The following is a 72,089-nucleotide window of genomic DNA, read 5'->3' on the forward strand; positions in this document are numbered from 1 at the left end:
TAAGTTACAAAAAGAAGTTAGCATGTATTTCAATTTTTATACTTTATATGGCTAATACTGTATTTGTGTTATCTGTCCAACCTACTCAGAACTTATTAAACTTTCATGTCTCTAGAGAAAGCTGTTCAGAAACTTTCCAATTAGACATTCTGTTTACTATTTCTTTTCCATTCTTACATGGAATCTAGTTCTCACCTTTCCATTCTCTTTTCCTAGAGCCACCCATACACACATGAACACACATATCTCATATATACCACCAAATCACACATATCACACTTGTTAAATAGCTCACCTAGTTCATGCCTACTCTGAATGCAGAAACTATCTGTTCCCTTCAATCTCCCTATGTTTTTGACAAATACTGTTCTCACTCAGGCATGTGTAGTTTTGGTCAAAAAATCCCTGACACCTACCTGAATTCTGAACCCTCAGCAGCATCAAGACCTCCTAGACCAGAAAAACATCCTGAGTCCATTTATTATCCATATAGCTCTTGAGTCTCCTTTGCAGACATTGCTCTCAGAAGAGCTGCAAGTCTTAGAAAGCTCAGCTGGGAGTCACAAAAGGACATGATTGCCTGAAGTGGAACTCTGCTGGGATTTAAGCACCTTTGTAAGTCCAAGAGAGAAATTCACAGTTCATGGCTAGAACAATTCTGCAGTCCTGGTTCATGAGGCACTGATCTAGGCCTGGAAAAGTAAATTTATAGTTCAAAGAGGAAGTAGACTTCACTGAGGAGATGTAAAGGTCTTGGTACTGGTGTTGTATTTTATCTAAATAGAATTTCACATAAAATGCACGAGTTATTCCTGGAACAAAGTTTATATCGAAATAGCCCTCCAATCTATGGCTTAAGGGGTTGGATTTTCTCCAGTCCCAAAACTCTGGGTTTGTTTTCTGCAAAGAGTCCTTTTTCTGAAGGCAGCTATTTCGTGTGGGGGTTAGTTGCCTTAGTGCACCACAGGGCTGCAGAATATCAAACCTGACCAGAAAAAAGCATATCCCTCCCACCCAGCAGTAAATAAATCCCACTGGCAAGGGCAAGGATGTAAGACCTAACTCTACCATCAGGGGTTTTTATTAGAAAATACTGTCAATTCCATATTTAACACATTATCTGCTTTGATTCTCATTAATATATTCAATGACCAGAGAGTTTAGGTGTTTTATTCAGGGATGTATATACTACTGGGTATAGTGACTCAAGACATTATCATATTAACCTTCCTTTAGGGATCTAGTTCACACGTTGTCCTCTTTATCTTTTCATTTCCAATATTAACTAGGCCTGCAAAGGCTGTAGCTTGTTTCAGAGCCTATCCTCTGTTGAGCCAGAAGTCACTGATGGATAAGAACCAGCAAGCAATTAGCAACAAGTACTTAGGTCATTAATGATGTAGCTTGTTCTGACTACCTCCTAGCAAGATATCTGAATGCAGAAATTCTTTTTGCTCCTCTCTTTTCTGCCCTGAATTTATATTTAAGCCAATTCAACAGATTAGACATGCCACAATATGATTTTTTTTTTTCATGGATAATAGCCATGGGACATACCTCCCATGTTATGGAATGTAGATACACCTCATATACCTTGCAATAATGCAAGAAAGCTTTTTGCAATTATATTATTTTGATCACTATATTGTACCAGAGTGAACCCTTTGTGACCACAGGATTACCCTACCATCTAGGATTGCACCTTCTTTCTGTTGCAAAGCTTGAAGAAATAACTAGAACCTACTAGAAATTAAAGTATTAACTAGAAATATGTTACTGCTGCAATGTAGGCAAGCTAAATATGAATCATTGCAAGAGCACAACACACCACTTATTCCCTGAAGTATGTAAAACCCAATATTTTGCCCATGTTATAAAGGTGTTTCTTCCATACTAGAAACAAAAGTAAGAGAATTTTAAAAAGAAATCTTATCAAATTATAAACAAAAAAAAGATAAAATTACTTGCTTTGTTGTTTTAAGCATACTTTAAAGTTCGGGCACCTGTGCTCACAGATCAGTCTAGAGTCCTGTTTTGCAATCATAAGGTATGATATGCTGATTAAATATTTTAAATATAGAACATAAAATCCCAATCCAAATCTGAGAAATGCTAACAGTATTCCACTTGTGTGTAGATGAAATATGCTTATTCTAACACTCAAATATTTACCCTAAATTCCAACTCTGAATGATTGTACATGTTAAAATGGCAAACCCAGATGTTTAACCTGTTGGATACAGGAATACAATTGTTTAAAGCACACTTTCTGTAGAGAGTGAAGTAATTTAGCTAAATGTTAGCTGATATTTGGGAATCATTTAAAATATAATATGACACATATTAAATCTAACTAATTTTTAATGAATGTCTGAATTAATAGATTCTCTCTATTTATCCCTTGCTTTTTTTCTTTTATTTTTCTTTTTATTTTTTTTTTAGTCATATTGACTTTCCTGAGCTCTCTGTAACATTTTTCTGCCATTGTCCCAAGATTGATTCAATTCATTGACTTTCCTCCACCCATGGTCATGGGCCCATCATTCATCCCTAACCCCTTCTCTTGTTCTTTAATCAGCTAAGCAGAGCCTTTGACAATTAACCAAATATTTGGGGTTGAAATGCATGAGTAACAAAATTTTCACCTTGCAGATTACATACAGACAACTACCACACAAATGTATGGTTCTACTGTGGTTCAAGGATGTCTATGCTTTCGTGTGAAGGAGCAAAAGGATTCTTAAAATGCACATGGCTCAGAACCCCCAAGACTCAATAAAAAAACCACAACCAGGCTTTTCTACTTTCATGGTGACTGAACTGTTAATCTCTGCTTAAAATAAGGCATGTGTCCAAGAAATTTCAAGTTCTTTAGCTATCTCAGGTCCTTAGGGATTTAGACTGCGTCAGATTAAGACCTCTTTAAAAAATGGACATGGGAAAAGAAAAACGCCGCTGTGATGGGAGTATCAAATCAGTCTGTATTGTTCTGTGCAGAGAACCATTTTCAGTTTAAGTCAGTTCAGAAAGTAGGAACCCGTTTATGTATAGCAGCACTGTTAAACCCTGGGAATCACAGTCCTCTTCATAATAATACTCCTGCAATGGTTAAAGTACATTCTGCTGGATTAAAGGCCCAGGTTTGGTAAAGCTGAAGATATTCAAACATGGGTTTGAATCCTGTGACTTAGTGTGTAGAGCGCTTACCTAACTGGTCAGGAGGCTGGACTTTGGTTCTTGCTCTGAAGTTTATGAATTTTGCTTTAAAGAGCTATGTGGTAAATTAGATTGTAGATGCTTTTAACTGCTAGCTGAATCTAAAGATTTTAATTTCTACCATGTTTTTTTTTAACTGGAAGAATGAAATGTATCCAATGCCTTTGATTTATCTCCCTTGAGGAATCTGGTACTTGACTGCATTGTGACACTTTCAGCAGGACAGGTGCAGGATGCTTTCTTCGCTTTTTATCCCTCTATCTGAGGACCTTGATTCTGTCAGAATATATTAGATGTTATTTCAGAGCTTCCATTGGGAAGTAAAGCAACACCTGGTGTCTCTATCCCAGTGAAGCTGACAATCTGATCCACTTAGACCAGGGACTTGTAACTGGGACTGTAGGATGTGAACTACCAGAAGTAAGGCAATGTTGTGCCTTTTGGAGAAGTATGTATAAACATCATGAAAAGGATAGGCTCTTTCAGCATTTTTTGTCTCTAGATAAAGGAAGGTCTGCAATCATTACTTTGGACTTACACTGATTTAACTTCAATTCTGCTTTAAGTCTAAGCCTAAGCTTTTTATAGGATTCATCTCCTAATGCCTATTGAATTAATTTCTTTATCTGAATGAATATTTTCCTCATATACACCTTTGAACATCTGGACACAGCCTTCCATGTAGCTTAATCGCTATAACTCATTCATGGATTGCTGTCAAAAGTTGTCAAGGTATCCAGCCATCAAAACACGTATCAGCAATAGATCACACACATACTTGCTTACCCCACTGAATGCACTACTAAATGTAGTTTTATTCCCCTGCAGAACAAGAATGCCAAGGTGCCTCCTCTGGCAGTGTCCTATTCTCCTGAAACATGTGAATAAATTTTACATGGACTTGAAAATATTTATTTCAGAGCTAAGCTAACAACTAAATAGTTTTGCTATTACATAACTTCAGCCATATATTGCAACCAAGACTTTCACAGTTATGGTATTTCACAGTGGTAGTAAGGAACATGAAACAAACAGAGCTTTAGAACAACTCTTTTCTTCTTAATTTCTGTGGCTTCAGCAACATTTTGCAGTCTTGGTGCTTCTTTTAATATTCTACCTGTGATAGCATCTGTCACCATCCTCTGGGAAATGGCTGAAGAACATCATAACCTGTCCATCCTTTTCCTTCTGGACAAAATTTGGGCTTGATCTTGTGTGGGACACCTGCAGTGTTGGAGTAGCAAAGCTGCCCATGTTTCTGCCCCACAGAACTGCTGCACAGGATCAGTTTGACTCTCCTTAGGGCAGATACTAGTCTTTTCTGCATCACCCAAACCAGATAAAGCAGCCTTACTGAACATCAGTGCCATGCCCAGTGTTTTCTCTTGGTGTTTGATTAGCTCTAGGCTGCAAGCCATAGGAAAAAAAAAACAACAAAACAAACCAGTAAATCTAATTCAGACATGCTCCACACAGTTATAGCATTCCTTTGTAAAATTTATTTAATGCTTTGTGCTCAAGCAATTCTGATGAAAAATGTCACTCAAATGCTTTGCCCAGAAAAACAGTTCAGTGAAATTCTCAGTCATGTTACACAGTCCTCATTTGCCAAACCTAAAAACTTTTTTGCATGTGACTGATCAGTAAGAGGCCTGTGGCTGTGACCTTCACTCTTTTCAGGGTGGAAATGGCACATCTATTCTGCTATGCAGTTACATCCTGGGAGTTACATGACGTTGTTGAAGTCAAAGCCTTACATCTTTCAAACAGGGGTACCATTGAAGGCCTAAGTCAAAATACGGAAATAAAAATTTGGAAAAATGTATTTAACTGTCAAGAGATGCATTGCTTAGAGCATTGGCTAATTACACTAGCAGAGTATCTTGCAATGTCAGCACCAAAATACTCACTTAGGTTTTATATTGTTCCTTGTGTTGTTATGTAGCATACAGAATTCTAGGAAAATTCTATTCTGGGAAAAAAATTCCCAGAAAAATATGAAGCTTTAATGCAAAAGAAATTAAAGCAAGGAAATGGTGGGTTTAAGTACTACAGGGACATGAAGCATTGCTTCTTCATATCCTGCTAAGAAGCAACAGCTGTACTTCGTTTTAACTTGATGTGCTTCAGAACTCAAATTCATATAGGTATTTAATGATCCAAACATAATGGTCCTGCATAGTTTAATTACTTATATGAAGGCTCAACTTCATATGTAATCTTTTAATAAAAGATGCTGCTGTGGAAATCTTGCTTTGGTTTTAACAAAGAATAAACTATTTAATAGTGAAAATTCTTTGGTGGAATTGAAGATTATCGACCATGGATCCTGAGCACAGTTGACAGTCAATGTTATTCCTTCTTGACAGACTCCTTGTTTCTTCTTCCTTCATGGTATAGCCAATACAAGGAAAACAGGTAGAGTGCAAGGCAGACCATCAAATCATAGTGGTAGAGTGTTGCAGCAAATAGAAGAAACAAGAAGAAATAAAATATTTTGAAAGCAATATGTTTTAAACCTGGAGACTCACTAGGTAACTTAAGTGCTTCACTCTTCTGGTTAGAAATATCTGAAGAATCAGAAGCGTGTTGTCTTTCTTTCTGTGAGTCATCAAGCCAGTTTAGTTTTTTCCTCTCAGTTATCAGATGGTCAGCTTGAGAGTCTGTTCCTCCATTTTCTCTGGTAGACTTACTAATTAAAACCTCTGGCCTCCATGACTTCTCTTGCTGGAGCTCTGCTTGATGGAAAAATTGACCTGTATTCCTTCCTCTTCCTTCTCCCAAAATTGCTGTGTCTGAAGCGAAAGGTACTTCTCCTTTTTCAACTTCAGGAGAAAAGCTTTTCTTAATACATGTATTTTCAGTCGTTAGATGTAAATTGTACCCTGACTCAGCAGCAACCTTGTCAATGACTTTGGATTCAAAGTATCTATACATATGCTCCATGCCTCCTTCCGCAGTGGGCCCTTCTGAAAATGCCACTGAAGAGCTTTTATAACTGTAACTAGGCACAGTATTTGTACCAGAAGGTGGCATTTTTGTTTCAGCTTTAGAACATAAACAGGAAAGTGTGTCACCATGGCTTTCTCCCCTGTAGACCTCTTCTGCTTTCTCACGATACAGATGCTCCTGAGTGCTCAGGGGACTTTTAGGTACATCTGAAAGTAAACCCTCCATATCATTCTTTTCTGTAGCAGAAGCCTTTGCTGCTTCTCCTGCAGGTAGAATGTTGTCTGGTTGTGCTTTGGCACATTTTCCCCTGCTATTGCATCCAGACTTCATTTCTCCTTGCAGTGTTTCATGTACGTATGCATTATAAATACCTAAAACTGATTTCTTTTCAAATTCAGTGTCATATAATACACCCACTGTGTTGAGTTGACAAAGAGCATAATGTGAACCATCATTTCTCCCTTCACGTGTATCAAATGCTGTTTCCTTTTCCTCTGTGGGCCTGTCACTTAGTGCAGTCTCTTGAGGTAGCTTAGCAATTACTGCTTTTTCACTGCCAGGCACTTTTTCTGGAGCACTTTCTGATGTTGTTTTAATTATATAAGGTGTGCCTGCCTCTGTTTTCTCTGTAATACCCTGCTCAGAGACAGAAGACTTTTCACAACTCTCTGCCTCCTGGCAGGTAAACAACTCCTTTGTGGAAGTCCCAGTCTGAGGTTCCATGCTCCCCCTCACTCTCCACCTAACCTCACTCCCCGTTTCTTGCCACCTCTGCTCTGCAAAGTTTGCTTCGCTTTCCCTTCCAATTGGTCTCCCTTTATTTGTGCTGTCTGGCTTCTCTCTGTCTTTGAACCTCCTGAATCCTCTGTCTTCCTGAGTGTCCTCAGGTCGCCTTTCATCCACTCTAGTGGCCCTTGGTGCCTGCTTGTTGTTCTCAGCTGCCAGAGGTGCTGGGTTCAGGGCCTTGGCATTGTGTTTCCTGTGTGACTTGAAAGGTTTGGAAGCTTCCTCCTCACCAATTGATGCCAAGTCTGCTACTTCAATGAAATTCTTCTGCTTCCCTAAATCAGTGTTCTTTTCTGATATTTCACCAACTCCTTTTTTTTGTGTGGAATCTGTTGAGACACCAGCATGTGCAAAAGTGCTGGCATATAAATCTCCTCTTAAATGTACCTGAACGTTGCTTTCAATCATCCTGATTTTTCCTTCATTTTTTTCAGCATCTGACAACAATGAATCCAAACTTTGGTGAGACATTTGTGGTGCCTGGTGCTCCAGAGCTGGATTAGCATTGCCATCCAGCGTCCTTGCTATGCATTCATTTAATTGCACGGATTCATCATGCTCTGGCAAAATGGTTTCTGGTCTCGTTTCATGGGCTGCTTTTGAGGCACCAGCAGCATCCTCATTGGTGAATAACCTCTCCATCATCCTCCTTCCTGAGGCACTATCTATTTCACCTTTTGAAATATTTGTGTGCCTCTCTCCTTGTCGGCTTGAGCCAGTAGCCATAATATTGATAGCCTCATTCTGCTCTGTCAGAGGAAAATGTTTTGCCAATAAAAGGCTTTCACTGGTATCAGTATGTTCCAAAGACCACTCACAGCTGTTTACTGAGCCAGCAGTGCCTTCCTTCCCTGGTAGCTGATTATTATAATCTCTTACAGAATGCTTAGCTTTATCTTTTAATTCTTCTCCTATCGCATGTGAAGAGTTTTCAGATGAGGAACTGATAGGCACAGGGTGCAAGTCACTGCTTCTTTCTAAACAGGTTAGCTTTTTCACCAATCTTTCAGTTTCACTTAGAAAATTAATTGGTTCTGTTGTGCATAAATTCCTTTCATCTCTGGAAGAGGTACCTCTAGCTCCTGTGAAGTGCGGATTTAACTGAAACAATAGAATAGAAAAGAATGATCAAAAAATGCTTTGTAAAAATATGCCAGATGAAGGAGGCAGGATTTCATTATGGAAAGTTTTGTTTTCAGTAACAAAGCTTTTATGGAAACATGTTCTAAACAATTTGCAAAATTTGCATTGCATGTATTTTTTAACATAGGTAATGAGCTTTATGGTGGTGCTGAAAGGAGCAGGAAATAAAATAGTGCTCAGAACCCTGTCTCTTTATTCATGAGTTCAGTAAGCTGCCAGTGGATTTTATACAAATTAAATCTGAAGAGAATATTCCCTTAAAGGCAAGCTAATTTGTTCTCTATACATTTGATTCTAGATTTGGAGAGAGGAAGCCATGGGGCAAGGGGGGAGGATTGGTGCTTAAATGAGGGCATTGATCCAGTACATCAGTGTCTGGTAATGTACAGTATTGTCCAGTAAAACAAAGACACATTTCACACTGACAAATACTGTAAGGATTATCTGTGCTTCATTTCTCTCAGGGACCATTTTACAGGCTTCAAACCAGACTGGTTTTAGACAATCTGGTAAGACATGAGTTGGAAATGAGATTAGCGAAGTAAAAGGCCAGAAACTAATCATTCTCCCTCCTAGCTCCCAAATATCATATTGTATTATTCAGCTATGCCTGCTTGTCATTGCACTCTCTTCTCACTTTAGCAGAGTCACACTGATAGCACTAGCTGATCAATTAGAGGCTAGTTTCTTGGGCACCCCTTTATACATTTGCACTTGCTGTAGATACCCCCATTACAGTTTCTCTTATTAATATGTTTTCTGCAAAGCCTCTGCAAACTATTAATAGTAAAACGTCACTCAAAGAAAAGTGAGGGAGCTAATGTCTCTGCAAATTCTGTTTTAATGACCCTCTGCCAACCAGTGCTCAAGTGTATTTGAGTTCTTCGGTGATGCCAACTGTCAGGATTTAACAGTGAGATGCCTGTGTTTTTTTCCCCTCCTCATAACTGACATTTGCATGATCTCAATAATTATATGCAAATCTTACGATTTCCCCTTCTTCTCACATAAGGCTCATGTTACTTGTCAACTGCACAGCTGTCTTGTGAGCCAATGCCTGTGTGTTTCAAAGATTTGGTTGTATTTCCATGTATTATAAGCCTTCATTGTTTAATTCATTAAAGAGCGCACAGTGCAAATTAACATCTAAATTATAGCTACCCCATCATTTATTGTATGGACAAGTCTGGCAATTGATAAACAAATGGTTATATTTGATCCTCTTTTTTGTAAAAGGATGGACTGAGAACAACAAGGGATTTTAGAGGTCCTCATTTCCGTGTTTGGCCATAAAGAAAAAAAGAACCAAAACGTTGACTTTCGGGCAGTGAAAGGTCCAACAATAGGAAAAAATTTTAAACTTTTTAAAGTAAAAGACAAGCATAAATTATATTAAAATGAGAGGAATTTTTCTCTCTATCAACAAGAAAAAAAGAACCGTTCCCCTCTTCCTCTCTTGTCTGATTCAGCATTCACATTTTCACAGGTGATAGCTATTATAATCTATGATTATGAATATGTGCACCCAAATGATATGAGCTGAGAACAGACACTGAGAATAATAGATTGCTGTACGTTTCTCATTTATTGCCATTTTTTCTTTCATACTGAAAAATGCAAGGCAAACTACACACGCACATGCATGCACACAAATCCAAATAGATTGAATACTCACTGAGTGTGAAATTCATTGTAAAAAATATAATGTAAGATACTGATATAGAAGAGTTTTCTAATATACATATATATATATACTTATTATGCTCATATAATTATAATTTCAAAAATCTCATAAGTAAAGAGTACTACAAATATAAAAATTTTACAAATAGAAAGCATATATTTAAAAACATTTCCATCCTAGAGACTAGGAGGAGAGATTATTTTTTTTAAATATTACCATTCTAATTCCTTAGAACTGTCTTTTAGAGCCTCTGGTAAAGAAATAAAAGGGAGAAGTCATTAATTTAAGACCAGAAAAAGTTGATGCACTATACCAAAATCAAAGTACCTTCTATTGTTGAATCAGTTACAGATTCAGTGTAAGTACAGACCAGGGCTTTACATTTGTAAATTAGTACATCAGTCAGCTCTGTTAAAAGGGGGCATTTCACCAGCTTTGAAGCGTAAATGGATTCAAATCATTTAATACTGTAGATATAATTGTATAACACTTACCAGCAACTCTAATTCTTTTTCATCATCTTTGTGATCACCCTGGTTGTTTTTTGCATTTTTCTCTTTTGTATTTTCATTAGTTAGCTTGGTGTCTTTGTCTTCTGCTTGTGAATAAACAATCTCTGGGATGTTTGTGTCTGAAGAGTTAAAAAAACAGTTGAATAATTTCTGTGAAGTTGGTTGTTACACTATTTTTAATTAACATGTGCAGTAAGGAAGAACTAATTAAACTGGGTGTTGTACCTGAAGTCCTTGGGTTATTCCATGTGCTATCATCAGACGTTGCCAATATTTCTTCTTTTCTGTTAAAAAAAAAAACAAACTTGCGTTATTCTGCAAAAATTATTGTTCTAATTCCCCTTAGACTCAAATAAAAAGACTACTAGTTAATTACACAACATTTTGAATGCTGTTTGAAATTCTGAAAGTAACAGCTACATAAAATGTAGTGCTTTTTGAGTGACCTGATATTAAGGCTTGGTCATAGGAAAGAATTGGGCAAGAAAATGAGGATATGTTGACCTCCAGACTACATTGCAAATCTGATGGGTTTTCCTAAGCCTTTTCTGAGAAAGCACACAAAGGTGATTAGATGGGTCAGTGACAGGAGAGCATAATTTTGGGGTCAGGCAAGGGTCTGGAAGGATATATGTGTTCAAGAGTCCAGGGCTCTCTCTTGCTTGTGTTTTTCAAATATTTGTATGTTTACAGAGATGGCTGGGAAAAAGCATCTCTGTTACCCAAAATAAATCAAAAGATTCTCCCTTCATGTGCACAACATAAATCCTGTTGCTAAACTATGCCTGGCCAGTAGGAATGAATGCTGCTTCCCTCAGCCAGTGCAATTTTTTCTGTTGCTTTGCTGGCTGTAAAAACAAAGCTCAGGTTCAACACAAAAAACACCTACAGAGAGATGCTGAGTGCCTGCAGTGCTCATCGATATCAATTGATATCAATCAAACTGCCAAGTCCTAGCAGTTCAACCTGTGTGTTTATAGGAATATAACCTTTAGTGGAAAAGGAAAAAAAAATGTTAAGAGAATGTCACTTACGTAAAATGTAAATTATTATATCACTCCTAATGACTCGTCTATGAGGAGCAATTTTTTTTCTTTAGGTCTTAATTTATGTGATTTTCAACCAGCCGTCCACCTCTGTTTCTGAAAATTACATTCTAATTTTCAAATATTAATCTTTTCTCCTTCTATTTTCTTCTAGTGTCTTTCATTTGAATTGATATAACATTAACTCTGCCACCTAAATGCTTAATTCAGAAGGAGGATGCTAAATTTATACTCTATTAAAAGAACATAGACATCTACTGTCACCGACTTTTTAAAAACCAATCTTAATAGGGTTTACCAGACTAAAGCAGACAGAAGCTCTTGCCATCTGATCTAGCATCTGATTTCTGACACTAGCCACTATCAGATACTTCAGGGGAAGATGTAGAGTTTTTGTAGGAAAATACCTTGAGTAATTTGCACGGCCCCCTTAAATTTTCTCTTGGCCATTTTTTTGTTAGAAGCTGTCCTTGAAGCACAAGATTTAATGCTCTCTCAGCAATTCTTTTTCAACATTAATTGCAATAATGCTAAATATTCTTGCAATCTGTTTGAATGTCATGTTGCTCTTGAATTCTGGTATATGCATAACCTCTATGTGTTTTTCACTCTTCCACTCACATCACACTAAGTTGTACTTTCCCTTGCCTGCAGTTGCTATAATCTGCATTTCATCCTGAAAAATGTAGCAGAACCACTTTTTTTTTTTTTTTTTTTTCAGTTGATCTGTGGAGGTTTTAAGGCAAATAATTAGTGCTTATTATTTATACATAGTGGTTTGGGGATGGTGGTTTGGGTTGGGTTTTTTACTGTTCAAAGGCTTGGCTTAGTGTTACATCTAGTTCCCAGTTTTCTTCTCCTCTTTTGCATCTTTTTCACTTACCTGCTTTCATAAATCTAGGCATTGTGTAAGTTGGGGCTTAACCATTATACAGATGCATCAAAACATTTAGGTGTTATTAGGGTGTCTGAAAAAGCCCCATATTGGGAGCCAAGACATGTATAACACATGAACAGAATTGCCACCCTAAAACAATGATCCCAAAACCACATGGGCCCAGAAGGAAACCTTCCACTGCTTTCCAGTGGGGAAAAAAACCCCAACACATTCTAAAGTGTCTACATTTCTTTGAACACAGCTGACAACGTTGACTACATGACTATAGTGTTCAGCCATATGGATACCACAACTCTTGGAAAGCAGGAATGGCACTATTTGCTGCTAGAAGGATCTCTTGTCTACTTCTTAAAGGAACAAGTTTGACATTTTTTTTTTCATTCAAGAAGCATTCCCAGAAGAAGGGAAGCTGTTAATGTCTATATCTAGCCTAATATTCTACTGCTAGCTAGACTTCACAGCAACTACTGTGGCATCCAAGTAGCAGTGCCACTTTCAGCTTCTATCACACCCTCATGTGATAAAAAACCCCAATGAACATCATTCATGCAAAATTACCCAGATTACCACAACACAGAATACTTGGGGAAAAACTGGAGGGCAGATTTGCCTACTCTGAATGGAGTTGGATGTACAAGCAGGATCTTTACTCTTTACCTTAATTTTCATACCTTGGAAGAAAGGAGAAACTGAATTCTGCCTTATTTCCTGTGTTTCCTATGCAGCGAATATTTTTTGTTTTGATTAAGAAATTTTCAGTGTAAAAATATAGACACAGTTTGAATAAGGATAAAAGGATGAATCAGGATGTTAAAGATGAGTACCTATTTATAAACCTTTCAAAGTACAGGTAAAGAGATGCTTCAAAATGGATAATTACGGGTGTGTGCCAGGATAGTGTCACCTTATCTAGCCTTATTGTTTTAACATCTGTGTACAGGCAATCTTGTATATCATCGCTACTGCCAGTGGTGAGAGATTATCACTTCCAAAAGGAGATTCATTCCCTCTAACATGGGAATCATGAGTAAGATGGAGAGACATCCTTCAAAGGCACTTCTTTACTTCTGAAAGAGACTGACCATAAAGGCAACCTACATGTTTGGCCATTATCTAAACCTGCATGACTCTCACCTTGTAACTCTAAATTCAAACTGGAATGTAGTTATGGAGTTTTAGTGGCTGGGACTAATACTCAATGTATGTGTGATCTGAACCCCTCAGTTTTACTTTTGCTGTGATTAGAGCTGAATTTTTCCTTAATTTTTGTTCTAGTAGCATTGGGAGCCTTAGTCCACAGGTTCCTTTTCACAACAGCAATACAGGTAAAAAATTACAATGATAACACAGCCTCACAGCTACACTGCAGGGCTTGTAGCATAATTTCTTTCCTATTGCACTTAATTTTATAAAGATTTCTGGTTTATAGCCCATTATTTTTGCACACCTGTCCTGCAAATACCTGAGTACAGGGAATGTCAATGTAACAGTTATTTTACTTCATTTTAGATCAGAAATATCTGTCCTCATATAATTATTCTCAAGGGAAATTTAAAATTGGCTTAAATTGAGGATATTGCTACTGCAAAGCATAAAACAATAGTAATTTAAATCACTACTTCAATTGAAAAAATGATATTTTGAGGCTACGGGTACATATAACTACAGAAAAAAAATCTCAAACTTATTTGTATATCCTAAGGACTGAAATACTTCCCAAAAGCCAATAAAAATTACCCCCTTCATCAAACAGGGGCAATTAGAAGGTGTTTGTCTAGTTTGTAAGCTTTTTCTCCATATTTCTCTGTAAAGAGCTCAGAATTCCATGAGCAGATTTTTAAATTAGAATATTAATTAAGCTTTTGTTTCAGAAATTAATTATTTCACTTTGTTTTGAACTGTGGTCTAAATTTGCCTACATGATGAGACACAACATTTGTATTCTGTTAAAAAGGGTTTAGTTTTATTTTTAAGTGATCTGGGTATTCTGACAACAATACGAGCTAAAAAAAAAAAAAAAAAAAAAGTCAGATTATTCAATTCCATTCCAGAATAAGTAGCCATAAACCTGCAGAAGCTCTGTTGCTTTTTCTCATTTAGCTGAATGGAGCACATCTTCATAAAATACACCAGGAACTTAGGAACTTCTACCAGCTTTAAAACCCCAAAACTATGCTCTTATGATCCATTCTTGGTGATATTATCATTCACTTGGATTGAGTTATGGAAATAAATCAGGACTGAAAACGTTATCATTGTAATTTTGCATTAGAAAAAACAAATATTAGGTTCAGGGCTTGTTAGTAGGACTGAGAGGACTGAAAACATGATTGACATTATGTGAAGGAGTTCAGAAGTTCCAAAGTTATGTGGAATTGGCATCCCAGAGAGGAAATATTAAACTTGAACCCTAAAGATGTGAAGAGTAGACAGGAAATGTCTAAGTGACAAGAAAAAAATGAGCCAATAGACAATGTTGGAATAAACTCAGACGTGTCAAGGCTTTTGAACTAGCCCTTTTAAGTTAAACAAGTTTTTTTTAGAAGTGAGATTTCATCAAAATCTCAGATAATCTATATGTAACCCCACAAACAAAAGACTTCTCATGAACTCTTCTACCATAGTGTTAGTACTGGGGCAGATTCTTATAGGAAGAGAAATTTTTCAGGGCATAACTGATAGGAACTGTAGTTTAGAAAATTATTTTATCCAGTCTGGGAGCAGAACTTGTTGTTTAAATATGGTCCAATTAGGAGAAGTGGATAATCTCCAACCCAAATATGAGATACTCAACAGAGGAAAACACATATTGGTTTAAAACCTTTGCTATTCAGATCTATTCTAGTGGTCCTATACTGTAGCAATATCAGAAGAGTAGAAAAAGTAGAAGCTATATTTAGGAAAAAGAAGAGAAATAGTGTCAAGGCAACTACAGGCCCTGGTGTCTTCAAAAAGTTTTCACAATAGACTTAAAACAAAAATGAAAGAAGAAATATAGATAAATGGAAAATGGTTTAAAAATGCCAGACTCACCTGATAATATCTGTCTTTGATAAGATTACTGTATTTCCCTTGTCTAAAAATCAGTTATCTGGACTTCATTAAAGCATTTGTTGTGCAGCCACATGGGAAATTTATTAATTAAATGGGAGGAGAGGGAGATGAGCATAAGAGTTGGGCGGTGGGAGAGGGGCTCGGTGCCAAGCAGGGTCCCAGGAGCTGGGCTGTGGAGCTAGCAGGCATCGCTGGGGAATTGGAGAGGACCAGTCATGTAATCAGACTTACTCAGTCATGTTATTACAGACCAAAGCACAAGAAGTCAAAGTTAAATTAAATCCGTGGCAGTGAGGAAGTTGGGAAACATCACCAACACAGAGGATGATTGAAAGAAATCAGTGGCCTGGAGGATCAGAATAATAGATAAGGGATGAAATTCAAAATTATAAAGTGTCAGGTTATACATTTAGGGACTAGAAAGAGTTTCTGCCACAAAACTAGGCCTCAGAATTTGGAAGAAACAGGTGAACAAGAAAAATAGTAGGGCTTTTTTTGCCAGAAACCATTTCCAAGCCACTGGTGTGAGATGAGATAGACACTGTGACATAAAGGCAAACCAAGTTCAGCAGTAATGTCTCAGGGAAGGTAGTCCCAGTTATGAAAGATTTCCAAGAAATATTCATATTGTGGCACCAGGCACCAATGAGAACTCCTCTACAGTGTCTACAGAACTCCTCTACAGTCTACAGTGTCCAAGAAAGATCGATTCAAACTGAAACATGTTCAGAAGAGGACTAGAACAAGACTGACAGGATGAAAAATCTATATTAACCAAGGAGACAGATCGAGTAGTTCTATTTTCAGCATAAGAAAATAAAGTCTGAGAGGAGGAATAAATTCCCTTTATTGATATAGCAAAGGGGTAAATACTCAAAAGACAAAAAAAGCAGCAAGACTGTCAATGCATTAATATAAAGAGTTCACAAAAACATTTGATGGGAAAATTTAAAAGAAGATCTATAAGCATTAGAAAAGTATATCCTGGAGTTTATCAGACACAAGAAACTTGTGACCTTCTTGGTCTCAGTATGGAAACATGAATATATTTTTCTGAATGAGATTATGCAACACATTTCCCAAGAGAATAAGACTTCATGATCCCATGGTCACAAACAAGCCCTATTTCAAATGCTCCTGTGCAGCTTTATGCCCTGAGAGCTATGCTTGCAGGAGTTTTCGCTATGGAACAGGAGGTGCTTTGGTCTGGCCTGAAATAGGTTTGGGATTATAGCCAGGAATAACCAGCTTCTTCACAGTGGGTGGGGTTTATCGTAGCTTGCCATGATTTTAATTAACACACCAATATTTGCTTAAAGTAGTGTCTGTATGTTTGTGCAACTCATGGTACCATTTACTTTGTTCTGTGCTATATTCACTTATGCTTATATCCACTTATATCCACAGATATGTTCTGTGCCATATCTAAATCACATAACATTTATTTTTAAAACTGTGGAAAAAAGGCTAAAATTGTTGGATTACAAAGTATGGAAAGATGAAAATGTACCTGAAAAACTCTGAAATTAATGCAACCTGATCAATTTTATACTATCTCATATTTAAAAGAAAATGTGGGATAATATTATTTAGTCTGAAATTCAGGGAGGTCTGAGGTTGTTAAAGTATTCAAAGAATGTATTTCTCAAATATTTAGTTAAAATATGTAAAAGGGAAACAGTTTTTAACACTATTTTATTTAAAAATAGTCTTAGCTTTTGTGGATTCTTTCATGCTTCTGATTTTTACTGTAGATTCAAAATTAAACATAATCAAAATTCTACCCTGAAGGTAGAATTGAATGTATTGAGGTGTGTCCTCACGAAAAGAGCTGGCAAGACTGAAGTTGCTAACCAAAACCATAGTTATATTTTAATTTCAGATTTCTAAGCCTAAGAGTAACCTCATAAAGCAGCAGCCTTCAATATAACTAGTGCTTTTGGATCTAGCACCAAAAATAGTCAGCCTTGCTGAAGAATGATGCCACTGGGACATAAACAACATGTGAGATCCCTGAAATGAAGTAGTTACATACATCAGCAGTGTTTTACTGAGAAGTAGAAGAGCAAAAAGTAAATTAGTGTAGTACTCATGTTTGAGCTGTTACTGGAGCCAAACAGGCAATCCTGCACAGAACTGTAACCCCACGGAGCTGGGAAAGGGAATATGGGGAGGGAAGGGCAGGCAGCTTAGTTTGGGTATTTTTATATCATTAGCAGCAGATGTAATTTCAGAAGGAAGTAGAGAAGGAAATATCTGCATTTAAACAAGCAACAACAAAAATTATTTTAAAATGTTTATGTTCACATCAAAAGCAAAAACCTGCAAGATGTCTTGAAGACCTGGATGAGAAACTAGAGAAAAGGCTTTCGACATGTAATTCTAAAATTCAGTAATATTGTATGCAATATCATTTGAAATCCACAAACATGCCACAAGAATAAATTTCTCAGGAAGAAGGAATTTTTGAGAAGATTAAGGAAGATTTTGTAGGTGTAAAGTTCTAAGCAGAGCTTTAAATTTCTCTTCAATTGCTTGTAAGGCTCAGAATAATAAGATTTCTAGATAATTTTTACCAACATAACGCCCATAACAGTTGGTTTGCTTTAAAATATTGCTCTATTTGTATTGGTCCTAAAATACCAGTTGGACAGGGGAGAAAATATATCTGAAACCAATTCACACTGAAAGGAAAATGCAAGAAGGGAAAAAGGCCTTAATACTATTAAAAAAAAAACAAACCCCACAACAAAAACAAAACCAAAAAACAAGTAATAAAGCAAAGCAAAACATAAGCTTCATTCTGTTTCAGGAGCCACCAAGGATCCTGATGGGTCACCTTCAAAGTGTAGACTTTGACTTCTTTTGTGATAGTGTCTCCATAGCTAATTTTACTCTATCTCACTGACTGAATATACGAACTAAATATTTAATGAGTAAAGACCAACTCATTCCTTGCCTCCATGTTGCTCAGTACAAAACTCACTACAGGGACAAGTCTCCCTACTGACTTAAACTGATATCTGTGTTCTCAGAATTTGAAGTTATAATTTAAGAATACAACCACTCCACAATTTATTATCACATGCAGTTGTTAGTCTCAAGCCCTGATGCTGCCAGGGAATTCCCAGCTGAGCTCAGGAAGAGGAGGTACAGCCCTGGCTTGAGGCCACCTTTGCGCCTCCAGGGGCCTTGCCTCACTGTGCCGCAGCACCATGATGTGGTGTAGAGATGACAAGGGGGCTCAGAGTTACCTGTCTATGCACTGCCATAAGAGGGCAAATATATTATTTCTCCTCTGGAAAATTTCTGACCTGGAAGACGGCCTGCTGGAGGTGTGTCCAGTGGCCTCACCACTGATCAGTGCTTGACCTCCTATTTCAGGACTCTTGAAACCTGGGAAGCCACAACACATCTTCAGCAGAGATGCATGCAGTGAGACACGTTTGTGTGCCACCGCCTGTGTGTTATGGAGAGAAGACATAAAGTGCATGTTCAGCTTCCCAGGAGCAGAGGCTCCAGTGCCCAGCAGTGCCTGGCAGTGCTGGCCTCACTGGAGCAAACCAGATGGTGGGCAATAGGATCTGGCCACCTCCAGAGTTCTACCTGTAAGTTGTATCTATCCAGGCTTTGAGCTCCCTGTGTCTACAAAAAAGTAAAAGCCTTGATAAAGCTAAGGAGCAAAATCAGTTATTGCCAGACCTGGTGCTTCTTATTTGTTTACCTGTATATTTTGTCTAAATGAAGGCAGAATATTATTTTTATGAACAGTATGCTCTCATTTGGAATTGACACTAATGAATGCAAGGCCCTTTCCCCCTCTTGTTTGTACCATCAAATTAATTAGCTCTATTGTGACATCAGTATTTTTCTCAAGTAGTTCAAGGCTTGAGCCTTTCTTTTTCTAAAGGGCATCTTCAGTGCCCTTTATCAACCATAAGAATCATGCATCACTTGTATTTTTCATAACTAATGCTGTTTATTATAAAAACTGATTGTGATGTGAAGATTGTTATACCGTGTGGCAAATTGCCCAAACAATTACAGTAAATGCATGAGCCATAAACTGTACTGCCAAGGACACTGGTAGGTTAGCTCTTATAAAAGAAACAATTAGAGTCTGAGGTGAAAATAATAGAGATGAGATGACAGTTATTGAAAAGGCAGAACATCCAGTTTAATGTTGTAAATATAGGTTTGTAGATTACACTGATGGTTTTAAAGTGTTCATGACTTATTGAATGGAATAGAATATTCCATACTTTAGAATGGGGCCATAATTATTATTTCCTTTTAATTGTGATGTCTGATGCATTTGTGAGCAGTTGTTGAGAACATCTTCACATTATACTGATTCTATTTCTAAATTATTATCCTGCTTAAAGGGTTGGAGGGGTTTTTTATTATTTTACTTTCTTCGCATTTTGTTGTTCAGGGTCTGTTCTGAACAAAGTATTTTCCCTTGAGGAACGTGGAGTGCTTAGAGGGTTACAGCAATAATTATTTCAGTTTCAGCCTACACACTTCACTGCTTTAAATCATCATTAGAAGTTTCATCCCTCAGCAACTCCTGCTGAGACAGTCTTAAACTCCAAGAAACAATTAGATAGGAATAGCTAATCTTTATAGCAACTTGTATATAAAGGTGTTGATAAGAATTTGCTAGAAATTAAGGGAATATTTTTTTTCTTAGAAATCATCTAAATACAGAAAAAGGTTATTGCTATGATTGCTAAGGAATTTCCATAATTCAAACCAGATTTGGAGTGTATGAATATTAGGGTGCACAAAAAAAAGATGTGCACTGTACAGGAGGATGTGTTGCAATAAACTATGTTATATATAAAGAAAATGCAAGAAAAACGACATTACTGCCTGAGACTATTAAACAATCCCCTGTTTGTTTTTTTTTTTTAAAGACAAGACATAGGGATAAAATAAAATAAAATAAAATTATAATGTTAGACCCTAGGGAGAGCACTAAACACCTGGACACAGAATTATGGCTGTCCAAGAAGGTAGAGGTACTGGGTACATAAAATCAGAGCAGGGAAGGTCTTCCCAGGGTTTAGAGGAGATGAAGTGAGCAGCAGGGCAAAGATAGCAACCAGCAAAGGGCTGTCAGTGTGAGCAGCCTGCGTGCGTTCTGAACTACCAAACCCATTAGTCAGGGGAAGCTGGAAAAAGCTCTAAAGTGGCTCTGAAAGCAAGATGCAAGGAAACTAAGTATTCATCTAAAACACTTTTCAGAGAAATGCTTTAGGTCGTTTTCAGGCTTTTACATACTGTTATAAAAGGATGATCTTAATATGAGGTAGGAGTGTCAGAGCTGTGTTGGAATTTGATGGAGCTGCACTGAAGTACAGGGAAGTGCTGTGGAGCAAAGCTGGGGAGGTGGCAGAGCTTTGTGCCTGGGCAGTGTCTGCATCCTCAGGCTGAAATAATTGCCTCTTTCCAAAACTAAAGGTAGAGTCCTGGGAACGAGACCTCAAGTATAGCAGAAGCCAACAGCCACACTAATTAAAGACAGACCAAGCCTGCACAGAGCAGGGTGAGCACAATGTGGAGAATTGCTGTCCATGCTGACAACAAAACAGAAGACAACTGAAGCTCAGCCAGCACCGTTCCTCGCTTCTGTGCTCCTAATGCACACTCCTGAATTTTGACTTCTCTTTTGGCTTTACCTGAAATATGTCCAGTTCCCACCTAAAAGCATTTTGGCTTGAAATGATCCCTCCTTGTGGAAATGGCATGTTATATATGCCTGAACCATAACACTGTTATTATATCATGTGTGGCAGTATCATGGCCTTCTGTTTATGTGATTACTTTCTTTCAGGAGGTATCTAAAAAATAGAACCACAACAGAAAAATAATGTAATGTAAACAATGCAGGAAATCATAATTTAAAATTATGTTAAATTCAAAACTGATTGAGACCAAAAAGGAAAATATTCAGAAGCAAAAACTGCAGACAAAATCAACATCTATAAATGAAGAGCTGTGTGAACACTAAGCAGAAATAACTGAATAATATTTTAAAATATTGCCATTATAACTGATCTTATTAAATTGAAGCTGTATGTAAAATAGGAGCCCTGATTATGAATCTAGGCAAGACTGATTTTCTTACATGACCTTCAACTACCAGCAGTGTTAGAGAAGGCTCAACCTAGTTCTTAGTAAATAGGTGTCACCCAACAAATGGGACTGACACTAATTAGCCTCATTGCTGATAGCCAGGAAACAGAGGACAGAGGCAGGAGAGGGCGTGGTGCACTCATTATTCGAGCAGTAGGTGAGGGCACTTGCCGGCTGGCATGGCAAAGGGGGCTGGCACTGTGGCTGCTGTTCGGAAACTACCCCGGGAGTAGAAGACTTCACTTCCAGGAGAGTCAGCTTCTCAAACTTCACAAGCATTTTGAATGAAAAAAGAGCCACAAAAAACCCCTACTTAAATGTTTGAAATTTGAGGAAGACAATATAAACCTGTGGTATTTCTCCACCTCGAGGAGAAAGACCCCTTAGTTTTTGTCTTCTCAGCTAAGAAAAGGGGCTGTTACCTGAAGAGGAGAGTAGGTGAGCCTGAAAAAAGACAATTAAGGACTTTCAGTAACTTCTACACAAGGAGAAATTAGAAAAGAAGTTTGGAAAGTGAAGTTGAAAAAGATGCTCAGAATAAGCAATATATGGTATTATGATTAATAGTATCAAGGGGGGACAATTGATCAAGAGAGCAGCTGTAAGGGAATTTAAGCATTTTTTCTGCAAAGATAATTCCCAGCAGGATTCAGACAATGTTTGTAATAAATCTATTTTTATTAAGATTATTGGATTGGTGTTATCCAGGGGATTATATTTTCCAATTACTATTATTTTCATTTTTCTGTCTTAGTTTGTGATTGAAGCAGGGACATGGGTGGCACAGAACAAAATGCATTGGCCTGACTTGGGATGAGAATAATCATCGCCTCAAAGCAAACAAAGTCCCAAGAAATTAGTCTTTATTTTCTAGCTCATTAAAAAAGACCTTGAGTTTTAATAGAAAACATTCATACTTTTTTTTTTTTTTTAATATAGATGTATATCTGTCCATTTGAAGATTTTATTGCCGTCCAATCTGAACCAGGAGCCCAACACCAGTTTGATGCCACGTTCAGACCTTTAATATAGCACTGTCTGTCCACAGATCTCATGAGTATAGGTATGAAGCCTGCAGAAGAGCCCACTGCATAATAAGTCAGTTATACCTCAAATTAAGCTATAGCAGGAACAGTTATCCTGTTTATAAACAGGAACACTGGCACTTCTTTTTTTCAGATCCCTTCATGGTTGCTCTGTCACGATTGTTATACCTTATTGTGATATCCATGTAGCAATGTTGAAGCAGTACCTGTTCTTAAATGTTACACAACAATTTTATATGCAGATTGGTCAGAAAATTCATTGAGTCATTTCAACAAATGAGCTAAGTATTCCATAAACAGAGAACTTCTTTCAAAAAGATTCTCCAGTGTAGTGTTAGAAAGTCTATTGACAGATCCATTGTGAATTAGTAATGCAGGACTTTTCTATTTGGATATCTATCTCCAGGGCCAAGCTGCTGAAAAAGACTGAAAAGGTGAGTGAGCAATCAAGTTTTCTGATGGCTAGGCTTGGCCTAATGTCAGAGGATATGCTTCATAGGTCACTATTTTGTCTGGAAGAGTCATGGTCAACTATCAAAATGGTTTTGTAGAAAGGAGCTGGGAGTTGTGCCCCTTTGTTCTTCTCTTGCTTCTTTTTCCCCTGCTTTAAAATGTTGGAGAAGAGAAACTTACAAGATATGCCTATTTTTGATAAATCTAAGAGGAGGAAAATACTAACCTATGTTGCCTCTGGTCTTTTTCTGAATCTCACATGGGAAAATAGAGAAGCAGCAGTCTTTTCCTGACATATCAGAAGATAGTATTTTCTGAGAGGCTGCCTGCAGTGTATTGGGGCGCATATACAGGAAAGTGCTAAGTGCCTTAGATAGACTGTAGAGAGATAGATGGCAGTCAGGTGAGACTATGACACAGATACCACTCCTGGGGAGGAGAACAGAAAGGGTGACCATAAAAAAAAAAAAACAAAAAAAAAAAAACCACCTTAGACAGCTGTTCTTAAGAGAGGGCAATTATGGTCTAAATCTTGGAAAGTGATTGTAAATTCAATAAGTATTTAGATAAGATGAAAATGCCAGGTGTTATCATGACAAGAAACTTTTCTAACTTTTTTTTTAGTTTTACATGTGCTTACTGCCACACAGCAAGAAGGCAGCTGTATCAATATTTCTATCAAGAAGATATGGAAAAAAACTAGGAGACACTGGTTCAGGTTTACTAGGGTAGCTGCAGAGACTGAAAAACTCCCCAACTCTCTACCATAACATGAAATGTTTCAGCGTAGCATATTTATCACCCAGCATCTATAAACATTATTGCAAGGAGCAACAGTTGTAGATTGCAACAAAATGGAAATGCCAATCCACTTGGTGCACCTAAATGCAAGGTAAAAAAACCTGCCAGCTTTGCTTGGCTCACATTCAGTTGTGTAGCCCAGTGCCCTTTAGGACTACACTTAGTGACCAGCAGTAATAAATCTTCAGGTTTAGTGTTAGAGTATCAGCTGGTTTCACAAATCAGAAGGAGAGTGGAAAACCAAGCCTCCTATTATGTTTTGGCATGTCAACTAATACTTCTTGTGTGTGTCACTGAAGGTCTAGGGATCAAATAGCCCCTTCTAACATTCTCCCACGGTGTTTAAAAGGTCTTACCCTCTCCTTTGCCCTAAGGCAAGGACTTCATTTAATTTTCAAAGTATTTGTTTGGACCATTTTTTCCACCGTTTTTTAGATGAGAAGATACTCCACATTTTATATTAAAAATACCATGGGTAATTGGTTCTCTGAACCTACACTGCAACTTCAATTTCATTGCTACAATTTGCTTCATTTTCAGAGTTGCAGTGCTGAGACTAGATCACAGCTTAAAGTTCATAATCAGAATAAACAGCTCAAATGACACTGATAGTCATTGCAATGATTAAACATGACTCCAGTGCTCTCAGCTAATGTTGCACTAACTTTAAACATCTTTTCAAGACTAACATTTAGCAAAGTCAAGGTGAATGTAATGGAACAATTTTTTTTTGCAACTCAACATTTATGAACTATAGTACCTGAATGGTGGACAGGAGAGAGTATTGAAATTGTCATTTACAGCCTGGTTCAATTTGCAAAATAGATCTCTTCCTAAACAAAAGGATCATTGAACATAGAGGAGTTCATTTAGCGATGTACTTCTATTTTTCCAGGGGTCCTTAACCAGCAATCTGAAAGAGCATCTGGTCCTGTAAATATTAATATTCAAGGATAGTTTTATGCATGAAGAATTCTACAAAGTTCAGTTAGACCCCTGATGTTCATTAAATTATTTATTGTGCCTATTGCAGGAACAAACCAGTTGCTGAATTAAAAAGTTCCATGAGTGAGTCATAATAGTGTTACAGCATTGGCATATTTAAATAAGTTGATGAAATTGTAGTAACTGTAAAAAAGTCTTACAAGCTTTTTTTCTTACTTGCTTAAATCCAAGCAATGCATGTATAATACAAGCACTTATCATGGCTGAGAAATGACACCCAGACTACAGAGCAATTGTTTTATATGATTTCATGCAAATAACTGAAAAAGCTTTGTAGCAACCAATATTTCCCACACAATAGAACACAAATTTCTGTTCTGTAGCATTGGTGAGAGCAGTTTCTAAAGTAGATCATGGAAATAAATGAGAAACTGCTGACACTAATAAATTCCAGTGTAAATACTAGGATTGCTAGTACAGCAACGTTATTTTCATGTGTTGTTCCCTTAAATTTTAGAAGCTTCCTTTAATATTTCTAGTGCAATAAATGGATGGCAGATGGGTGGCACAGTTTACAACCACCAAAAGCAAAAATGTGTCAGGTTTTCAGCTTTCAGGTACTCTTCAATTAGGAGACCACAAGTAAAGGAAGAATGTGTCTATTTGTCTGTGCATGCCATTCTCATCCACATCTTCCATCTCTTTAACAATTCTGTGATAGCATTCAAAGACTTAGGCCATTAACCTAAATGTCTATCTTTAAGGTCTTTAATATGTTTCATATTTCAAATAGTATGCATGCCCAGATTTCAAAATATTATGATTAAACAGACAGAAGAAAACCATTGAACATAGTTTCTGGCCAAGTAGGATTGTTCTCTATAGAATATTTTTCAAGTGGTTTATCTTAGCTTATTTTAAATTATTTTGGAGAGTAAGGCTGCAGCAATTTCCTCAAAAGATAATCCTAGAGTTGCTGTTAAGAAGCATTCCTAATGCTGAGTCAGATTCAGTTCCACAGCTTGCTTTTATCCCACTTGTCTGAATAATATATTTTAGAGCACCTTAAATAATTATCCTCTGTCCCTGGTAATTATGGTCTTCAAGTACTTGGAAAAGTCTTATTTTGGTGCCAGTCCTACGTAATTTTACGTCTGAAAAAGACTGGCAATAACCAAGAAGCAAGAGAAGGTCTGGGAATACTAAGTCACATAAAACACTGAGAGATGAGTGTTCCTCTTAGCTGGCTCCCTGTGAATGGATAGCTTCTCTAGCAGCTGCTCTCCTGGTAAAAACAGTGACTGCACTCACTTCCTATTAATAGCAATAAACTTTAGTCAAATCCCATATCTGTATGCTGATCAAGATGTGACTCATGATTTAAAATGCCAGAAACAACCTTGAGATTAAATAGAGATACACAAAGAAGATATGTGTTTTAACACCTTTCCTGCTCTTCTTTTCCCTTCCTGATTGTGGTGATACACAATCAAAAGAATAAAAGGATTAAAAGGGACTATAATTTAAATGCCATATTTTAAATGGACCAGGGAATGCTACAGTTGTTCCTCATGGCAAAATGCATGACAGACTATTTCCAAACATCTTGTCAGAAGCCTTTGATTTTTTTTTTTTTTTTTTTTTTTAAATCACATCATGAGCTTGTGGAAAAGGCCAAGAGGGGCTGAAGCAAAACTGTGTTTCTCAGCACAACCTAGGCACCGGTCTGCCATCTGCCTGGGAAGACTGAGCACAGTGCAGTCCTGCCAAGCTGTATCTTCAGCAACTTTTACTTCCTTTGCCTCGCATCAGAAAGGAGATGATGAGCAGCTGAAGAAGGAAAGGTACACATGCACAGAAGAAATTTTCTCACTGACAATTGCTTAGAGACCATTCAGTATATATGTTGCCAATTTGGCATTGGCAGCCCACAGACATGGATTTTAATCTCTTTTTTCTCATTGTGTTGTACATAGATCAGCTCTTGTAACAGCCATTGCCCTATTCTGTGCTGTGTTTTAAACTGGCATCAGGAAGGGAAGGGAATTGATGCACTATTACTCAAAAAAAGGTACAGTTTAGCAATTTAAAAAAAAAAAAAAGCATAGGATCAATATCAGATGGATCACAGTGATACACTTGTGGATCAGTTCAGAGTGATGTACTTGTGGGCTCAGAGGGCTAAGCGAGGATAACTCTAACAGGTGTGACAAAAATACTGGCCTTCCCCTTCCTTGTCAGAGGACAGGAGTCCAAATTCATGATACCCTTCTGTAAAACAATTCTCATGCTTATCAGCCATTCTCCTGGTGGTGTCGCTTTTGCTCTTGATAGATGGCAAACCATGGCCAAGCACAGAAATGGGATGTAGCATCCCCAGTGACAGGGGACATGGCTTCCACAACTCTATCTCTGCACCTTTCAGCAAGATCTGCAGGATCTGCCTCACACAACACCCAACCAGTTCCTGTCTGATCAGACCAATGCAGGAGCCTGGTGTCCACAATACAATCATGTGGTCTAAATCTGAGGACTGGCAAGTATTCATATACAGAATTATTATCCATATCCCAAAACCACGAGAGTCAAAAAAAAGAGAAAAGAGTGAAACTGATGCAATTAATTTACATTTTCCTGACTTTTATAAATATATAAATAATTTCTTTATGTGTATATATTTATAAATATAAGATGGAAATTAGGCCTGTTTATTGGTAGGAAGCTCTTTCATCTCCAGTGAGTCTTAATATTTTAGGAGTCAATTTCTCTCCTGAAATGTATTCATGACTATGTTCAAGTTAAGCAAACACTTTCATATAGACCTAAGCATTAATTAATTAATTAAAACATTATTTTCTCAAACTGTATTTTGTCCCTGTGCATCCTTTGAATGCTTTTGAAAACCACAAAAATTGTTAAAGTTTATGAGGAAATTATTTTAGGTTGTTAAAATATAGCTAGAACCAAATACTTTATGAAACTTCAAGAGAAGACTATTTGTTCATACCTAGACATGGACACAAAAGCAAATGAAAAATAAAATGAAGAGGCAAACTTTAAAGTGATGTGGCTCCAAATACCCAAATATAGACAGTTTTCAGCATTATTTATTCGATGCAGTATTGCTTTTTGCTGTAATTTGTTTTCAGGTGCAACTTTTGAGGGTTAAGTACATTTTTAAATTTATTTTTTTTCTTAATAATGGTGTTAGAAATCAGCCCATTGCCCTCATTCATTCATCTTAGTCCTGGATCATGTTCTTAAGCGTAACTTGAAATAGTCATATTATTGTGTTTTCCCAGTAACTTCCTCTGAAAGTGAATATTAATCCTTTCACTTAACTAACACAACTAATCCTTTCTGATGACATTTAATGAGCCACACAAGTATGCCCTACAGTGGATCAGACTCTCTGCTTAAAAAATATGATCCTTTCACAGCTTATTTTTTAACTGCAGAGGTAAATTGTACATTTTAAGAAAAAGAATAAATATTTCAGAGCCAAGAGGTAAAAAAAAAAAAATTCAAATGTTATTACAAGTTTCTAAATTTTAAACAAAGGCCTAAATGAGCATCCTTTAAAATTATCCTTCTATTCCATAAAGAATTGCTATAAAGATTTCTATTAAAAAATCTTTAATTTAAGATATCCAACTCATGGGTATGGATAGCAATATTCCCTACCTGTCACTTTATTGTGAGAATCATAGACAAAATTGCTTTTACTTCTATCTATTTGCAATGCTGCAACTCCAAGGACAAGCTAGTTGTGTTCTAGGAATGCCCTCACTTTGCTAAATGTTCTATAACCACCCAGCATAGCACATATAAATGCTGCAGAGTTTATTACCCAAACTAAAAGTAAGAGGAGGGAGAGAGAGACGGGCTGGTGGAGGAGCTGGTAAATGGGCAGCACTGCTCACTGCAAGATGAAGGAGTAACAGCACATCAGCAGACTCACTTTGCCAGTTTTGGGAGGTTTGTTTTTCTTGTGCTTTTTTTGAGATATCAAAGCAAAGGAATTTTAATGAGGGTCTGAAGGAGAATAATGAGGTACTTTTGCAGATGTCTGCAGGGTGTTCCTCCTCACTCAAAGGGGCAACATGTACAAAGACACTTTGAAAAACAAGTGAGCAATGGAAGTTGGCATCTTAGTTATTTTGAAACAAAAGGCCCTGATGCTGACCTCATTTACACTGACAAATCTGTGACTCTTGTGAAGTCAAAGAAGTCCCTGTAGCATGAAATTAGTCCTGGATTACATAGTGCCAGAACTGTCTTTCAGATGCCTTGGTGACCACTGTAACAATATTCCAAAGATATTTTCAGTTCATTTTTGCATTTATTGTAAGGTGTCTGTACATTTTTCTGCCGTTAAAGAAAGTCTTTAAAGTACCTGCTTCCTAACTGTTTGACAGAAATGTGTAGTAGATCCTAATGTAGACAAGAATTTGACCACTTCGGCTTAAATATTTTTTAGCATACATGGGTATATGTATGTGTCTTTATGAACTAATATACGCATAAATGTATACATACATACATATACATGTATGTATAACCACATATATTCCTCCTCAGTCTGACATAGAGGGAGACAACTTTATAGTCTGATTAGAGACAAAGTAATTTTATATTGAGAAGACATGTTATCTCCTTTCCCATTTTTTAAAAGAGCTGTCTGTCTGACTTACATAAATCATTTACTATATCCATGTAAAAGAGTATCCCCCAGAAGGAAGGCTTCTACAGCTTTTGCTAGCTCTATGCATGAGAAACTTTAGGGAATTAAACATGTAGGAGTCATTTGACTTTGAATGCCTAAATTTTCAGGTTATGGTACCGAATGCTACCTAAATTTTCAGGTTATTCCTGAAACCATCTGGAAGCCCAGGGCTCACTAAATTGAGATTCAGGTCTCCATGTCCATCATCTGTTCCTTGTGAGCTACCCCAACTCAGGCTGGAGTCATACCGCCTACACATGCCTATGTTGTTTGATATCATAGCCCTTCTGCAGGCTATCTCAGGCTGTCTTACTTATCCAGAATGGGTCATGTTACACTCCTTAAAACACAGCAATTATATATAAAACCAGACACAAATGTCAGGAATTGACCACAGGACATGTAAAAGCATTGTTCCCTCTGCTCTGACATACTGGGATGTTCCTCCATGGAAGTGTCATCACGAGGGCTCCAGAGTTGGCCCAAGGGACACATGTCAGGAGAGCATTGGGAGCTGGCTCTGAACCAGGCTTTGGGCTAGCCTTAGGGTGACTCCTACCCTGTCATGTTGATACAAGCATTAAGCCATATTGTGCACCTCTCCTCACAGGGCTAATGTGTGATTAGGGGCGGCAGAAGGTACCAGCACAGCAAGTCTGGTTTTGGGAATGAAGGTTCTGCACAGAGAAGCCCTGGCTGTCTCTCTCTTCCTTAAGCTCCCACCACTGCTGCAGTTCTGTTCCCCCTTCCCTACCACTTTAGTCCAGTGGAAGAGCACAAGCAAAGTCAAACAGCACTGTCCTATTTGGAAAAAAATATAGGAACTAAAACCCCAACATAAATTCAAAAACCCAACATTAACTTAGTTCTGGCATCCAAATATTGCAAAGGACATTACAGGTAAAATACAGATTTCATTCTGCAGAAGTCCAACTGATTGGGGAGGAAATTTGGGGAGGAAAATAATTGAGAATTAGATTTTTGCATGCAACATTGTTTTGCTAACAGAAAGAACTTAGTTAAAAACAGTAGGAAACCAGAAGTTGCTATTCCTAATTTTCTCTCTTTATATGCAATTATAGTATAGGTTAACAACTGCCACTTCATAATTAACCTATTACTTGTCTATATTTAATCAGAACAGTATATAGAAGATAAATTCTATATATTTTTCTTAAATATATTACCAATTCTGCCTCAAAATCATACTTCATATGACCATTTGTAAAAGAGAAGCATGAACCAGTGGCAGGGAAAAGGAATTATAGCCCTAATATACAACTTGCAGAATAGCCCAACCACTTGCAGATAAGTTTGTACCAGCTATTTTAATTGCTGGATTCTTCCCTAAGTTATCCACTTCTTCTTCATGAACCACCACTGCCATTTCTAATTTAATAATTGAATGTAGAGAAAGAACCATTAAATAAATTGTGTGAAAACCCAGCTTTTGTTTTGCATTTAAATTTTTGTTGACTTGCAAAAGAAGTGGATGCAAATTATTTTAACTGTACAGCTACCTTAGTCTGGAACAAAGATCCCATTGATGTCAGCTCAGTTTATATCCTACAGAAATCAGAATTGATACACAGTGCATAGAGGATTTATAGACCCTCACACTACTTTTCAAATAAATGGCAAGCATAAAATTATGATCCAAATTGATCTGTATGCAGGTAACCACTGGCTGATATATACAGACACTTTAATGAAAACAAGTCTTGGTTCAATTTTTAATTTAGAAAAAAAGTTAAGATAGAAGAAAATAACATGGCCAGTCTTGACTTGAGTAAGCATACATAGAAAGTCAGAATTAGCCAGCTATATTCTAAATTAACAAAAATTAAGGTGTAACCTCACCTGCTTTGTGTTGCCTTTAAGCAGCCTTTAAGACTGTAACCTTTAAGATCTGTAGTCTCTTTCTGGAGTTTATTATCCACCTTGGGCACAGTTTCTTTCTTGTGACAAATCAGTGTGTAATTTTTGTCATCATTGTTTGCCCAGAAGGTACCAACCGATGTCTCATAGCGTATACAGAATTCCACCTTAATTCCATCTTTCTGGAAAGGAGGCACCAAAGAAATCTTAAAGCAAAACTGATCCGTTTCACTACCACAAGAATTAGGCATGAACTCAGCGAGGATGTCATAATAACTGAGCCAGTTATTCAAAGTCATTCGAACATACACATGTTTTTCAAAGGATACATTGAGGACTCGAATAATGCCATTCATGGAGGTAATCCCAGGCAGAAGCACGACTGATTCTAACATTACTTTCTGCTTTCGCACCTTTTGTAAAAGTTCTTCTTGAGAAGCAGGTAATGTAAACTGCTGGGAGAAAAAAAATTCTTCCTGAGGGAAAACTTCATCTTGTAAATAATTTTCTTGTCCTGTATTTGGAAATTCCCAGATATCAAACTCTTTAACAGACACAAGATCAAACCCAAATGCATCAGCAAACGAAACTTTTCTTGAGATGTGGGTGGGAGTATCTGCCTCTTCTTCCTCTGAAGCTGAAGAATTCCGTCTTCGGGGACGTGGGGAGAAACGAAGTTTAATGTCAATATTAACATCTTCTTCCTCTGAAGTGGAATCACTTCCAGTGGGGACTTGTAATAAGTTAGCCCTGTTAACCTGACCAGGTCCTTCAAAAGACTCCATTGGGCTCTCTGATATAAACTGAAAGAGAACTGTACAACTAGTAGCAGCTGCTATTTGAGATACCATGATTTAAAACAAGGATTAATGTTACAGTTGACATTGCAAAAGGGAGTCAGGTCTATTAATAGACGCTGTGGTGTGCGAGCTATGTTGGCCTTTCTCCATCTGACAGTATTAGATGTTACAATTTCGGTGATACATTTCAAATATTGTAGTCTCTATTTTATGTGGCTAAGAAGAACAGCTTTTGAAAACTGTCTTCTTTGCATAGTTAAAGTGCACAGAGCTGTTTTAATATGATCAACTTATGTTGCACAAAAAATCCATCATATTGCACTAATGAGGAGCTGTTCATCTCTGATTAGGATGTATACTTCATCATGTAAATAGTTTCCATATTGATGAAATATTCCTATATATATTTTCAAGGCCATTTTTGCAATATTTCTAGATATAAAATGCAATGTCACTTTCTGCCCTAACTTTATACCATGCTGACTCAGTGAGCCAGATACAAGGACTATGCCAGCTTCTTCTAGCTAAGGACTGGCCATCACCACTTTAATGAGCCAAGAATACAATACAATTAAAAAAAAAAAAAAAAAAAAAAAAAAAAAAAAAAAAAATTGAGGTGAATACACTGGAAATCAACTTGTAATGTACCATTGTAAATATGGTTGAGCTCACCATTAATTAGATTATGAAGTCATCTCATGATAAATTGCATTTAGCACCATCCAGCCAAATGGACAGAAAAGCAACTCAAAGAATTAACTTTAGCAGCCAACTCTGACTCTGAAACACAAACCTGTTTCAGACAGCTTCAAACAGGAGGAAGAAACACACTAAACTTCTTACAGGGCATTCAATCTTTGTGCAGGACATCTTCCCACAATACGAAATGAAACAGTGGCTTCTTAATCAACTTATTCAGATAGCATTTGACCTTCACTTTTATGGCACTCAATGCATAGAAATATTCAGCCTTTATAGAAAAAAAAATCTTGAATTCAAAACATCACCTTTTTCCATTGCATCATTTAATGTTTCCTATTTCCCTTGTCTATATCAAAGGGTAAGCCTACACTGTAATCTAATAATACAGTATAAGTTAAGATATATAACAAGAATATCTTGAAATTAACCATGCCAGAAGCTGACAGCATTAGTAACATCATCACAGATTTCAGTATAGGTTAGAAACCTAATACTTCATTCAGGACACATTGAATCCTTCCCCCTGTTGTTATAGTTTCACTGGTAACTTTAAAGCTCATCTGGGTATGTCTATTTTCAGACAATCAGGTAAATGGCATCTTACCACAAATCATCTTTTCTGATAAAGCATCAACCACCACACCACAACAACATCTCCGGGTCTTACCAATGCTCCATCAAAACCCTTCAATAGCCATCCCACCTGCTATTGCAAAAACATTCCAAATTCCCTAATCATACTTCAAGACAATGGAATATCAGAAGAACATTTAAAAAATAGCTTTTTACCATAAACTACATAACTCCTACATTCCAGGGATGTTACTGACTTTGAGCTAGTGCTTTACAGTGATGTATTTTTTCAGCAAGGGTCAGCTGCAAAAACATTCAAGACTATTTGTTTAGATACCAATAGTAGAGCTATGAAGTCATGTTCATGACTGCATAAGGAAGGAGTGAGATCTCCAGAACTTCCCCACAGAAGAGTCCAAAGTCTTTCTCAGTGGGATTCCAGAAGTACCATGTCTACTTGCTCCTGCTTATGGCTCTGCACAGAGCTTGAGCTGTTTTGCTTCGTGCACATTTTGACTTTGTACTGTGTGAATTAGGCACAGTTTGGAAAATGAAACTTACTCTAATGGGAAGTCAATTTCTTCTGTCAACATAATCTAAAAAAGTATTTCTGTAGTAATTATGCAAACAAGGAGAATTTATTTATGACACTGTTAGCTTATTGGTTACACCTGTTTCTGTGAGAAACTGTTTCCTCTTTTGCATCCAGTACATTGCTTACAAAAAGCTACACAGACAAATGTAAATGGGAAGGTAACTTCCCTGATTAACCATGGTGGGACACAGAGGCTAGAGTAGGGCAGAGGAGGAGGGCTCCCAGCCCACTGTGCTTGGGTATGTCTTGGACCAAGGCAAGCTTTGAGAATGGATTAATTTCTAGGAAAATGGAAGGAGAAAATCAGAGAAGAAAACTCATGGAAACCAGTTTTGCCTTTGGACTGCATGAAAATAGGCTAAAAACTGGTTAAAGAGAGTTTTGATTTTATTGATTAATGTTGTTGCAATTTTTCTTTTCTTAATTCTTGCTGAAACCAGTGATTTATCTTGGCCCAGTCCTATGGTCCTTCTGAGCTTGTCTCTCTGGCTAGCTCTGCTCTTCAGATACCATACAAGTGAATTAATCCTTTGGGTCCAGATTTCAGACAGAGACGTGACTTTGCTTGGAAGAATGGAGCGGACTCACACTTGGTGTTATTTAGGAAGGTGTTTATTCAGGGCGAAAGCCCAGGTGGTCAAAGTGTGAGTGAGTGTGGAGAATTCTTGCTTGCCCTTATCAACATGAGCATTACAGATTGAAATGAGGTGGGAGGGATTTAGGTACAGGGGGGCATTGACATTGCCTTTTAGGGGTGAAAGGGGCGTGGATGATATCTGAGGCCTTGGCAGAGCCACCTGGCTGTGTAGAGCCATCAAGAACCAGGGGTGTGTTCACAGATAACATACAAAGTTATACAATGGCCTAGCCAGGGCTATCAGAGACATACAATGGGGAAGGCCAGGGCTATTATGTTGAGTTGATGACAGTCATCAAGGGAAGCAGGGTGGGGGTGGATGAACATTTACAGAAACTAGGAAACAAAGTTATACAAAAATTAAAAAAACCCAACAATTCCACACCACTACACAGTCCAGCACTAATTCAGTTAGGGAGAACCTTTCCATAGGCTTCAGGAGCTAGTCTAATAATATCTATTATTAGATATTATGCCCAAGCTAACAAACAAATAACTGCATTGCATTTTGTTGTGACAAGGACTGCTTAGGAAGGAAAGATAGGTTGCAGAATGTTCTGAAAACAAAGACACATTCGAAGACCTATTTTTGTTTAAATCAATTACTGTCAGTGACATTAATTAATGGATATTATTCTGTACCTTTCTACCCATCTTGCCATTCACTCAGTTCAAATCCTTTACTTATGTCCTATGTGTAAATAAACATTGAAGATGGGAAGAAAAGGTCAGAAAAGGTATGTTTATTAGTTTAGTCTAAGTGCTACCACTGATCAACAGTCTTCAGTCTCGTGCCATTCTCTAGTTAGAGAAAGAGCATTTACTTGGTAAGGGCAGTTAATTTAGGAAACAGAAAAATGTTGTATAAGAAACAATAGGAAAAAAGGAAAATATTCTGCCTTTGCACAAGAAAGAAATATCAATGGTTATAAGGAGGGAGACCAACAGGCATAACTGGGAACAGAGGGAGACCACACTTGTTGAAAACAAAGTCCTATCTACAAGCTTCATCTTCTTCAGTGCAGAGGGGAAGAGGTTTATGTCTGCTCTCCATTTAATTTAGTTCTTGTCTGAACAGTTTGCACTGAGTCAAACTTTTCATAGAAATCCACATATTTTTATCAAAAATATACAGAGTTACACCAAATCAAGTACACATATGCATATAATGATTACATTCACATTGTGAAAATAATATAATGAAAAATAATATCATTTTCCTCATCTTTTAAAATGGTGTCCTAAAATACCTAAACCAGACAACAGAGTAACTATTTCAAAATATAACAGCAGAAGGTCATTTTAGAACATTTTAATGGGACAACTTCTTTATGACTTCTTTACTGAAGCCTCATTCCTTTGAACACACCAAAATCATATGTCGAATCAAGACAAATAGTTTCCTTAAACACTGTAAGTAACAGTAGAAAACAACAGATAGAATTAAAAATGTGTAGAAAATAAGACAGCTCTATACGGGTTAGTCTCTCTATTGAACAGCATAGTAAACATAAGAGAGAAAAACATTACAGAATTAGCAGGCTTTGGAACTAATTAAACACACAGCAGAGCATCAAACACTAGTCAAATGTTTTTGTCATATCTATTATTAGCACTGACCAGTCGATCTTTCTCTAACTTAAGAAGAAAAGAGGCTATACCTTCGCATCAAGTGGAAAACAATTATGTCATAAGCATGGACTAAAGATGAGCGGTATAAAAATCTGGTTTCACTTGGCTTCCTAACAGTGTATTACCCAGAGCCCTAGAAATTGCACTTCTTTAGCAAATAGTATGAGATGTATTAGTTTCTGCACTGCTATTAAATAAATCTATTAGGATAAGGCATAAATACATTTTCTCCTTGCAGAGAACACTGTTCTAGCTGACTGTTGAATGGTCAAAAGTGCTGAACCAGAGGTAAAAGAAATATTTTAGAGGTTATATACTTTGGAAAGAAACATTGATGGCATGTTTTGAGAGGCATTTTGAAACAGCAATTAATTCTGAAAGTATGTAGAGCAAAGGAAGAAAAGACAGTATTATACTTCAAAAATATTTTCTTTCTAAATTCTATATGACTGTAGTTAAATTTTAGTAAAAAAGGCTGAGTTTTCTGTTTTCTGCTATTTGTTACAGATTGTATGCACTGTCAGACTTTCTAACAAAACTTTGTCCTACGACTGCAACTGGTCTACTCTTTGACCCAAAGTAGAAACCAGACCGTTCCCTAAAACGTGTGCTTGTTTTCACAGTACCAAGCAGAAAAATTGCAGGCTTTGTAAATATATGTATAGAAAAAAGAAACATTAGAATTATTGCAAGGGAATAGCCTGGATTGATGCAATCAAAGCTAAGACATTGAAAAACTCTTTAACCCAAATTAAGGGCAGAGGAAAAAACCAATCCTTGTACAGTGAAAATTCAGAACAGATTACATTACTGAAACAGAATTCCCAAATGCTCTTTTATCTTCATTCATCTTTTCAAGAATACATCATTTATTCACAAATTTACAGGATAAACTCTTTAACTTTTTATAGTCTTTTTATAGCGCTTTGTGGCAAATCTCAGATTTCTTACCATGCAGTCTTTTAGCAGCTTTGAAGAGAATGTGGCAACAAAAATGATGCTTTATTAAGGTGCGTACAGACATTTGAAGAGGAATCTGCTTCCCAGGGTTGGAAAAAGTCTTCATAGTAAGAATACACAGTATGCTCTCCCTGTCACTCATTCTTCTTTTCAGATAAAACCGGACATTAAGCCAGTGAAAGTTGTTCCTCTAATGTAAGAGTTTTGCAGACATTTCAGACACTGACAAGAGGGTTCCCACAAAGAGTAAGGATAAAACAGGAAACTTGTTTTACTTTTTTAGACAGAATCTTGTTTTGGGCAAATAGAGGAATTTTCATCTTTAATGATAAGACTCAGAGAAAAATAAAAGCTAACTCCAGAAATAATGTGCAGAAAGAAGGAACAAGCAAGACATTCAGGAGTATGGGATGAATATTTTCCTTGGTGGCATCTCTGAAAAACAAAAATTGTGATCTTGGAGATCAGCATTTGCAGCCTTTCCAAATGTACATTTTTTTCCTCACATTTTGTCTTTCATTCCTTGTAGGATCTTCCTTTATTTACTGAAAGAACTGTTCATCTATTCAGATATAGAGCCCTTTCAACAAAATTTTACTTCTTCTATAAGATTTGAGTAAAAGTATCATGCATTTGACTTTTGGGCATTTACTGCATTTAAATTTCTAATTCTTCTAATGGCGCCTTTTAATAACTTCAGTTTCCTCAGTTTCTGAAAGCCTCTCCCTAAAATTGAAAGCTCTAATAAGATTGTTTTCCTTATTCTTAATTTAGTTTGGATATTTCTAGGCACTCAAAATCTGAGTTCTGTGCCTTGTCCTTCTTTACAATCCTTCAATTTACAAAGTCACTACTAAAATAGCAGCACATGTGATTGATTCTGTTTCTTTCTTGAAGCTATGGGGAAAGGAATACAGTCCTTGTCAAGTAAGCAGCATTCATTCTCCAGTCTACAACTGCAGTATTTCATAAAACCACAAATTTCAGTAGAAATAACCTAATATAGAGATATTCTGAATGAAAATCAAATTTTTTTTATATTATTATTGTAGGAACCCCTTTAGGAATAACCTGCTTAAAGTTGAAACAACAAAATGGCATGATTATAATAAATAGTCTAATGTGCCAGATCATACATTTCAGACATCATCTCAATAATTTCTGCTACGGCTTGGCAACCATTCAGCTGTAAATAAGAGAGTGTAACCAAGTGACTCCACAAGAGACGAGGAGAAAAAACTGGGTAAATTAGTCATCAGAAGGTTATGAAAAACTACCTGTAACAAACAGCAAGATGATAACAACTTTAGGATGTTCTAGGCAGATAATTTCTAGTAGGGATAGAGCAGGTCAAATGAATGCTTTAAAAAGAAATGATTGCTGAGACTGAAGACCAAAACAAAAGTCCTGTTAAATTGCTCATCATGTCATCACTAGGATTTTTGAACAGCCAAGGCTGTCAAAATAGCAGGTAGATCCCATTCATAATGATTACTGGAAAAGTGTTCTATTAAATCTTGCAAGCAAGCAGGTGGCAATTCTACTCTGGCACAGATAACACGTGACCTATAGCATTGCATTATCAGTCTTGTTTTCTAATCTAAAAACATCAGGCTTCCAACTGAAACATTGGTTGATCAATTTGAAACCCTGAGACAAGGCTTGGAAGGGCCAGGTCAAGATGATCAGTCGTTATGAACTTCAACATCAGGAGGAAAAGGATCATTTTAATAGATACCCTAATGTCCCTATCTTTTTGACAGAATTAGCATATGAGAGGAGCAATCAAGGGTCATTTTCAGAACACAAGAGAGCCTGAACAACAGCATCAACTTCAGCCTTGTTAAGTTAAATCTTTGATGCTGTTGCTGATACCTCAAAACACAGACCTACATAACAAAATACATAACAAATGTGTATTTCTTAGTACATATTTTGAACATCAGAAGTGACCCAAAAGAAGATACATCCTCTTTCAAAGCTTCCACCATGTTGTTTCATTTTGTTTTCGAATGTATTTAAACATATTTATTAACCTTCCTAGACTAATCTTGTGAGATCATAGAATCATTGAATCATGGAAAGGTTTGGGGTTCCAACTGTTCCAACTGGGTTTCCAACACCTTCCACTAGACCAGGGTGCTCAGAAACCTGTCCAACCTGGCCTTGAACATTTAAGGGGAAGGAGTATCCACAACTTCTCAGGGCAACCTTTTCCAAGATGAGATGACAGTCTTCCTTAACAGCGTCAGACCTCAGAAGGCTGAGGGCCGTGTCAAAGTTCAAGTGAGAATTCGTGCTTTGGGTGTGAAAGAGCATAGAACTCTCTGACTCTGAGTGGTAGTTGGTCGCTCAAGCAGTTTCTTGGGTTGGCAGGACTGGTCACTTGCATACTCAGCATGAAAACTAGTTGCTATCAGAGAGTTAATAAGAAAAAATGGGGAGCATTTTGTGTTCAGGGATTTTTTTTTCTTTAATTCAGTTTCACCAAGAATAGCTACACTGCAGCTATAAAATTTGATAGGGAGTTTCCTTTCACACAGTACTTTCTATTAGCAGGTAAAACAAATGTTTATTGTACTAAATACAACATGTTTGACTAAGTGTAGAACACAGGAACCAACACGTTGGCTTCAGTTTGTTCTACATATCACTGGAGAGTCTGATCCTTTCGCAACTCTATCTAGGCACCATAAATTTCTCATTAATCATTATGTTTCAATGGGGAACACTGAAGGGTGTTTTCTCAGATTATAATGAAGTGAGAGGCTAACGTCATGGTCTGTTTATCTTCATACTTAACATAGTATAATTATTTTGATTTTTTTTTTTATTCAGCTAGGACTTGCACCTTGACTTTTGTAAACATAGGCAGTTCGGTTTTCGTTGTTAAGGATGTTGACTTAACAGAGTATAAAATAGAAATCTGGATACGTGAGAGCAGCACATTCGAAGACCAACTTTCATTTCTCCTGCTGGTTATATTCAGTGAACCAATTATTCAACTGACTACTTGCAGTAAAATATCAGAACACTTAAAATAAATGCTGGGTTTCAGGCTGCTATAATGAGTGAAGACTCTTCTGAAAACAATGAAGGAAGTCTAGACATTTGTACAGTAGGAGAAGAAGAAGAAGAAGGAAAACCAGCTCAAGGGCTTCCACCCCGAATTCCCAGCTCTCACATACATGCCAAGAAGAGTCTTCCTGTGGCTGTGGATGAAAGAAGATTTCTGGATAAACCACCTCTGTCATACATAGCCTTGATTGCAAAGGCAATACTTTCTTCCCCTACAAATAAACTGAATTTAGCTGCTATCTACAAATATATTGAAGATAATTTTCCTTTTTACAGGAACAAAGGTCGAGGTTGGAGGAACAGTGTAAGGCACAACCTTTCACTAAATGATTGTTTCATCAAGGTGGGAAGATGTGAGGATGGCAAAGGAAACTACTGGAGTATTCACCCATCAAACTTAAATGACTTTGTTCACGGGGACTTCAGGCAACATCGAAGGTCACGAAAGCGAGGGCACCAAAAGGAGGTAAAGCACTGCCTTGCTGTGAATTATTTCACACCATGGGGACACTATCCTTCCTGCCCAGCACCGAACTGGCTTTACCAAACACATTATTTTCTGGATCCACTGTGGAAACTTCTGTATGCTGACAGACTGCAGTTTGTGCACGAATACCGAAAATGGAATGTAAACAGTGATTTAATCATGGGGAAGTTTTCACCTCAGTTACAGACTGATAAACCCCACAGCATTTCTGGGGACTGGTTTTATGGATCTCCTGCCACTTCATTTATGCAGCAGAATATTTTCCTAAATATTCAGCCAGGTTTCCCTAATACTCTTTTATTCTTTTCTCAAAAACAGCACCAAAGTGAAGCATTCAGACACATCTGTAAGTACTAGAAAGTATTTGAAGTGCTTGAACTTTTTGAAGTGTGAAGAACTTCACAGGCAGCTTGGGATTCTGTCTAGATAAAATATATATGTTGCACAATTTTGAACTTTTGTATATGTTTAAAGACAGCAGAAGAGCTTGCTTACTTATATTAGCCAGTGATTATCCGTGATTATTACCTAAGTGTATTAGCTTTGAAACCATAACAATGAATTTTTAATAATTCTGCTGGTCAATGGCCATGCATAGATTACTTCAGTATTAAAGCAAATCCATTCACGCTGACTGCCCAATGAAATTATTTTTAAATTGTTCTGTATTAATCACATTACTGTATACTACTGTTCTATTGGATTCAAATTAATACACATGTATGTGTATTTATAGCTATATATTCAAAAATGTATAATCATACATTTAATTTTACATTATATTGAATAGGAAGGATTAATACATTTTTTCTTTGTTATTTGAAAATGCTTTTGAAATACTTGTCACCTCCCATACTGCTAGCAATACTGAATTATTCTTCTACTAATTTAATATTATACATTGGTTAGTACTCACTTGACACTATCAATTCTGATGTATTGTATTGATAAAAAAAATCTCTGTATGTTTATATATCTTTAAGCATTAAGGTGCATACTTGTTCTTGTTTGAATAATTGTTCAGATTAATAAATATTTCAAGTGAAACAGGATTGTAATATTATATACAATATGTTTTAAATTCAAATCTGCTTTTTAAATGCATGGCCACATATTAATTAAGCTACTTAAATTATTTCTTAAAGGCTACATGGCTAATTACAACTTTACCCATTAGCTGGATAATCCATTTATGAAATTTTCATTTTGGGGATATTTTAATCTATTGCTTAGGCTTATATCTATATTTTTAGTTTACATAGTCATATTTATGTACATAGCTACAGAGTATATGGTGTTATAAAGTGCTTCATTTAAATACATTTTTAAAATGTATGTATCTATCCAGCAACCTCATGATAGCAGAACTTCCTTTGAAACACTTGCTCACAGAAAATGCAGATGAAGGCACTGCAGTGCCTCAGTCATGAAATGCCCTTGTGTATGGACAAAACCTGAGAACTGGACAAAGGTGGGGAAAGGGGATGAAGGTGGGATGGGGAGACTGGCTAGAGGAAACAGATTATTTAGACTTGGGACAAGGAGCTCAGACATGTTGATGAAGGAGCTGTGAAAAGCCTAAGGAGCACAAATTATGAATGCCAGGCAATTATTACCAGATGAGAACGAAAGCTAAGGATAAGAGTTGAGGCAGGTTTGATGAGCAGTACGTGGGAAAAGTCTCTGCCCACTATAGTTAATGTATTGGATAAAATCTAATCTTCATAGTTCTTTAGCTCTCAGCAAATTGCTTTAAAATTTACCAAGTTACTCCTGTTTGTTCTCACTGGGTTTACTTGGGAAAAGCTTGTGATGTACACCTGAGGATATTTCCAGAAAGGTAGTAATTTGACTTCATCTTCCCAGTTAAATAAGAGTTGGAGAAGGGTATTAAAGTGTATAACATGACACTCTGCTTGAGCTATTGTGACCTATCACTTACCAGGTTATCCTTTATGCCTGAAGTAGCCATTTTAGTTTGCTCAGGAAAAAGAATTGTATTTTACCAGAATAGTGATGATGGTGGAAATGTGGCATGTACCAGTCCTTATGTATGCTTCCAGATCTTTGTTCCAGTTTCCTGTGGGAATGCAATAATAGTAACTCATATGAGAGAGACATTCTTCTGCTCAGATGCTCAGATTTTATTTGAAGATCACTTAGAAATAGTTTTCATACCACTAGTGATACACATACCATAGAATGAGAACTCCCATCTTAGATATTCCCACTATGATTATATGGCTGTCCACACAGTTTCTTACATTTTTTGTTTTATTCAATGTGTTTTAACTTTTTGTTTGTTTGTGCAGCAACTGCATGCCACATTGGAGGAGAATCCTTTTCAAGTAATAAACAACTATTTATTTTGTCCTCATCATCCAGTGGGTATCCATTGCTTTCTAACTGTGCATAGTTCAAACACTGCTCTGAAGCAAAATTACCCAATCACTATTAAATTATTATCCTTCAAAGCCATAATATAATTTACTTTCAAAATTACCTGAGAGAACATCTTGAAGCACAGACCTAAAAGTCTGAGGTCAACTGTACACGTTCACTTTGGACATGAGGTTTGTGACATTGCTGTGTAGCACTTTTTGTTCTCAAAGCCCAGCAGCTGAGCTCTCATTGCCCTGGCTTTCAGCTCTGAGTGTTCAGAATCTTCCCAAGACACAAAGCAACATGGAAACAAGTGACCATATGGATAAGTTCGATTTCGATAACTTGTCCTGCAGTAGATGAAAGAGGCAAATCCATATCTCAAAAGCAAGCTGCAACTGCCCTAATGCAGAAAAACTATTTCTTCCTGTAAACCCCAATAGAATTTGAAGTTTTTTATCAAAAAATACCCTCATTGCATGATTTTAATTAATATAGAAAAAAGGTCTACCTTTGATGTAAAATATTGCAAAACACCAGTTTTTTTTCATACAACTACAGCCAATATTTTAATTCCTTCAACTGAGGTAGGGGCCAAGTTATGAATACACTATTTAGACAAGATGCCATTTTTCCCCTGCCCTAGTGTCTGAAAGCTTGACATTGCAATCTTAATAATGCTTTTTTTTTTCCTTTCAGCTGAAGGAGTACAGTTAATTTGTCAGTTTGTGATGAAAATGTCAAAGTACTAATCTGAAAACAACTTGAAGTAAAAATTTCAAAGAAAAAGGGAAAAAATCAAGTTGTTTATTTTACCTGAATTGTAAACCCCCAAGTACACTTAGCATAGAAAAATAAATAATTTTCTGGTCTTGAAATATAATCCTCTGATTAGAGAAGACATTTGATTTCTGATACAAGAAATTACCATTCATTGAGAAGACAGAAATGTTCTTGAAAATTAAATAGATTAATTACATGCTTGTACAGGAATTTATGGGGCAGTACTTAAGGTGTAAGAGAGTCCCTAAGAAGCAAAACAAACAGTTAAAGATGTGTTATTACAGAAAATCCAACAAGAATACAATATCTAAAAACTGAATGTTGACAACTTCAGCATTTTCCAGCTGAAATGTATTACTGGGGTTGATAAAAATGTCAGGAAGTCAGAATTTTAGCATTTTGACTATAATCCTCTGTTATAGCCAGACATAAGAGAGAGGTCATCTTTTTACTGCAGATCTACTTTAGGAGTCCACAGATGCAATGCCAGTGTATGACATAAATATCTGGGATGGAGGTCACATATGCTCTCACAAATAAACTCTCAATTGCCTTCATCTTCTTTTTGCACTAAATAAAATTTTGAACATTTGCTAACACTTTAAATAAACTATGCCTTAATGAGGAGCAGTAAGATAACTGGGCCTGAACATTTTATTCAGGTAATAATACACAGGTAATAATTTTAAGCCAGATAATAACACCAACTTTGCAGTTGACCTTCACCAGGTTATACAAATATTTATTCTAAAACTAAAGTTTTAAGCTAGCTCTGCTTGCTAAGCACAGAAAGTTTGTATACTATTTAATTTCTCATACATTTGCTGCCCAGCAAGGCTTCTGACTCTGGGACTTGTCCTCTTTCATATTGAAAATAACCACTGTCCAGGGGCGGAAATGAAAGCTTTGTAGAAAGGGAAGCCTACAAACCCTCTAACCACTCACTTATGCACACTGACTTATGCTCATCCAACAGTTTTCCATCTCTTGTAACCCCTGAACAGGTTATAGAAGACCACCTTTGGAGGCAGCAGAACAGAAATGCCTGATCCAGTGTGCTGAGGCTCATGAACACAAATGCATAAAGAATTTGTCAGGTTTGGCCTGTAGTGACACCATAAGGGAAAAAAAGAAAAAAAGGGGAAACATTCAAAGCCTCTTTGAGAGATGGTGTAATCAGAAATGAGATTATGAAAATTAAAATGTCCCAGTCACAATTTGGGATCAGTAAAGGACACAGACATGGTTGATTGACTTAAGTGTGCCCTCCTGTATCCAATTCTTTTAATTTCTTTGAAGTGCAGTTTTAATTAGGAGCTTCCTAAGTTGGTATCATCTGATCTGTGTATGTTAAAAATATGAAAAAAAAGGCAAAAAATGTTCCTGATCTACACACAAAATAGCAATAATCACTTACAAATTTAATTCTTTCTGCATAAGGGTAGTGTCATGCCAAATGGACCATAAGTAAATTTTTGTACCATAGACAAGATTTTGAACCTTTTTGCCAATACTTCTGAGCAGGTGTATCCCAGCATGTGAGAAATGTCCTGGGAGAGGGTACTTAAATGGTTGAAAGTCACCATAGAAGCCATAGACCACCTTGCCCCTGTGATATGTTGGCATAGATGATGTGACTGAAAAAATTTTGAGGTCAGAGTCTCCTGAGACCTTTAAAACTCTTTTAGTCTGTAATTACACTATGTTTAATAGGACATTAGAAATTATGTCCCCAAATTACTCCTCTGTGTCTTAATCTGTTCCCAGTACAACTGAGGATCTGGTCATTGGCATTATGTCAGCCTTTCATTCTCCTTGTGCTCTTTCAGCATGTATACTCTCTTTCTGCTTCTGTGTTCCTTCGTTGTCGTTCACTTCCAATCTGAATTTCCCACTTCAAGTTTTCCTGTGGCTCTACTGTATTACCTTCTTATGTATGGCTCAGCTAACCATGTCAGAGAAGAACCCTGGATCTCAGTATTCCCAGTTCACCACAGATAAAATGATGCTTATGTCAACATACTGGAATAAGACTTTAACTTCTGAAAGAACAATATAGAAAGAAGCTATAGCTACCGATTCTGATTCTATCAACAGCCATGAAAAAAAAAAAAAAAAACAACAAAAACTAATTTCATTGGAAGCAACAGACCATAAAGTAAGTAAAACTGAGACTTGAAGACTTTATTTCTATCATAAGACCATACTGCACTGATTTTCCTGTGTGCCTGACAGATTTCTTAGCTCAACCTATAGTAAACTTGACTCAATAATAGTTTCTAAAAAAGGTCACAAGAGTGTTTTTACACCCTAGAAAACATATGTCAGCTGAATATGGTAATCCAGAAGAGTTCACAGCGTTAACCAAGCAATGTTGCTCATGAACTGAACTAAGGATATTTTCAGTACAAGACACATTTTAAGCAGCTCAATAGTAGGCTATTGAGATTGTTTATCTAATACAGAAACATTTTTCAGATATTTGAAGTATGTGTGTGTGTTTGTGTGTTTGGGTGTGCACATAAGCACTTGTGCATATTTATCAGGGCTCGAAATCTCATCTTTAAATGTGATAACTTTGCAACAATTTGAAAAATCCATATAGGAAGTACAGTGCATTAAAAAAGCACATCAGTGGTGCTCCAATATTAATAGCTGGTATGTTGGCTGCCTTCACTGCTCCTCATATTCATGACAGAAAAGCTAGATATGTACAGATAATTATCCTATCATCTTAGTGGTACTAACTCAAAGATGAGATTAAAAACAGTAATTCTGTTTAATCCGTGTAGCCTGTGACACAATCAAAGAAAAAAGGTAATGAGAATACAACTCATGAAGCAGAAGTAGAAATAATGTCATAAAGGATACTCCATCAGTTTAAACCTCTAGATGTACATCTGATTGCTGCAGATGAAGAAATCATTGTTTAAAACATCAAGCACCAGGTTCACAGACAATTCTGAAATGCAAAGCAACAAATTAAAGAGCACACAGTAAGAGTCAGAATCAATCAGGACAAAATTTATGTCATGCTTGAAAGCCTTACTAGAATTCATACAGCAATGCTTCAGTTAGTAGATCTTTTGTTAATTGAGATACAACAATACATACCAAAATTTAGTGAGAAATGGCAGATGTGCTACTAGCTGATAATTACTTTGCAAATCTGAATCAAATAATAGCTTTCTAACAATTAGAGTAATCATAGTAATTTTAAGGGTGGAGAGAACAAGGATGATATCAAGTTTGCGATATAAAAAACGGGAATTAATACTTGAATAATCTCCATCATTAATCAAGAAATAAATCCATCTTGCAAGTGGATTTCTTGAGAGCAGTTAATAACTGCCATCACACTTTCCTGAGCCTGCAATCCAAATATAGACAGAAAGAATGACTGATATTAGTTGTCTGAAAGTGACAATTCCCTTCTGAATATCACCAGAGCACGTGACCTGTATAATATGAAGTTTTGAAGTTAAATGATCTTATAAGGAAATAATTCAGCAGCCAGCTTGATGACTACTGTGCATCACAAGCATAGAGACATTAAGACTTTGGTAAACCTGTTGTACTCTAAAATAAGATGAAAAATAGTGCTATTTTTTGGTGTGTATATATTCAAACTAAAAATGAAAATTTGTTTTCCACTAATTTCAAAGCATTTAACTGTATTCCTATTTTATCCAAATGATTTAAACCTCAGTTTAAGGAAGATGCACCACCCAACAGGTCATGGGATATTTCCCAGGCATGCTGATCTTCCTCCAGAAGCTGTTCCCTCTGCAAAGTTTTGGAACTCACAGTTATTAAAAGCTGAACTGGATGTTGTATGTTCCTACAGACCAGTAGAACAGGGCAGCTTTCTACAAGGAAGAATGTCTGAAAATGGAGTCCCTGCTGCAGCATGTCCTTCGCTATTCACTCCAAATATATGGTATGTCAGGGGCCAGAGAAGAGATCTTCCTCTGCTGCTTAAATGGGTTTCATAAACTCACTCACAAAGACAGACTCTCACTCCTCCTTTCTCCAATTTTCTTTCTTCTTTCTTTCAGAATGTAATCCAAAAGGACAGCATTCAGGACAATCTTTTGGTCCCCTAAGCACCTGACTTCTGAATGTTTGAGTGTTAGTAGTGTATCTTAAGAAAAGAATCTAAAATGATTTTTATTTTTTTTAAAGGCAACTAAAAACCACTTTGGTCATAGCTCTGAGAATACAAACTGGAATTTCATTTGTCAAATTCATATTTTGGTTTATTTTTTTCCTTAATATTTTGATTCTTAACTTATGGAAGTCAGCTATACGTTTCCTGCCAATGTAAATGACTGTGAAAGGCAGCGGAAAATAGGTGCAATATGTAACAGTAAATAAATACATTGTTTTACAGAATTTGAACATGCCCAAATGCTTTTTTAAAATCTACCATCAGGGTGCAATCTGGCAAACTCCACAGAGACCAATGACAGTTTGTACATTTAGGGTATCAAACATTTCAAATAATTAGTATGGGGAATGAATGTGAAAGCATAGTCCTATGTTTCAGTGACCAGGAGACATCTATTCATATAGAACTATGAGAGATGAATTAAACTCTGCTGGGAAAAAACCAAGGTGCTCACTAAACCTTTGGAATTAATAAAGTAATCTATTAGCAAACACAAGCAAAGGCAAGTTTCCAGCATCAGCATGCTAGTGAATTTTTTTCTGGAATAGCAGTTTGTTGTATGCATGTGAAAAGCAACTGGAACGGCTAATTTTTCTAACTGTACTTCAACAGAATACTGTCACTTGAAAGACCATAGAAGAAATATGGCCTAACATGGCCAGTGGATGTTACTGTGAATTTAAACTGTGATTTAAATAGTATCTGACAAGAGACAAATATGGAAAGAAGTAGCAAAAATTTAATTCTACTGGAAATCAGAATTTTTTAAAATTAACTTTCTTCCAGAAAAATATTACAGCAACTACTCTGAAAACTACCTTTTTGTCTGCAGAATGGTAAACTTCTCTGTAGTATCTTAACAAAATACCTAAGACTTTTCCACATTAATGATTGACTCTTCCAGGCAAAGTACCTATGTACACTTATTGGAAAGTAATGGCATCCAGGATTTACTGAAGAATGCAAGCCAGTATGGACAAAAAATACGGCCCTCTGTGCCTATATGAGTGAAGACAACAGGTTCAAATATACTTTTATGAATTTTTATGTTCTGTGACTTGCAAGAGAGACAGACTAAATGCAGGATTTTCTGTACCTGCTATGTCAAACTCCCTATTTTCTTAACTAAGTGGCAGAAATTTATCCAACACATTCAATATACCTGGCTTTTTGACACATATTCCATTTGACAAGCGAAACAAACCATGTCCATGTTCCTGAAAGTGCTAATACCATATTTTTGAATAAATGAAGAATTCAAAACGTGTTAGCCCTGGATCAGTGCAGATCATCTATCTCTTGTTTATTATCCCAGTCTCTCAGAGGTATTTCAGATCAGGTCAGAATCTTTTAATAGCATCAAATGACACTGATTGATTGGAGGAGTCAAAAGGACACGTTATGAGGGAAAGACATGTAAGAACAGCATGTGTACTGAAGGCTGATAACAAAAGAAATGCTCCCAAATTTGTAGAATGGGAGCCAGTGAGGGTCAAGGTTAATGTGACTTTCCAGGGATTCTGACGTGAAGAGATGGAGAAGACAACAGCAGCATGTTGGTACATGTTCCTGATGAAACTTTTCCTCCATTTTATCTCATCATCTGATTTAGAATCTTTCTAGCCTTTTGTGGCATTTTCCTGTGCCATAGCAGGACCCCACTTCTGCATCCTTTCTCTAGCAGCTACCTGCCCAGAAACAGGCCCTGAGAAGGGGAAGAGCCTTTTCCCTTTCTTCTATGTCCTTTGAATTGCTACCTTTGAGAAGTCTTTTTACTTTGGACTTGGACTTGGAAGACTCCACAAGCTTCTACTCTTTGTTGTTTTTTAATATTCTGCAGTTTTCACACCAGCATAAGGGGAGTTGTGGGAACCAACAGCACTTCTGAAAAACAAGGTTTTATACAGATTAAGTAACCACACTGAGTATGTGGAAGGGACAGGTCCACTTATTCAATGGGGAGAAGACAGACAATGGGGTGAAGAGGGGTAGGCTCTGGCATAAAGTCTGTTCATTCCTGAAACAGAGAGATTGCTCACTCTGGCTTATCACAGACTCCAGCTGCATCTCAAAAACCTAGTTCAGTCAGGAGGAAATGTAAAAAAAGAAGAGTGGCAGTGACCTGGAACAAGCAGGAGCTGAGCTACTGCATTCTCACAAAGTTTCATCACTACTTTGGATCTGTCATGTCAATGGTGTGAGTCAGTTAACTGGGAGCAGTGCTCAGAACTCAGAAAAGCCCAGCCTACAAAATGGTGATCTGCAACTCTAAAGGGAAAGCTGTATATTAGATAATGTCACAGCCTGTCAGACCTGTGACCTTTAATTAAAGCATGTACAATCCTGTTTTCAGTCCCCTCAGCAGCAATACTCAGCTCAAAATGAGATATTTGCAGAGGCAGAAGGTTGGTTGGCAATGGGTCTGAAGAGGGGATGCTAGGTCAATCTTTCTGAGGTTCTGGTTGGGTCTAATGAATTAGTAGCATCCTGCTATCCCAAGTTGTGCCTTGTATCAGACTTCTTCACAGAGACAAGTGACACAAGACTGACAGAAGACTGAGATGGAAAATTAAACCCTTCTGTGCATTGATTATGTCCAAAACAAGATACTGGGTGATGCTGGCAGTCTATGTCAACAACAGCCTAACTCAGAGCTTACTCTGGAAGTACTATACAGAATTATAGAACCATTTGATTTGGAAGGAATCTTAAAGATCATTTAGTTTCAACATTCCTGTCAGGGAAGGGTATACCTTAAAACTAGACCAGGTTGCCCAAAGCCCTATCCAACCTGGTCTTGAATGCTTCTAGAGATGAGGAATTCACAATTTCTCTGGGCAACCTGTTCCAGTGTCTCACCACCCTCATAGTAAAGAATTTCTTCCTAATATCAAATCTAAACCTACCCTCTTTCAGTTTAAAGCTATTACTCCTTGTCCTGTCACTACATGCCCTTGCAAATAGTCCTTCTCCAGCTCTCTTGCAAGTCTGTGTAAACAGATGCAATTCATCCTGCATGGGGAAACTGTACATGTAGTATAACAACTTCATCCTTTCCCCAGATTTTTATAGCATCACTGCTTCCATTCCATCAAACACTGGTCACTTGCTTAGAACTGTCAATAAGGGTTATCTTCATTACAGATTGTAGTGGTGGGTTTCTTTGGTGACAGGGTTATGAAGCTTTGGAAATAACTGCAATTTCCGTTTCACTAGAATTTCACTGATAGGGTGCCAGGGTGTGATTCTAACCTACATGAGGGGCACTTTGTCCCATTACCACCCTGAAACCATGCAGTCCCTGGATTTAGCTTTTTTTCATATATCTGCCATAAGAATTAATTTGCCAAAAAAAAAAAAAAAAAAAAAAAAAAAAAAAAAAAGCTTATCAGTCTTACACTGTTGTAAGAGACTGAAGAATAAGGGCATTACCAAACATAAGAGCAATACCAAAACCTTCAGCAAAAGCTATGTGTCTTCCTGCAAAATATAATATATCCTAAAATTCTTTCCTGATGTTCCTGTTTGTCAATGAGTTAAGTATGTATAGTAGTTTAGGGACACAATTTCTTCATACTTATCTCCTATTTTTGTCATTTGCATGCCTAAATCCATGTGTAATGCACTGTTAATTTACCCCAAAATGTTCCAATGGAACATAATTTGTATGTACATAAAATATCAATGTAATATCTAGAGATGAAATCCAATGGAAACAGTTTGCTGTGAAATTCAGTCTTTGCTCCCTCATTTTTCTACTTCATTAACTTTGCTTTTTCCAAGTACTCCTAGAGATCCCTTGCGCAACCCCTCATTATGCCACATTATTACTTTATTTGGGAAATACACTAAAAGTATTTTTATACAATGTAATTTCCCATAATTGTTGGGATGATGTGAAGACAGTTTTTCAGAAGAGAAAATGTTAATCAATTTTATTTCAAAACCACATTTAAATTCCACATAAATTGGTGCCAGAGTGCAAATGTATCTCAACTGTGAATGGCAAAGGGAGGGAAGAGAAATATATGCCAACTCTCAGTTTAATAGAAAGGATGTGGAGATCAATTTTATTTGAATCAAATACTATTTAGCAACTTAAGCATCGGGAGCACATCTGATAACTTGTAAAATGTATTGATTTCTCTATTGATTTTTCTAATATACCTTCTCTGTGAAGGAGTTATAACTGAAAGTAGCAAGTGACTCAGCTAATGCCAGCTCTAAGTAGTGTGCAGACATTCAGATATGCAAGCAGGGTCATCACTAAATTCCAGAACATGACAGGTCCTAGTCTTCCACTTGGAGGCAATACATTGTATTGGTTCTTTCTCTCTTGGCTTGCAATGCTTGATTTTTTTTTTTCCAATATGAAAATTCTTATGCATTTTTCCATTGCTAAGAAAAAGTGGTTTTGTTCATAAACTACATGTATATATGGATTAGATAGTACATGGCCTTTATACTACTATATATGTTGACTTTAACCTTAGGATCAAGCATATAAAGCCTTTTTCTGCAGTCCCAAAGCTGATTCATTAGTTGAAATAATACACAGGACCACATAAAATACCTGTGGGTTTCTGAACAATTTATGTCCAAGAACAACTCTAAAACTCTCCAATGTTTGTCACTCTCTGTGAGTAACTTTATATAAACAAAGGATAGCAGGAAATTCTTGCACCCTTGAAAACACTAGAATTTCTGCCATTGACTTCAATGGGATCAGAATTTCCTGGGTGCAGAAGAAATTTATCACTGAACTCACAGCAAGTTTTACTTTCATAGACTCATATACCATGCTGAGTTGGAAGGGATACATCAGGATCAAGTCCAACTGCTGTCTCTGTGCAGGGCACTCCAAGAATCACACCAAGTACCTGAGAGCATTGTCCAAATGCTCAAGCAGTACCTTGTACTGTTGGTTTAAGCATTGCAGTGTGCTTTCTTAAACTCAGAACATAAATTTAGAGCATAGCCACAAAGCATACCTTAGAAGTAGAAAAATTACAATTAAAAAAAGGAAGGAAAAAAAGCCTAAAAAACCCCAGTAAAAGCAGCCTTGAATTACACTTATTAACATTATACATATTTGTACCCAGGGAGTAATACTTGAAATATACTTCCAGAAGTAGGAACTCAGACTTTAAGTTTCAGTTCTAAAGGCCCAAGAATAGAGACCGAAATGAAGACTATTCTGGGCCCTCTGGTCCTATAACCAGCCGTCCACAGATCACCCTTCCAGCAAGCATTGTGCTTACTGCTGGTTACTCTGACAGATTTTATTCAGACACTGTTTACTCCAATAAACAGAATGGAGAGACACTGCCCTAATTACACCACGTTATGTCCAAGGCTTCTAGATGAAACACCCAATAAGGTGGCACAGACCTGATTCACATCAAGACTCTTCCAATTCCAGAAGTAAAAAAATTACCTTGAGATTTATTCTCTAGATTTGTTACACTTTAGCATCAATTCCTGATCCCTGGCAGAATGTTAAAAGAAATGTTGCACCCAATGACTCTAAAAGATAAGTCCTGAGAATACAGAGTTTGAAAGACAAAACCCGAACAAGCCGGGAGCAGACAAAGGAGCAGAGCTCGGCCTGCGGCACTCCGGGCACCAGGGGCTGCCCCGACCCTCCTCCCCCCAGACCGGCCCCTGCCGGGGGTTCCTGCGCGGGGAGCCCCGGCCCCCGCCCCACCGACAGCCCCTCCAGGCCCGCCCCTCGGGCAGAGTTCTGTTAGTCTACACAAAACAAACAGCAACGACTCAAACCCAAACCAAAACAGCAACAGCAAAAAAAGCCAGCTAAGAATCTTTCTGCTAAGTGCTGCTGAATCCCGGACGTTTCCCTGCATGCCTCGCACAGGCCCAAGCGGTGTCCCCGCAGCGCTGACACGGCGCGGGGTGAGGACCCCGGGAAGGCCCGGGGCGGCTCTCGCTCTCTCGCCCGCCCTGCTCCGCCGCCGGCCACGCGGGGGCACCAGAGCGCCGCGCTGCCCGCGCTGCCCGGCGGAGCGCTGAGGGGAGCCCGGCCGAGGGGGGCCCGGCCGAGGGGGGCCCGGCCGAGGGGGGCCCGGCCGAGGGGGGCCCGGGGCAGCGCTGAGGGCCCGGCGGTCGCGGGCGGCAGCTCCGCTCCACCCTAACCCTAACCTTAACCCTAACCCTAACCTAACCCTAACCCTAACCCTAACCCTAACCCTGACCCGTCAGCAGACGGAGGGAAGAGCTGTCTGAAGGGTGCCGCGAGCGAGGCGCGTCCACTGCGCCTTCAGTGAGGTGTGAATGGAGCGTTTACCAGCGCCAGTGTGCGGGTGTTGACAGAGTTCCTCTGGCACCTTTTTTTGGCTCTTCCCTGCCCTTGTAGTACTTGTCCTTGGCACGTGGAACAGAACAGCAATTCCTCTTCGTTCCCCAAAGGAGTCACTGGACACCCTCCTCCTCTGAGTGCAGCCCCATGGTGCCAGTGCCAGCACAGCTCCTGTCACTACAACTGAGAGAAAATAAGTATAAGAACTTTTAAGAGCAGATTTTGCACCTGTCCTGATGAAATTGCAATCACACCAATCGTAATGGTGTCAAAGAACCCAATACCGTCTTGCTCTACAGGGGTGCAGCTTCATGGCTGCACGGAGTCCCAATATCAGAAAAAGCATTCAAGCACTACCATATCTCAGTGATTCTATATGATGTTTTGCTGCTATTCCATCTATAACTTACGAGTCTCAGCCGGGCCCTGACTCCCCTGAGCCAAACGCTGGGTAAACAAAGCCTTGGTGCCCACCAAAGGCAGCAGAGGTTGGCCAGGCCCCATGGGGAGTGCTCCAGGCCTGAAGGGCTTACAAGTCCAGAAAGACAAAACAAACAATGACAGACATAACAGGCGTGCAGGCAGTTGCCTTGGCCCTGACCCTGCCATTTTCTCTCCTTTGGTTTAACCCTGCCTGAGAGGGTGCACGATCTGGACACTTATTTTAAATGCAAATCTTGCTGGCTTACTAATACAAGGAAACTGAATGTACTTTCTTTAATACATTCTCAGTTGAGCCTTTAAAATCATTATCAGTATCAAATAAGTTTTTGTATATTTAAACCATCAACAGAAAATAATCAATAAAGTGTCTTTTTTTCCTACATCTAATTTATTTCCTTTAAAAATAATGTTTGCTCTTCTCTTTTCTCTCTCCACTTTTGTTTTCCTCAGCCCTTTCTATTCTGTATTCATTCTTTCCATTTTTATGCTCCATTTCCTATTTTAAGTTTCTATCTTGTGTATTTATTTTTACTCATGTAGTCTCACTAGGTATCTCTGAAACTAGTCACATGCTTAATTTAACACAGAATTTTTTGGTGATATTATTATTTTGCTTTTTATGCAGCTGTTAATCCCTAGGTAGCCTTTTCCTTGGCTCTTTGCATCTTATCTATCTTTTGACTTAGACTCTAAGGCAGTGATTCCTGAGTCACTGCGGTCCAGCTCTTTACTTTTTCTGTGGGATTTTACATCCCCAACCTTAAGCCACACTGACCATGCCTGGAGTACAAATCTGTTTCTCCTGGATGAAACTTCCTTTCAAGATCCAGCTAACATGTCTCAGTCCAGCCTTCCAACCTTGCCCTACCTCAGATCCTGCCAGTTACCTTCCAAGAGAAGCCCTCTGAACCCCTTTTATTGTTTTGCCCACCAAGTCAGCCTCAGCTAAGTCACCTTGCTCATGCCAGGTTCCTGCCTTCCACCTGCCTCCAGAGCTTCACAGCATCTTCAAAGACAGATCCCTGCACAACCAACCACCTTTCTTATTGAGGAGGTATCTCCTGTCTGGATAGCCACTTGCTACACAATCTCCATGTCTCTCTGTCCTTTCTGGTTCCCACTGATTTTTACAGACTTACAAGAAAGGCAAGACTTCTGCCATTAAAAGACTGCGAGACAGTAAAGGTAGGTACAGAGGGAAAAGAAATGAAGTAGATAGGAGGTGAACTGGATGTAATATTCCTGAGGGTTCTGAACTTCCCTCAACTCCCCTTCATGTGCTAGTATCCCCTGTCAGCTTGAGATCTGCATCGAGCTGAATTCCTTTGTTCATAAAGATAAAAACTATAAAACTGATATGCCTTTCCCCATTTCTATTTAGCCAAATTCTAAATGTCAGTAAGTTTGCTGAACCTGATTTCAGAAAATTGTTCCGGTTATCCTCCGTATCTGCAGTTCTCTGTCTGCAGAACAATGGGACTGTCAAAGGGAAGAAACCTTCAGGTCTTCACATGTTGTGAACCTGAGATTTTTTTCCTCCTTGATCAGACCGTGTCCTGGAGGCCCTCCGGATGCTGATGTTTCTTTGATAATTGCATTTTGTGGATCACAAGTAGGCATCACATACATCCCAGCTGAGCAAAGTAGCTCCTTCTTTATATGTCCCGTTTTAAGAGAGCAAGAGGCAGAAAATGAGACTCCTTTTCTGCTTACAAATTTGTTTATTTTTTGAGTGTGTTGCTAGATTGAAAGTATTCACATGGATTGGGAGGGATGTTTGGTATACTTGTGTGCTTCCTATTAAAGATCTAGCAACAAATTAGGAGGGTTTCATATGAACCTGTTGCTTCATAAATGAAGCTGCGTTTCTCTGGACCTTGGTAATTTCTTTGCAGATGGCATGGCAATGGGACTTAGCATTCTCTGCCCCCTCTCCTCAAGCACATTCTTTACTTTATAGAACACCAGACTGTTTTGTTTTTTTTTTTTGTTTAAATTTTATTTTTTTCAAATGTTCTTTGGGAGGTATTCAGGATCCCCATCTTCAGACTTGAACTTCAAAGTTGAGCAGGATGTCTAGTACCCATCTATCTCAGCATATTTTTCAAGAACAAATTATAAACATTTCAAGCAAAGTGCACTTATTACAAGTTTGTTTGCCAAGTACTGCTGCCTCCCTTCTAAGTTCCAAAGCATCTGGTTTACAAACAAGTTCCTCCCTTCAGCTGGTACATGGACGCCAGGGCACAGAGGCTTATCACTAATGAAGGAGTTTACAGGATGAAAGAGGAAAATGCCGTGGGAGTTACTTGACAGACTCTCACTTGTCACAAAATGTGTAGGTAGTTGTAGTTGCTGAGCAGATGAATGAAGTGATGTGCAAGAAGAGTTATACCCCCAAGTTCCTCCAGAGTCTGATCTAAAATTCCCTGAAGTCAGTAGATTTCTTTTGATTTCTATGGACTTAACATTGGTCTTTCAGGTGATTACTTATTCTAATAATAAGACACTCTGTACCCCAGGATTTACCTCTTTAGAGAAGCCTGAGGTCATCTGACATTCTCAGATATTTGCAAGCTAGGTTACCAAAAAAATATTTATTGAGGAAATAAAGATGAGTCCAACATATTTTGTTCAGAAAGCAGTGCTTCCCTTAGTTTCAGTTTTACTTGTAGCTAGACCAAATGCAACTTACATAAAGGACAAGTTATTTTAACTTGATGTTCAATTCCAAGAGAACATAAATCTGGCATGAAGCCATGTGCTTCTCATGCATCCACAATGGGATCTACCATTACACAGACTCAAATACAGACTGTGTACATGTTTCTTACTATTATTTGTCTTTTCTATCATAGCTTGCATAGCAGAATAAAGAACTTTAAAACACCCCTGTGAAGATCTATGGGAACTCAAGAAGTTGCACCAATTAATGATAGCCTGCTCAGAGTATGTAATACATATCAAAAAACTGCTATTGCTACATTCTCCCATGACTCTAAGTCATATTTTACTGTGTTTTGCAGTAGATTTTAATAGTATGTCTAATTAATTTTCAGAGGCTTTCACCCTAATTTATACTAGTGTGCCAAAGGTGGACTTTGTTTAAAAGAGAACTGTCTTGTCTAGATAATAGTGATGGTAGATTTTTTCAGAAATCTTGTATTTTTTTTTTTCCTTTTCATTCCTTTGGGTTATAATAAACTTTATAGTATACCATAATTTGCATGCCTTCACTATATAATTTCATTACATAATGAAATATAGATATCCAATTGTGTCATTTCATTCATAATTTCAGAGCTCTGCATGAGATTGATACCTGATCCTCTGCCATACTGTACATTGTTTTGCCCTTTCTTTGTTATGAAGAAGGAACACTGAGTCATAGAGTAGTGATGATGACCTCAGTGCCAGAATTATTTGTCTAAATCAGTGGAACTAAGCTTTCAATATTTCAGAAAATCTCCTAACTTTCTGCTGTCTCAGTTATGAAAATGGTGAACTTTGCTTGCTCACCTCTGTAGGACTTTATTGCCCATTCACTAGAAAAGTTATTGGATGTATGATTCACAGTCAGTGCCTTGTAGCCTGGGTTTTTGTGAACTAGATGGGTCTGTCCCTATCTTTTGTGCATGAATGCAGCACAAAGCACAATAGGAACCTTCCTCAGATCCTAATAATCTCTTTCAAATGCCAAGGCAGTGACAAATGCAGAATTTGCAGAAAACAGAAGGGTTGTTTCAGTGCAGGCCTGACTGCACAGCACCTCAGCTTCTGGGTACACCTGTGCTGCCCTGTTAGCTCAAGGCTCTGGTCCATGTGGGAGCTCACTCTGCCCAGCTTATACGCTGCCTTGAGCTCCAGGTCTAGTTTGTAGCATCCAGCTGGACACAAGGCTGTGGACTGATTGTGCTCATCATGGGAGTATCTAATACAATACCTGTCAATAAAATTCTGGCTAAGCACTCAGAAATCTGAACAGTTATCTTTCTTATTGTAAGTCCAAAATTTAAAAAGCAGAGAAATAATCAAGCTGCACCATTAAGGCATAGTGATTAATAGAGCAAAAAGTGGAGTGCAGCAAAGAAGTGTTTGGCCACATTGGATAGTAACAGAGGTTAAATCTAACATGAAGACACTGATCAGAGTAAAAGTGGCATGCTACTAGAAAAAAACCTCCTGATTCTCAAATTTGTGTTTATTGTTAGTTTTTCATTTCAGTGAAGGGGAAACCAGTGCAAGGGCTGCCTGAAAACAGGACCTGCCATCTGCCTGGGCAGCAGTTACACATAACTTTTCAAACACAGACCATTCTATGAGCTACCTAATCGTGTAAGGGCGTGCACAAAACCCGGCCCATCTCCCTTTGAGCTGCCTTTTAGCTCCAAGTGTTGCCAGTTAAAGAATCCTCTCTGTTTATTCTGTTATGTTTTTCATTATGAAGCTTATGTATTGTCTTCTTTTCTTGTTCTTGTACTCGAAATGCTGAATTATTGGTCATGGTTCTGTGTGACCTGGTTCTGACGTTCTTAGTCTAGCTGCTATATTTTTGTTACATGGTATTTCAGGTACATCACTCTTTTGGAAAAGTACATTTCTTTTGTGAAGGAATTTCTATTGTGTGCCTGTTTTTCACAATATATATGTACGGAGCCTGCTGCAAATGATTGTCTGCTGTATACATAAAAATAAGGGGTTTTAATCATGATGTGCCCATCATTCCTGCTGGGCAATTTACAGTAAAAACTTTTAAAATGTTTAAAAGAAAAAAAAGGAAGCACTGATATTCTTGGAAATTTTCTGTTCAAGGAGGTAAAAAACCAAAGCCCAGTCTTATTCAATACAGCCTATTGGAGAAAAGAAAATCCAAGTGTACACTTTTTCTCTTCTGTGTTTTCTGAAGCTCATCAAATGTAGGCTGTTTCATATCAATGTCAGGAATGAAATGTAAGAATTAAAGGCTTTACAAATTTTCCTGAACCTCAGCAGCCAAAACAGAGAGCCATCTTGAGCTGACCTCCATTGATGAAGAGGAGCAAAAGGCTTGAAGAAGTCTATAATTAAAAGTAGCCAGAACCTCAGTGATTATGTGATTTACAAATCACAACTGCAGCTTTCAGAAACAAACAGGAAATGCCTGTGATCTGGTGAATTTCAGTATGATGTTTTCCATTTCTGAACTACTAGAAACTTTTCAAAAGCCCAGCTTAAACTGAGAGGAAAGGGATTTGTTTCCATGAGTAAGGTTATTTATTCCACACAAGCAGATTTTGACTTGTGATGAAGGCTCTCACTGCCTTAGCAATATGAGGTTAGTTTGAGCTGTCTTGATATCAAATAATAATTACATGCTTTATGACCTCTGTCATAAAGCATCCAAGAGATCAAAGGCCAAAGTACTGTTGGTTCATTTTATTTTGATTTTGTTCAGTGCTAGTAACAGATGGGACTTGGGTTTTTTCTTGTAAAGAAAAACTGCTTTAAGTGCAAAGCTGATCATTGCTTAATTTGTTGTGTTGCTTTCATAATTTATCTTTATATTTGCCTTCCAACCATAACATAACTGTAAGAATGGATATTTGATAACATGAAGGCAATTCCTAAAATTTCTAAAACAAGGCATAAAAATGTATTTTAGATTTGCTGGCATAGAACAGTCTTGCTTACAAATATAATTTAATAATTTATTTTTTATTTGTACCCCTTTCAAATCAGTGATGCACCATTAATTGATTTCCTGCAGGGATCTTTATAAAAATTGGAAGGTATATTATATTGCTCTGCAGTCTGGCTTGTTTAATACTATAAACTTTTCTGTTGTAATAGTACAGATTTTTTTTTTCTGTAAGCAAGTTTATGAAAAGTGTCATCGATAGAGAAATTCAAGAAGTTTAAGTAAGAATAAACTAATGCCCTAAACTGGCGTTTTGAGAAGACACCAAAGTCAATATCACCTCTCCCTTACCTGAGTGCCATGAGGATAAATTACACAGTAAATGCTCAGGACTTTACTTTCTGTGTGTTGTCACTGGGGACACTGACACACAAATAGGAATGTCACCCGTCAGCATCTTTACAACTTGCCTTCTTAAAAAAAAAAATAAATTAAAAAATTTGTTAAAGCCCAGGAAGAGGTCTCAAAAATATTTTGTTTCCTTTACAGAATTCCTCTTTGATCCTCCATTTGTTCTCTCTATAACACAAATAATAAAAGTTACTAATTCTCAGGATTTCTAAGTAATGTGACTCATTAATTTTTGTCTATGAGGTTTTTTTTCTGGCAAGTAATATGGAAGTCCCAACTTTTACTTACAAAATCATTAATACTTTATAAAGCAGTATACAATTAAACTAGTTTAATGTTTGTAAAACAACTTCAAGTGCCATACCAATAAATTCGGGGTTTCTTGGAATTTTTCTGGCTTTGGGGTTCTTTTGGCTTGGGATTAAAAAAAAAAATAAATAGAGCAGTATATCCTAAAAGTCTTGTTCTGAGAACAATATGCTACCAGGGAGGATTTTTTCCTTCCTTAGACTCACAGGTTTTGTACAGATACATTTGAAGGACTCTGTTTTGATGGCCATGAGGTCCCAAAGCTCAGTATTTCAGCCTGGTCTTTTCAAAATTTAGCAGATGATAAAACCAGAAGGGCTATTGCATAAAGCAAGCTGATTCTTATTTGGGCTACAAACTATCTTTTAGAATAATATTTAAAGATTTCTATTGAGACCATAGACCACAGGAAGTTGCTCACTTCAGTTTGCAAAAATATGTATCTTTATTTATAGAATGGTTTTGTCCATATTTTCCTACTATTTTACCTCCTTATATTGCTAATTTCATGGTTTTGATAGATTTAAGAGTCCATAATCAAATCTGTACAATTCCCCATGGTAACAGCTTAGAGGTTAGGTCCAAATCAATCTTTAATATTCTCAGCTGATAAACTAAGCAGATTGAGCGCTTTGAATCTTTTCCCCTGAATCATGATTAACAGTCTCCAAGTCAGGCTTGTGACTCCTCTATGAACTTCTTCAACAATATTCCTGAACCATGGACCCCAACTGTGGACAAAATATTACAGTAATGATTTCATCAGTGCTAAATACAACAGTAACATAATAACTTTCGACACCTATCTTCATTCATTATTCCTCTGATACCTATTTATTAAGCTCATATTAGACATCTTGTGCACCATGTCACATTGGGAAATTATACTCAGATGACTATGAACTCTGATCCTCAACTCTTTTTGAGAAGTACTGGTTCCCAGAACTCTCTTAATTACAGGCTGAAATGCTAGTTCTTAGATATTTAGTTTTGTGAAATATATTTGCCAGAGTAAGCTCAGTATTGTTTACAAGGGATTTGATTACCTGATGTTTGTAATGACCATTTCTCCAGTCGCTGTTTTGTTTTCAAATATGAGCACTGAAAGACCAGCTCTGGTGAATTACCTGGGCCTTAATGTTCAGTCCATGAAGGAAGATTCTTTCAAAACATATTCCCATAAGAATTATACAATTCTCAGGCACAACTTGGCAAGATGCATATCTGAATATCACAGGGATAAGTAAGGAAGGTGGTCACCTTCCTTCCACCAGTTATTGTAGGCTTGATATTTTCTGAGCCTGAGAATTGCTGAGCTCTTTCCAAGGGAAACTTTTCAACAGTTTTCTTTTTCCCAAAACAAGTTTGCATAAACAATATTCCTTTCCCATAACAGGTGGTGTTTGCCATTTCTGTTACTTAGCCAATGGGAGAGGTGTCAGTCCTATGGACCGATAACGTGCCTTCTGAGCACAGCATGTTATAAAAGGGCTGAACGAATTGTAAATAAAGCTTCTGATTTCTGCTGCCTTCTGACTGGAGTCAAGCATCTTTATTGTATGCCCCATTGTGACAAGTTATAAATTTGCACATTGCTGTTGATAAGAAAGACCTTTCAAAGTAAAGGTAGTCAATATCATCCTGGTATTGAATGTCACAGTTCAAGAAGTTGTTATGTGAAGATGAATTGTCTTTCCTTTGTTCTACATTAACCCAGCACTGATACTGTAATGATACATGTATTATGAGAACATACACAAAGACTGGGTTAAATAGCTTTAAATTATCTTTGCAATTCTTAAAATTCCAATTAAATCTCCTCAAACTGTATTTTTGTTCTGCAAAGTAGGTTGCAAAGCAACAGTGTCAAAGCAAAGATTAGCCCTCTTGAATCCCAGCTATTGGTCAGAACATCCTTTCTCACCTCTTAGCTAAATACTTTAATAATATGATGAGTTTTAATTGAAAAGTAGATGCAAAATTTACAGTTTTGTTAAAAAACATCTCAAACTGTAAGATTTGGTCAAAAGAAAAGTATTTAGCAAAAGATGCTGTTTGAGCTAGTGGTGTACAAAATTACGTTTTACAGGTATACTGAGTAGGAATATCCTGTCTCATCTTTAAAGTAAGGACACTGTATATAATCTCAAGATATCACTGATTCATTATCTCTCTAACTTGTCTCAAATGAAGCAGAAAGTAATGAGAAGAGAAATAAACATTCAGCAGGCAGAAAAGGATAGTTTAATTGTACTTCTTACTACAAATACTGTAGACATGATATGTGATGCTTTATTTCTATTTTGTAATCCTTATTTTCTTCAGTGTTATTAAGATTTACTATATATGTTTACATATATTTGCATTTTTATATATGCATCTTGCATATGTATGTAAATATATTTATTATTGTAGGCTTTTTGGGGACAAACAATGCAGATTTTGCAAAAAAGCTTCATAGAAGGGCATATTTGTGTCTCTTCAAATATGTGATATGTGTTCAGGGGAAATGCTGGATGGTCTTTCACAACTAGTTACACTTCCTTCTTTCATAGTCTGCTCTGTCCTGTCTTGTTTTGCTCCTCAGCTGAAGTTACAATATAAAGTTTGTTAGCTCTATATGATTGTAATTTATGATGCTGGCTTTGGTTCCTACAGGACCATATTCTGGCAAGAAATCACCACAATAAAGATACAGTTCATCTTCCCTTTGAATTTCTCAGCTTTTTTTTTTTTTTTTTTTTTTTTTTTTTTTCCTTTTTTTTTTTTTTTCTTTTCGTAAAAAGCCTTTCAGCACAAGGCAGAAGCAGTGGGAACCAGCTCCTCTGGTTTTACACTGTTTGACAGTCTCCCTTCTCCCTTCAGCCAGGGGAATTTTCACACTGCCATCTGTGACCAGATTTCAAGTTTCTTTACTATTCAAAGACTGCAAAATAGCTGGGTCAAGGGGCAGAGACTTTATCTGAATTTATTTTGCTTAAGCTTGAGGTCTGGTCTTGTTTAACCAATAAGATCTCATTACATCATAGCCCATGCAGCTATGCCTTGCAAAGTCTTCCTTGGACAAGACAGTGAAAAGCAATTAAGAAAATGATGAACACAGAAGTTGCTCAGTCTAGTTCAAATGAAGCTTTTTGCACTCGGCCCTCACGTCTTCACTCTAAATTGCTAAGAGAATGGAGAATGGGGGGTTGGGTAGGGGAATTAAATACTTGTAAATTTCTTCAATACCTGTAATCTTAGTTTGTGGGAACATCCCTTTATTTTACCAGAGAGGTTAGATACTTCGTTTTGTTGCAATTTTTTCCCCTCATTTGCAATGTTACAGAGAAGTCAAATACAAGACCAACATTACTTCTGCTAGGCAGATATTTTGCAGACTACCAAACCCTGTATATTTTAGTCCTAAACTATTGTTTAACAAAATGAACCACTAAATACTTGCAAATGTGCTGTCAGTAACTTCATATTTGTGTTTTCCCACTCACTTCAGCACATTAATAAAAGATCAAGAATAATTACAAAACAGAATCCAGCTAAGCTTTGAACCCAGAATTTTTCCATGCTGTAGTGAAGTGACGCATACCACATGAATTAGTGGAGAAGTGTTTCCAAGTAGTAGGATATGTACCTTCAACAACTGTGTCTACATCTGTTCCCTGGCTACACATTACTGTTGTCTTCAAATTGTGTTGTAGGATCCATTGGAAGCTGACTTCCAATAGACTTTTCACAGTGCATGGTACAACAAAGTCCTCAGTTTGTACGTGTTAACTGCTGTTGACATAGACACTTTAAATATTCATAATAATAACAACAACGCATTTCTTTTAGAAATATTTTTTCTGTTTACGCATATATCTTCCTTCATGAAATAAAATACAGCAGTGTTCCTGAATTTTTAAACTGTCTGAAAGAACAGCCGTAGGGAATATCATGTATGGTGCCATTTATCTTTGTGGGGCATTAAGTACTTCTAACTGAACACAGCTCATAGACTGGAAAGTCAGACCTGGCTTTGTGTGGAGCCTTTTAATGGAGCCTTGACACTGGCACCACCTAGGTTATGCCTTTTTTTCTGAATGAATTTTTACTTTATAATTTTATATTCCTAGGAAAATACCCAGACTTCCTTTAAAAATGAATTATGATGGGGAACCCCTGACAGCATGTAAGAAATAATTCCAGAACAATCTTATGCCTAAAGTTGTTCCTCTGTGCTTTAGTCTGAATTTGTCTCACTGCAGATGTCATCCTTTGTAATCTCTTATATATTATCTGCTACAGTGAAGACCCCACTTCTATCAAAACATATTGCAGATATTATGATAAATATTTTTAAATTTTTTTTTAATTCTTTTTAATCTTCCATTAGCCTTTTCCATGTTTTAACCATCTCTTTACAACTGCAGACACACATTCCTTGTGATCACAGCCTAGCGCTGATGCCTGAGCAAGAATTTGTTTGGTTGACTATCCTGATCCCTGTGGGTTTTTATTAGTCCTGGGTCTTTTGCAACACAGGGTTTTGTCTCACACCCATTCTCTCCCAGCAAATATCCTCTGCACAGTTTACATTCCTTTTCCCCCGTGTATCATTTTACCCTGTATTTCATTCATTGGTACTGATACCAGATTGACAGGCCTGTCCATGCTGTCCTGTTTACCACCTAGAAATACAGTTAGAGATTTTGCATTCTTCCATTCTTTTAGAACTTCATTTGTTTTCCTACGTTTATTGGAAATCTATATTCATGTTAAAGCAAAACCTCATCCAATGCTTTTAAGTCTCTTGAATATCAGTTATCTATGTCGATTTATTTAAAGATCTCTAGCTTTTGTAGCTGCTGTTTATTGTCCTCTTCTATGGCTCTAAAATTGAAAACTGTTTATTCATCATGCGCTTTGATCAAATCATCCCGCTTTATCTTTTTAATTTTGTGATCATATTTTCCATATATGATGCTGTCCCCTAATTCTATCTTACAGTGGATGCAACACTCCAAGTTAAAAAAATTATTGCTGATAAGAATAACCTTCCCCTTAAATTCTGTTGCATTTGTTGGAAAGGGCAGTGGTGAATGCTATTTTGTTATGCTTATTTTGATCTTCCAAGTTTGAAAACAATCATTCTCCCTCCATTGATACAGATAGGTACTTAAAGTACTGCAAAACAGTCTGATTTTCATATTCTGCAGTGGACAACCCCTGTTGATCCATTAGCTCATCTTTTAGTATTTGTTTGCAATTTCTCACAACTTGTAAACACATTCTTCTACTTGATGGTTATAGCACGTATTAGCCAAACTAAGTCTTCAGTTTTGAAAGTTAGTTTATCTCATTCCTCATACTCAACTCAAAGACATTACAGGGATTCAAAGCATCAACATGAATCTCCTGTATCATCTAACAATTTCAGACACCTGAAGACAGCATGTCACTCACAAATAAATTGCTAAGGAAGTACCTACAATTCTCTTGTTTGATTATGTTCTTGCTTCTACTTACCTGCTCTACATTTTTTATAAGGAGGTTACAACATTCATTTTAGAAATCCAGTCATATATATATTCCCATCAGCTTTTTGGACAACTAAGACAAAGTCATTTAATAAATGAACAATATCAATTTCACTTGTTCAGCACTTTGGTTCCTGACACTGATATACAGTACAGAATTTGGTCTTTTATTTTGCTATCAGTACCTGAATATAAAGATGGGTGTTTCCATTCTGGTATGAGGGTTAATTCAGTACTGAAATGTCAGAGGATAGTTGCTTACATATCCATTGGTATGTAAGCATAACCATTGGTGTGGGTAGAGGGAGTTTTTAGCTAAGGACAGTGCAGAAGGTGTTCAGAGTTGCTTTGACAGTTAACTATTTTAAAGCTTCTCCACAGTACTAGAAGTCCTTTCAAACATGCCTACCCAAAAATAAGTTAAAGCTAAATTTTCAAAAAAAGAAGTTCTATTTGAATAGTTTTGAAATGCCAAACTATTTTCCCATTTCTATTAAATTTGCACATTTTAAATAATCTGTGATACACAGACTACCATAACATGAATTTAGTTTCATATCAATATAAAGACTGTAAGAAGCATACCTCACTGATTTTTTGTTACTATTGATTGAGTATTTTGTATTTTAATTCTCTATCTCCGTATGCTTTGCAGTTAGCTTGTCATAATGACAGCAAAACCAGCAATCTTTCTGTAGATTTTAAGCAATGCTTGCATTGGGTAAGATTTGAGGTAATACTTGTATTAGGCCCAGACTAGCTCCCATTAAAATCCATGAATAAACTAGCAGTTATCTCCTAGAATAATCCCTCTTAAACCTTTATTACAGCAAGTAGCACCAGTTCACCTGTTATATTAAATTCAATAAATTACTGTAAGAAGTATGCAGACATATCTGCTGCACAGGAAATTCTTCAAATGGGCACTTACTGCACTTCCTTTCTTCCACATGGATTTGGAGTAGGTCCAAAATAAAGGTTTTCTGGACATTCATGTAGTGCAGCATGGTGCTGTAGTGGTAGATTTTCAATAAACAGAATACCAGAATTTTATATGTGTAGCTGGAAGAGATTTTTAAGAAGTCAGCATCCATTTAAGCTCTTTTCAAGACCAAATATTCAACATTCAGCTGTACCCTTTGATAATCTGGGTTTTTAATAGGTGCTGACTTCTTTCCCAGAGTGGTGACTTCTGAAATCTGACAAATAAAGGACACTCGGGGATGGCAGATTATTTTGATGAGAAAATGTTGACCTCTCTCCTATGGCTAAGATGCTCACTGCCAGATTTCTGAGACAAAGCACTCTGGCAAAGGCACACAAAATTACTGGATGGATGGATTGAGGTAGGAAGGTGCATATGGTTCAAGCAGCTGTCTCTCAACAAACTTTCCAAATACTAGGTTGAGCTTCAGCTGGAGCCTTGTGCAGGAATATGGACCATAGGAGCTAGCACAGTCCATTGTTCAACTGCAGTCAGTAACAGGGAATTACTAGAAGAATTTGAGAGTAGTTGAAGTTTGTTATCATGAGAAGATGCCTACCGCCAAAAACTTAAACTGTGCAAATAAAAATAGTGTCTTCTAAAATCCTTTTTCTTTTCTAACAACTAGGTATGAAATGGTTAAACTTCTAGTAATTCTCCTTGCAAATAATTTGTTCTAAAAAGTAATGTTTTCTTCAGTCACTTATCTTTGCCTGCTGCTTTGTTTCTTACGCAATGAGTAAAATAACTGACAATTCAAAGTGCAGCACTATGGTATCCACTTGTGTAGATGGTACCACATTCTAAGTTTCTCTGATTCTCCTCCTAGTTTTGTGTTGGTTGTGTAGCTGTAGTACTAAAAAAGCATCTTTTTCTGGTGAAGGAAAGTGAAAAGTGGAATGTTATGGAAACAAGCACTATTTATTTGATTATAGGTTTATACAAATTTGGAAAATAAAGTTATTTTGCTGCTCCTGAATCACATAACTCTGTAATTCACATCTACAAGGCAGTACCTCTATTGACTTCAAAATGTGTCCTGAGGTTGTGTCCCTGAAGTCCTCTTAAATAAACCTACAAAAGGGGCTTGTTTATTCAGTGTTTGACTAGTATAAAACTTCTGTATCTAACCATAGTGTTAACATCCACAGTCTGCTTTCAATTTACTTCCTAAGCCCATGAATTCTATAAAAGTGCTTGTGGGTGGAAAGATGACTACTTAATACATGCTAACTTGTATGTATAACATAGAAATGTTTTTTTAAAAATACAGCTTTGTCCCTTAATCCAAAATAGTGATAAGATTTCTAGAATTCTCAGAATGTTGCTGCAGATGCGCAAACGTCAAGAAATTAAACTGAATTTTGCATCATTAATGTGGTCCATGTGTCTGTGTTACCAAAGGAAAGAATTGTTTGGACACAGCTGTAACTGTTGTTTGGTTACTCATATGTTTCCCTAAATGTAAGTAATTTTGGCTTAAAAGGAAAGAGCAAGAAAATAACTGTATGCTCTTTTTAGTATTACAAAGTCATAATCTAACATCAGTGTTGAGAACTAAATCTAGGATGGAAGAGAACAGAACCAATCCTGTTTTCTTTTGCGATGTAGAATCCTGTCTGTTCCTTCCACAAAATTCAGGTTCTGGCAGACAATTTTACACTCTGGGAGATTAAACCATAGCCCCTGGGCAACTCATGTGTGTCCTGCAAAGAGCAAGTTTCTCAGAGACCTTTTTCTGCTTTACCACAAGAAGCCCACTCATCTATTCCTCTAGTCCTCTACCAACCCACACACCTTGTTTATTCTGGGTGAGGCTGGAGCAGTTCATCTGCATGTGATGCTTTCCCACCAGAGCATACACAGCTTGTGGCAGAAGCACTTCTGCACCATCTTCTCCTGAGGGGTGAGAAAGCACTATAGCTGGAAGAGGAAAGTAGAAGCAAGGGAACAAATAAAAAACAAACATTCTTCTGTCAGGAATATTTCTGCCAGCTTTAATGAAACATTTCTTCAGTCCCTCTGTCTTGTTTTGCTCTGAGGAAGTTATGAAGGAGAAAAATTCAAATAAATGAGCACAAGATAGCAAAGTGGGACTTCAGACCTGGGTGGTACTTGTAGAGGCTCATTGTTTTACAGTCAGGACTACACTTTTGTAGTTAAATTTGCTTTTTGGCTTATCGGGCCCCTATCTGCAATCTCATACATTCCATAACCTTGAAAACAGCATCTGGGCTGCCTCTACATCAGACTGAGGAAGTTGGGAACTGTGGAGTGAAATTCAATGATCACTGCTCTGAGTTGCTGAAAGTAACTGCAGAAAAGGCTGAAGAGACAACTCTGCTTTAAGTGCTGCCCTTCACAAGGTGGCCATGCCCTGCTATTCTGCTATTCAGAGCCCTGAATCCTCTTTTGGAGACAAGTGTTTATATGGTCTATTTCATAAAAGCCACAGGTGTTCTCATCAATGGTTTGAAACTGACAACAAAGGGGAATTGTTGCAAAGTCTTTATGTATATATATGTAAATATATAGCTTAATTATGATGCTATTCTACTTGACTTCTAGACCCTCCTTACCCAAAGTCATTAGTCACCTTCCAGGATCATGACCAAAGCACTTGGTTTTGTTTGGTTTGGAGTAGGGCTGTAGTGTCCCTTTCCAGAACAGGGGTCAAACACCAATGGGAGCAGGAGGAGCGTGTGCAGCACAGCAGGTGGGATGTTTACCCAGGAAACAGGAGCCTTGGGTCAGCGCCTGCTCTAAGGACTGACTGGGCATTCTCTCTAGATACAATTTAATCTTCAGCTGCACAGAAGCAGCTCAGTTTTAGAAGGTTAGTTAGGATTTGAAAAGTTACAATCTTAGATTCACATGACAATTTTAGTGCCACCTTACAGGTCACATGCCAAACTTTTCAGAAGTTATGAGCTGTTCATGAGACTCACACAGCTACTTGTTTATGTATTTCGTGATACTGCTCCCTGGGTTATACTTTGAAACACCAATAGATTTAGCAGTCTTAAAACTTTCCTCACCTTTGTCTAAATAAGACTTTCACATGTACAACTAATGGTTGGGGGACTCAAAAAGTCAGCATGGCCTGTTTGGCACAAAACAGGAAAAGAATCCAGAGACATGTATAGGCCATCCTTATATACAGATGTCAAATATAATGTCAAAAATTTTGACATATTTTCCAATACAGAAATCTAGTTTCAAGACTTGCACAATTTTTAAAAAGTTTTTGTTTGTTTGTGTTTGGTTTATTTTTTTGTTTGTTTGTTTGGTTTTTTATTTTGTTTTGTTTTGTTATTCTATCAAAGAAATGGAACTGACACAATATAATCCCTCATTTTTGTCAGTGCTGCTCAGGGCAGCATCTGTTCCAACTGAAGCAAGACAACTTTGAAAGCCATACTTTATTTTTCTTTTTGCCAGCAACTCTCAATTATTTGATCTTTTAAAATTTTGTCTGCTGTTATAATGTCTATTCAATAATTTAAAAATGAAATTATTATTTATTACAGGTCTATAAAACTGTAGACAGTGCAAACACTGAAATTGTCAGTAAATTGTTGGACACAAGTCTTTTACAAAGTGTTCCTAAATCAGCAATTTGTTGTAATGGCCTAGTTATTTCTCACAGCTGAGAAAGTGTTTTATTTATTTCCATCAGATGACTGTTAAACATGTGTTTCACCAGTTCACAAACCTGAGCTTTTAATGTTGATACAAAGAGCTTAGTTGACTATGGAGAAGATATATATTTTTTTTAAAGCAACATGAAATGACCACAATGTACAAAGGAATGCTGAAAGTGTTTATTGCCTGCAGCATAATTCTGCATTTTATGAGATAGCCTAGGAAGTGGACATAGAGCTTCAGAGAAAATGAGTTTCTTTCTTTTGACATGTCCACAAACTAAAAGTGAGAATTTCCTTCTTAGTGTCAATGACTACTGGGAGGATATAGGAAACGGAGTTTTTCTAGGCCTAGGAAAAAGATTAGAAACAGGATTTATTCTAGGAGATGTGCAGTGCTAATTACAGTGTAAGGTTTGTGAGCACTTGTGATATGCCAGCCTGAAGACAAAGTTCTGTGCATTTCCCCAGTGAAACAGAAACAACCTGAAAGTTAACCTTTAATGGTAAGCATTCCAGCCAGCAAAACATTTGGATCAATACTAACTAAAAAACACCTGTCCAAAAATAGGAACAGTCATAAAAGAATGATAAATTTGATTATTTTTGTAATAGAGTTCAGTGAAGATCCCTGCTTGCATGAGTACTAATTGGCCTCTGAGAACACCAATATTCAGAAAATCTGAAAGAAAACATGCCTTCTCTTTTTATGATTCTTCAGTAACTATAGTAAATGGGCATTTGCAAGCCATTTAACTGAAGA

General features: G+C 37.2%; 1 protein-coding gene across 1 annotated transcript; it reads right to left on the reverse strand.

The window, feature by feature from the left end:
* Positions 1-3,911: 3,911 nt before the first annotated feature.
* On the reverse strand, positions 3,912-32,087 carry PPP1R3A (protein phosphatase 1 regulatory subunit 3A). Its single transcript, XM_083859975.1, has 4 exons — positions 31,264-32,087; positions 10,519-10,577; positions 10,276-10,412; positions 3,912-8,055 (listed from the first exon to the last, which is right to left on the reverse strand). Exons 1-4 carry the CDS (start codon positions 32,064-32,066, stop codon positions 5,569-5,571), a joined length of 3,486 nt encoding a protein of 1,161 aa, XP_083716101.1. The 5' UTR covers positions 32,067-32,087; the 3' UTR covers positions 3,912-5,568.
* Between the last annotated feature and the right edge of the window lie 40,002 nt (positions 32,088-72,089).

The sequence above is a fragment of the Zosterops lateralis genome (genome assembly GCF_965231275.1).
Source record: "Zosterops lateralis genome assembly, chromosome: 4".
Classification (NCBI taxonomy): Eukaryota; Metazoa; Chordata; class Aves; order Passeriformes; family Zosteropidae; genus Zosterops; species Zosterops lateralis.

Coding starts and splice junctions, on each gene's coding strand:
- PPP1R3A (XM_083859975.1), bottom strand. CDS start 32,066: ATGGAGTCTTTTGAAGGACCTGGTCAGGTTAACAGGGCTAACTTATTA. Junction 10,578..31,263: donor TTAAAGGCAACACAAAGCAG/GTGAGGTTACAC, acceptor TTTTTTTAACAG/AAAAGAAGAAATATTGGCAA. Junction 10,413..10,518: donor GAATAACCCAAGGACTTCAG/GTACAACACCCA, acceptor TTAACTCTTCAG/ACACAAACATCCCAGAGATT.